At 39.0% G+C, this 72,089-nt stretch overlaps 3 protein-coding genes across 6 annotated transcripts in view; 2 read left to right on the top strand and 1 right to left on the bottom strand.

Moving 5' to 3' along the window:
* Nucleotides 1–6, top strand: part of LPPBETA (Phosphatidic acid phosphatase (PAP2) family protein) — a 23,449-nt gene extending 23,443 nt beyond the window's left edge. The window contains exon 2 of the mRNA XM_087668246.1: nt 1–6. This exon is cut by the window's left edge and continues 807 nt beyond it. The gene's annotated coding sequence lies outside the window, so the exon portion shown is untranslated.
* A 27,354-nt stretch (nt 7–27,360) lies between these two features.
* Nucleotides 27,361–31,312, bottom strand: LOC148013385 (pentatricopeptide repeat-containing protein At2g13600-like). Its single transcript, XM_087668210.1, has one exon. It carries the CDS (start codon nt 30,047–30,049, stop codon nt 27,905–27,907), a length of 2,145 nt encoding a protein of 714 aa, XP_087524336.1. The 5' UTR covers nt 30,050–31,312; the 3' UTR covers nt 27,361–27,904.
* A 28,635-nt stretch (nt 31,313–59,947) lies between these two features.
* Nucleotides 59,948–64,367, top strand: LOC148013384 (uncharacterized). 4 transcript variants are annotated; one of them, XM_087667623.1, is made up of 6 exons: nt 59,948–60,103; nt 60,925–60,975; nt 61,066–61,152; nt 61,233–61,408; nt 63,893–63,977; nt 64,061–64,367. In XM_087667623.1, the coding sequence occupies exons 1-6, from the start codon at nt 60,061–60,063 to the stop codon at nt 64,069–64,071; spliced, it is 453 nt and encodes a 150-aa protein (XP_087523749.1). In that variant the 5' UTR covers nt 59,948–60,060; the 3' UTR covers nt 64,072–64,367. The 4 variants fall into 4 exon arrangements, 3 of the variants coding, with proteins under 3 accessions (XP_087523749.1, XP_087523750.1, XP_087523748.1); XR_015688801.1 differs by lacking the exons at nt 63,893–63,977; nt 64,061–64,367 and adding exons at nt 63,182–63,336; nt 63,435–63,886 and having other exon boundaries at nt 59,951–60,103; nt 60,913–60,975; XM_087667622.1 differs by having other exon boundaries at nt 59,960–60,103; nt 60,913–60,975.
* Nucleotides 64,368–72,089: the final 7,722 nt, after the last annotated feature.

Genomic DNA, 72,089 nt, shown 5'->3' with positions numbered 1-72,089 from the left:
TACTGATTTTGATCAAGGAGGACGAGGTCTATTTTTGCATGTGCATCTGCATGTCTGAAGCACCATGCGAAGTGCCAATTTTGAATGCCTTTGTTCTCTCTCCTTTATCATGGAGGGCTCTTTGCCTGGTACCGAAGAGGATGTAATGTTTCCAATTTGCATGTGGTTGCTTCAACTCATACTTTGAGCATTGATGAAATATTCAAACAATTTCAAGCAGCATTGTTGCTCAGGGTGTGAACTTCTTCCTATAAACTGAACTTGTTTGAAAAGAAATAGAAGGTAATACACAGATTGAGAGGAATACTGCGTCTCTTAAAAATGACATCGTATTATGACAACTATGCCAAGGCATGAACTATAGTAGTGGCAGAACTTGATAGTCAGCTGCAGGTTCATTTTCAATCTGATGCTAGCTTTTAGTGTCTCAGTTTATGGCAAAAGGTCATTGTGGCACACTCCTAGTAAAAAGAAGCCAATAATTTGGCCAGGACTGTCAGAGATGTCTAATGGTAGTGTACACACAGTCTGTTCAGGATTTTATCGATGGCCTTCTAGAGCCTATAAAAAAGAGGAATGAGATTTAAACACTATTTACAACAGGTGCAGGTATGAATTTTGACTTTTGAGTAATTTACTGTTATTGTCATTGGTGGTATAAGAGTACCCGAGTGACAAATGCAATGTACGTATATTTGATTAATTTACTGTTCATTGTAATGGAGATAATGCAACATCCTGGATGCTCAGCATGAGCATTGAAACGTGTATATGGTAACAATGAAGCCCATTGAGAAAAATATATATGCTATAGTTTTAGCATTTTGTGATTAAACATACTGTAATGGTGAACTTGCTGTTGTAAATGGACAGAGTCCCAGTTTACGAGATTATTGTATTGCTGAAAAAATGTGGCTAAGTGAAGAGCATAATTGTATGTGTGTTCTATATTGATTTTTAAGTGTTTCTTGAAAGACAGATTGCCACATTTCCTGTAGTAATGCTAATAGGTAAGAAAGTCATCAAATCTTCATGGATCAAAAGTCATATATCCTTCAATAGGCAAACTTTTTGACAAAATTGCATTAATACAAAAGAGAAAACCAAGCGGGGAATCTGGTCACGTCCAAATATGAATTTTATGTTGACATCTTTGCTGATTTCCCAAGTGTTAATGTTGCTAAGTAGTAGCTACTCAATGCTCCGATCTTCTGAGCGACTCGCATGGTTGAAACGTACCCTCTAACAATCTGGTGGTCTGTGCTTTTATGCTCTCCCAGGCCACAAAAGATCAGGGAATGGACTTGACACCGTGCTATGCACTACATCGACTTAGGAAACGATGGGTCCACCTTTCTTCCATCTCACAGGCTAGAGACCTCCTCAAGCTGAGGTAAAGGAAATGTCCCCTATTGTTGATGAGGATTGTGACAGAGGTGCGGCCCTCAGTGACCATGGAGATCGAGTTTTGAGGTGCAAAAGCTTGGGATTCTTTCCTACAACCCTTTGTTTGAGGCATGCTTCTAGAGACCTTGTCCTTCAATGAATTGTGTTTAATGCTTTTTTCTTGCTTCACTCATGATGTGCTATTATGCCTTGCATGATTCATCACTAAGCTAACCCCCTCTAGCATAATGAGGCCTTTGTTACTTGAGTTTAACTCTAGTGTACTCTACCACATGATCCAAACAAATTAAGAGTCATCATCACTAGTCCTAGCATACAATTATGATGTAGATTCACTTGACCTTGAAGTAGCATACAATGACCATCAACAATTGGTGTAAAGAAATTCACCTTCTTGGGTTTTCCATAAAGTCTCTTATCTAACGTGAGTCCCACTTTTGGATATACAAGTTTCATGACCATGGTGAGCATAACAACTTTTTTTATAGTAGTGATTTTGTGAAGTAGAGAAATGGCAATAGTTGCAAAGTATGCAGATCATTATATGCAAAAAATGATAGTGGGGTGTTTGTCAAGTTTGAGTGTGCTGAAGTTCTATTGATAGGCTTTTGTCCAAAAATCTATTTGAATTCTTGCTAGGTTTTCTCTCCTTCATGGTAAGTTTCTTACTACACATCAATGTGAGGCCACTTTTAAACATGTAAGGTTCATGATAATGGTAAGCATGACAATGTTTTTTACAACAATGACTTTGTGAAGTAGAATAGTGGCAACAGTTGTGAAGTGTGTAGATCATATACATTAAAAAGGACTAACATGAAATTGAATGAGAACATTTTGGTGCTACAACAAGTGTTACATAGGAGTCTTTCTCATTGGCGTTTTCTCAAGGCAATAGAAATCACACCTTCGTTTACACGACCTAAGTCCAATTGTACCAAATGCGTTTTTCCAAACCGTCTTAAATTGACCTATATCAAGGTGCATGCTACTTAGTTTTGAGCCTTCCTTGGTTGATCTCGCAAGATTTTTAGAAGAAGGTATGTCTCATGGTAGTGGGGTGGTGTGTCTACATTGAATATCTTAGGATCAACTTGCACCACATTTGAGGATGCTCAAACTATACTAGCAATTGCTTGAGAGGTAAGTTGTCTAGAATAATCTATTCCAAGATACATGCTAGTGCTCCATTCTTTGCATAATTCTTGCATGGTTAATCTTAAGAGGCCAATAACACCATTGCAAGTTGATGATTTCAACTTCACAAAATTAACTACATGTGGCAAGATCTTTGGTATTTAAGGCCCATGTGAACTAAGCCTTCCATGCACTATCTATACCAACGGCTTGATAATTTCATCTTCATTCTAATATGATGATAATACATGTTGACTTATTCAAGTCAGTCTTTACTTTTAAGAGTGGTTGGTTTTTCACCTTTAGTTTCTTCTTGCTTTACACTATCTTGGGTCTAAGAACCATGAGTTAGGGTTTTTATTTTTCAAATCTTTTGCCACACTTTTATGGTTTCATTGTTGATATTGTTTTGATAATGGAAATCAGTATTATTGCCTTTTCCAAGTAGTCTTTCTTGACCACATTATGTATTACATATCTAAATAGATTGGGTTGCCATGCTTTCTTGTTTGGGATTGTATCTATATCTCTGACATCGCTGAGTCTTTCATAGTACTTGCTATCTTGGTGGTTCATGTGCTCTATTTTGCATTGCTAGTATACAACAACTCGTTTACTCTTTGCTTTGCAATTATTATAGCATTTGATCTACTGAGGATAGTGCCATCTTTAACATAGACAAGTTGAATGGCAGTCCACCATTATTTTGTCATTGTCCAAGTATAGATATTTCAATGTTATCGAGATAGAAGGTTGTGTATATGAGCTATGGCAAAATATATGTTCTCTTAATGACAAGCAAAGTCATGTACCTCAGTTGTATTGGTTAAAGAAGCTTGTGGACCTTCACATGAAGGAGAGCACTTCTATGTCTAGTCATTTGAACGAGTTCCACTTCATTATTGGCAAGCTTATCTCATAGGGCATTAAGTTTGAGGATAATATAAAGTCTCGCTTCTTATAGTGCTTGAGTCTTGGAATACATTTTGTATTGCTATGCATGCTAATCCTCTTGAAGATGGGTTTAAATGCTTCAATGTAGAGGGAGTGCTTACAAAAGAAGTGAATTAGGAAGAACATTGATGTAGCCCATACTTCTCATGCACTTATGATTAGAGACAACCATGATAGGCAAGGGAATAATAACCATAGTAGAGACTCACAGTACATGGGAGGCAAGTCTAAGTCTCATGGATAATTACACAAAAAGTATCGTGGTCATAAGACCTCTCTTACTAGTCCTTATTGTGGGTAGTATGCCATATAATGCCGCAGTGCCATAGGGTGCACAATGATAGGTGCAACAAAGGCAAAGGGTCAAGTCTAAGTTTCCTAGACAATCACACAAAAGTCCCATGGCTTTAAGTCCTCTCTTACTTATCATTATTGTGGGAAGTAGGTCACATAAGGCTGTAGTGCCATAGGATGTACAATGATAGGCGTGACAAAGGCAAAGGGAAAGCGTAGGATAATGCTAAGTCCTATGCTAATTCTGTTTCATCACTAAATGCTACTCAGTTACTTGATATTCAGTCTACTTACTCTCAGTGATGGCTTCTTGATTCAGGGGATTCCTTTCACGTTATCCTGCATTGTCGTTGGTTTTATACTTACCGCATTGTTACAGGTTCAATTAGACTATGTGATGATCATGTATGTGACAGTGTTGGCATAGGCGATGTGAGATTGTAGTTTGGTAATGGTATTCCATTTGTGCTTCATGATGTACATAATGTCTTGGCTTTGACTTAAAGCCTTATCTCAACTGGACAATTGGATGATGACGGGTTTTATGTACCTTTTGGTGATTTTGCATGGAAGATTATATGCGGTAACCTCATTTTTACTAGAGGTGCCAAGGTTGGTAGTATGTATCCCTTGCTTGTATTTGAATCTGTTAATCATGTTTTGGCCATGATTGATCTTCCATATGTATCTCTTTGGTATTGTTGTCTTATGTATATGTCCTTTAAAGGAATGAAAGTACTCACTCGTTTGTAGTATTTGCTCTCTTGACTACTCATGTTTTGACTCTTATGATCATTGTTTATATGGCAAACATACTCATAACTCACGTAAAAAGTTTGGTTCTATGCTCGTGGATGCATTGGCTCTCATGCACTTAGATGTTTGTGGTCCATGCCTTATTAGCCATTAGGTGGTGCTAAGTATTTTGTCACATTTATTAATGATTATTCAAATAAGGTTTGGGTCTATCCTATAAAGGAAAAGTCAGAGGTGTTACCCAATTTTTAGTGCTTTCTTACTATGGGTAAGAACCATTCTGAGCATATGATGAAATGCCTATGATTTGACAATGGGGGTATATACCTTTAAGGTATTTGAGCAGTTTTATGATGAGAGGGGTATAACGTGTCAATTGACTGCCTCGTATAACCCACCCCATAATGGCGTTTTAAAGCGCATGAATATAACTATTTAGGAAAGAATCCACTGTATGCTTAGTCAAATAGGCTTACTACAATAGTTTTGGGTTGAGATAGTTACTTCTACAATTCATTTGATCAATAGATCCCCATACACTGCTCTTTGTGGTAGAGTTGCAAAGGAGGTATGTTTTGATAAACCTCCCTCATATGCACACTTGCGAGTCTTTGAGTGTGAGGCTTTCTACCACATATTCCCAAAGACAAATATAATAAGCAAGATCCAAAGTCTATCAAATGCATCTTTCTTGGACATGGTGATGCAAGTTAGATAGGATATGGCCTTTGGGATTTGTAAGATCGGAAGGTTACACAGCCATGATGTTATGTTCCATGAGAAAAAGATGCATATGAGACTAGAGCAGATAGTTAAGGTATGTAGGGTAATCTTTTAGAAGGAGTCTCATGTTATACTATAGCTAGTCCTAGTTAGATAGCTTGCAGGCTTCTAATGATGATGTAGTGGCCCAAGATCCACTTGTTGTGCAAGATCATGATGTTAGATAGAGAGGATAGGTCCTCCATGCCTTGCAATCAATTTTGTGATGTTCTACTAGAGCTTCATGTCCTCTTGATCATTTTGAGCCCTCTATGCATTATGTGATGGTGACAAATTTTGGTGACCCCCTTACTTATGAGAAGGCTATGTGGAGAGGTGATGGTTACTCTTGGAAGAGGGCCATGCAGTTTGAGTTTGAGTCACTACCAAAAAATCATACAAGGGATTTGGTTTCCTTGTGAGATGGTAAACACGCATTACCATGCAAGTGGATGTATAAGTTGAAGAGCACCCCTACTTGCCCTAAGCTAGCATACAAGGCATGTTTGGTTGCTAAGGGTTTTAAATAAGAAAAGGGAGTTAACTTTGATGATATTGTCCCATGTGGTTAAGATGACAACCCTTTGCTTGGTATTGGCCTTGGTTGCGTAGACAGACCTAGACTTGTACTAGGTTTTAAAATAACTTTCTTACATGGGGACTTACATGAGGATATCTATACATAGAAACCTAAGGGCTTTGAGAAAAAGGGTAGGGAACACTTTGTGTACAAGTTATGGAAGAGTCTTTATGGACTTAAGCAAGCATCCAGGGAATGGTATCATAAGTTAGATGCCTTTATGCATTCACATGGTTATTATTGATATAGATCAATGTCTTTACATGAAGAAGCCCCGTGATGGTAGCCTTATCATTTTGGTGCTATATGTTGATGATATGCTGATTATTAGGAGAGCTTATGATGAGCTAGATGATTTGAAGACTGAGCTCAATAAGAGGTTTGAGAGGAAGGACATGGGATATGCCTCTCACATACTTGGTATGTGTATTACACACAATTGATCTAAGGGACTCTTGTTGAGATTTAGGCAATCACACCTAGTATAGCGTCTTTGAGGAGCTGTCTGGGTAAAGGATATGCAAGCTATCCAGAATCCCATAAGCACAAAGTAGGAAAATACTACCTATCCTTAAGCTATAAAGCATTGTACTTGCCTCTCATTTTCAATGTAACATAATGGTACTTTTGTCATTTCAGTTAAGTGTCCGAGTCATTTTCCGACCACACAAGACTGTGTTTATGAGTCCAAGTCTCAATCTTGGAACCTAATTCACTTGTGTGACATTCTATCTTCAACTCTATGTCTTCATGAGTTCACTCTATCTCTTCAAGCCACCATAGCCATGCTCAGATCCATGCATTTTAACATGGTATCATAGCTCAATCAAGCATGGCTAAGCTCAACACAACTCCCTTCTTTGCTCTCTCACAGCTGCTCTTGACTTTTGGTCAGCTCATTGTCAACTCATGAGCTTAGTTTTCACCTCTATCTCCACTTGACCTTCTATGGCAGCCATAGCCAGCAGGACATACCTCAATTGGAGCTTCTAGATCTCTCTCTACAGGCCATATTTTCCAGTGATTCCTTCTAGAGATATCTCCCTTTGCTCAAGGCACTTCCTCCTGGCACTTCAAAGGCTGACATTGGCAATCTATAGCTCCAGCATTGCGCCTACAACGACTCACTGCCTGATCTGCGCCTGTTGCTGTTTGTACCATGGCGTGCTGTGTGCAAGTCGTGATTCTCATCGAGATCATGGGGCAACTGAAGCTTCATACCTAAGATACCTCCCACTAAGAGGGTTCCTCAAATGATCAACTGTATAATCTGCCCCAACCAAAAAATCAGACCCCTGTCCTGAAAACCCTAATCTGCCATAGCCAACGTTCTTCAAAGCTTTTTTCACTTCATCTTCCCACTAGCTCGAGCACTTTGAAGTTCTTTCCACTCAAATCTGAATTTCCCAGCATCAAATCAAAGAGGGAAAGATTTGGTTTTAGAAGATCTTGAAGGATTTTGAAGATTTAGACGACTCAAGGAAGAAGATACAAACACGGTGTCTATTGACACTAATCTAGTGCTCTTAGCACTTGTGCCTTTTGACACAAGCAATTTTTTTGCTGCTCTTATATGAGAAATTTGTGTTGATTTGCTGTTGCTCCAGACATCCTATATGGGCAAAGATTTATCGACGTGTCGATTTAAAGGAGTCGGGTTTCACACCTGGCAAGCCCACATCAAACTCATCTTGATGAAGAAGGGCCTATGGGCCCTATGGGCCATTACCAATGGACAAGAAAAGAAGCGTCGAGATACAACTCTTGTAGCTACTTGGTAGAAGAATGATGACAAAGTATGTATCCACACTTAGCCTTTTTAACGAGATAGCCTCTGGTGTTTTCCATGTTTGTGGTGTGCCCACACTTTACAGGTGGTGACTCACTAAAGCCTCTACACACTTTGTGCCTTTCTGGTTGTGATTGAGGAGGGGTGTTGAGATTTAGGCAATCACACATAGTATAGCCTCTTTGAGGAGAAGTTTGGGTAAAGGATATGCAAGCTATCTAGAATCCCATAAGCACAAATCAAGAAAATACTACCTATCCTCAGGCTATAAAGTATTGTACTTGCCTCTCATTTTCAATGTAATATGATGGTACTTTTTTCCTTTCAGTTAAGTGTCTGTGAGTCATTGTCCAACCACACAAGATGGTGTTTATGAGTCCAAGTCTCAATCTTGGAACCTAATTCACTTGTGTAACATTTTATCTTCAACTCTCTATCTTCACGAGTTCACTCTATCTCTTCAAGCCACCATAGCCATGCTTAGATTCATGCATTTCAGCAACTCCTCTACTTGTCACAAAAGGAGTACATTCATAAAGCCCTTGAGTGGTTCCATATGTAAGGTGGTAAGCCTATTGGCTACCCATTCCCTTCTCATGTGAAGGCCAATAAGGTAGATTGTCTCCAATCATATGATGAGAAGGTCAAGATGGCCAATATCCTATATGCATCCACGGTGGGTAGTTTGATGTATGCTATGCTAGCCAGTAGACTTGACATAGCATTTACAGTGGGAATAGTGACTCATTATATGGAAACACTTGGCATGCAATATTGGGATACCATGAAGGGTATCATGAGATATCTTAAGGACAATGTAGATATTTTCATTTGTTATGATGGCTAGGATAATGGAGTCATGGGCTACAAAGACTCTGATTATGTAGGACATGCAAACAATAGAAAGCCTATCTCTGGATATGTCTTCACTTTTGTTGGAGAGGTGTTGTTTCTTGGATGACCAGGGTGTAGAAATGCACAACCCTACTATCTACTATCGAGACTAAGTACATTTTGGCCCACTAAGGCTTGCAAGGAGGCCCTATGGTTAATCTGTTTGGTTGTTGCAGACCTTGATATGAGTATGACTTCTACATTACATTCAGACTCTATGAGTACCACCCATTTGGCACATAATCTAGTGTTTCATGTGAAGATGAAGCACATTGAGGTCTATTACCACTTTATCATAGAGAGGCCATTGAGGACAAATAGATAGAGTTTGTCAAGCCCTGATGGAGAAGAAATGGATGTGGCTAATGAAGAACGGTGGTTGTTGAAGATGAGGATGTTGCCTGCAGCGGGTGGTACAAATGATGTTGCTCAAATTGTGGTAGATGGTGAGACCGATGGTGTTGCTGGTGACAAATCCTGTAAAAGTTGGCTATGTTGAAGATACACTTGACTATTGATCCTTCTGATGAATAGAACTTGAATGGTCATTGGAAAATGGAATAGAGGTCGTAGAAGATGGGAGATGCAATGTTGATGTAGAAGCGATGTGCATGATTCTCCACAACTCGAATACCTGCAAAGGAAAACCTCACGTGCAGTCACTTCCTAGGGGAAAAGTGCTAGTCTTCTGATCGTGCACAGGACATATGATGATGTTGGTTTGGGAGATGGGTCGAACTCCAGGCAAGCCTGAAGTATTGTCCCACACTTGAGGACCCAAAACCGTGAATAGGTTATGGTGCAAATACTATAGTGTGTGCACGTGCATACATAGTCTAATACATAGGTAGAAGACTTCTCCATGGGTGCTTCTGTTGATGATGATGCTCAATGATGAGGAAGCAAGGGAGCTTGATCTGATGAAGATGGAAAGAATGGTAGGTACTGAGAAAAAAAAAGGTTGTTGTTGAAGATGCAAGGGAGGCACCTAAGTGGGATAGATAAAGGAATTCTTGAAGTGCATGGTTCTCCACTGGATCAACCACATGTGGTAGGTGACCTGAGGTGATGTGGTGTTACTGAGATAAATGAAGTAGAAATGAAAAGTGCACGTGACTCAGGGTGACAGGTCTAACCTAGGCGAGTCGAGACTCCCTAGGTATGTCCTGACCTTGATGTGCCCTAAGCAAATGTGTGGGGAAATGGAAAAAGGGCTAGGGGGTTAGAGACAGAGCCAGCCGACCAAAGCCACTGGACGCATCCAACTTCAGGACCCCTAGGTGCAGTGCAGTGCATGTGAGTGCATATATATATATATATATATATATATATATATATATATATATATATATATATATATATATATATATATATATATATATATATATACTTTTTTCTCCTCATGAGTTGTTGAGGTAGATATTGTACTAGTGATATCTTCCCTTTGATTTCTTTTCTCCTCATCCAGACAAGATTGAATGACACCTTCAAGTGTAGGATTTGGTAGATTTGTTAGAGTAGTTACAAGAGTTAGGAAGACCTTCCTTACAACCTTTAAAAGTATTGGGAGGGCATCTTCTTCAACAACTTGAGCTTGGACTAAAGCTAGATGGGCCATTAGCCCCTTCATGTGGGAAATGAACTTTCGCAAGTATTCTCCTTGCTTGTATTCCAAGATGAAGGACTCTATCTTGAGGAAGATTTTGGAGTTATTTCATCTTGCACCATATAATTTCTCGAGCTCATCCCACTTCTCCTTTGTAGTTTCAAGTTGATCAATGTGGTGGATTAAGGATTCATCCAAGTGCAACACTATTATGGCTTGAGCTCTTTCATCATCTTCTACATCTATAGGGTTGGATGGGTCAATGGCCTTGGTCCCTTTGATGAAGGGCCAATAACCCCTCTCCATCATTTTAAATTTCACCAATACCTGCCATGGATGGAATTCTCTCCCATCAAACTTGCGGATTTGAGGTTTTACATCAACATGGGCCATGCTAGGAAGGTTTTACTATGATTGCACACAGCAATGGTAGTGTCTAATCCTTTACAAAGCAAGCAGTAGGAGTAGAAGCAAATGAAATTATGCTTAAATCAAATAAGTAATAGGATGAAAGTGATTTAGAATCTGATTAAAAATTTAGCAAGATAACATTTGGAGAGGAGCAGTGACATGGTCTATGTGTTTATAGTTTTACACATAGCCTTACAGTGTCACTTAGTGAGATAAGCACTTAATGACCGTACTAAAATTGTGAATGCAGTTTATATCTCAAGCTTAACATTCAAATTTCTAATTAACATCACAAGAAATGATTGAGAAATGTAGCATTAAAGCTTAAAAGCACTCATCTCACACTTTATGCCTCACTTGAGATGTGAAATGATGGGCTTTATGATGTCCACCAAATGTGTCCAGTCCTAAGATGGAGCTTCCAGATACACTCTAGACAAGGTTAATCAATGATTAAAATCATTGTCAGTGTCAACTAGGATGATTAAGTTTGAAAGAAGTGAGCTTGAAGCTTTTTGGCTATGGCTACCATGGAGACTGAAAGTTAGGGTTTCACTTAGTGTGAGCAATAGAGAAGGAAATTTGGCAAACCCTCTTAGGTGGAGTTATCCCTTTTAGGGGGCTAGTAAAGACTCTATCCCAGATTGCACTAGAGTTGCAATTTTCACAATGTTGGGCTCCTATGTGCCCAATGTCAAGGTTTTAGGTGATAGGATGCTACGTCTCCTATGGTAGAGAAGAAGTCTCCAAAAGAGACCATGAGCTGAAATGCCCTTCTTTGGCCACACCAACTCCTCCAAGGTTTGCAAGTCCAAAACTGGTTATGGAGGTTGAGAGGATAAGATGAAAAATGGAACTCTCATGTGCACTTAGAGACTGGATGAAGTGAGGGAAAGCTCAATGGATCAGAGATGGATCTAATACCGTGTTGGAATATCAAAGTTGTAGCATGGAAGAGTGTGCACAAGAGGGAGAAGAGAGCTCACAAAGTACAAGAAGGAGATCTTCCTTATTCAATTGATCATGAAAGTACAACTAGTATGCTCTCTCATCTACTGAGAGTGACCTTTGGCTATGTTTATATAGCCTCTAAGTGAGCTAGGGCTAGGGTTTTCCCTGTCTTTTAGTGAAACTATTATGACAACCCAAATATCAAGAAACCATTTATGTCATAGATCCTTAGCCAAATCTAAGATAATCTAGTAACTTTCAAGCTTGAGCAATAAATCCTAGGCTATATTATACACCAATTGGCTATAGACACTAACAATTCATACCAACAAAAATAGCACAAATCCATTCTCAACAATCAATTTACCGAAGTAAGAATGTATACCCAATCACATTGAATGTAGTCAGACATGTGCTCCCTGCTATAGATTACTCTCTATTGTAGAACACACATCAATGTCATACACATACATCAAACTAATTGCTATTACAAACATTTTGTTTGTTTAAAATCAAAGTTGCTAGTACATAGGCCCGAGATTAGCGCAATTCCCCAAACAAATAGCAATATATTGAATTCATTGCTATTACAAGCATTTTGTTTGTTTCAAAACATAAATTTTAGGGTACACAGATCAAGTATCCATGCAATCCCCTGAACAAATAGACCATAGAATCAATGTATTCATTTTCATATTACAAGCAAGTACAATTTTGGGGGGTTCCCATGTTAAGCTTGATGGCCCTCGTTAAGTGAAGAGAAGATTACTGATACCATAACCCTTTCCTATCAAACATCAAGGGTCATTCATTAACTAACTACTAGAAGAGACATACTTGATTTGCTAATGCTGCCATGAGTGCCATGTGGAGATGAAATTGATGCACAAGTGTTAAGATGAAATCGATGCAAAAGAAGATGATGTGCTACCCTATATCTTTGCTACTATAAGCTAAAAACAAAAGTAAAGGAGACAAATCTGTGTTTAGGAATGTAGACTCTAACTCCCATCTTATAGTTGCAAGACAAAGATTCGTGAGTGAGGTGGTGGTCATCAAGACACAATTCATGCATTGATTGTGGGAGAAACAGAGTACAAAGGGGAATATTGGTATTACATATTACTTTTATCATGGTTGTAGTGGGTTCTTTTGTATCACATTCAATGTGTGTGTGTGTGTGTGTGTGTGTGTGTGTGTGTGTGTGTGTGTGTGTGTGTGTGTGTGTGTGTGTGTGTGTGTGTGTGTGTGTGTGTGTGTGTGTGTGTGTGTGTGTGTGTGTGTGTGTGTGTGTGTGTGTGTGTGTGTGTGTGTGTGTGTGTGTGTGTGTGTGTGTGTGTGTGTGTGTGTGTGTGTGTGTGTGTGTGTGTGTGTGTGTGTGTGTGTGTGTGTGTGTGTGTGTGTGTGTGTGTGTGTGTGTGTGTGTAAGCACCTATGCAATCTTGCCAAAAATGATATTTGCAAACACTTCAACATTGTATGATAACTGTAGATCTTCGTATCTAAAAATATAATTAGAAATTATTTAATTAAGTGAGTATTCCACTTGTAAGCAATAATAAATGTTATCTAGTAAAATGGTTTAGCTGAATCTAATTTACCCATACATGTATTTGTTGAGTAAAGACTAATAGTAGGCTAGGTACTCTTGATTATAGTACCTAAATATGGCTTTTATGTATTTGGGTTTTTGTTTTTAGGTTAGCTTACCTTTCTAGTTTTTTTAAGTTGTAAATAATACTCTAAAATTGGTACATCTTGAGGATATTGATAAAAATGCTAAGATGTTGCTATAATGACTGAGTAATTGGATAACTACCCATCTAGGTTTATAGTAGTGATAATTAGTAATCTCAATGATTAGATCTGATTGGTAATGACTTCAAGATTTATTTTCAAGCTTCAAATGTTTGTAGATGTGTCATAACATTTGTGGTTATCTTGTAGTAAACTTGTTTTGTTGTCTAACCTATAAGTATATTATGGTTGCAAAATTTGCTAGCATGAAATGATAGAATCTAAGGCTCCTTGCATAACATAAAATTGGTATCTTCCAAAAAAAATTTATGACCATATTTATAGGTTTATGATTACTAGAAAGTATATCATTTGGTGGATGATGATAGTATACATTACCTTCTCAAAAAATAACAAGACTTACATGATTAAGTTTAAATTTAGTAACTTTACTTGCATAGTTAATTTCAGCATTAGTTTCCTATCTTGGAAACAAGAAACTTTACTAAACCGAGTGGGCTTATAATACGATCAACCTAGTGACACAGCTACAATCAATATGGTCTTTAATTTGGTAAAACCTCTCTTGACTACCTTTTCTTAAGTCTAGGTTTAGTTAAGGGTAGTAACTACTGTTATTGTGGACATTGATAACAAGTGTCCAATGATGTTGACATGTGTAGTCCATGGCCTAGGTTTTCACCTAACAAATTCTTGTGGATGGATGCAGGTATAGTCCAATTTTTGCCGCTGCTAGCTACCTAAGACTTCATGTGGAACTACAAATGTAGAAGATGTTTTGACAAGTTCATTATAAATGTAGTTTGCTACTATGATAAATAATTTGGACATATTTTATTGTCCTTTCCATCTCCGTGCAATATTTGGTTCTTAATCATATATAGTTCTATTTTTGAAGGGAAATCAACATCAAACACACAGATCCTCGGTATCTCAATTAGCTAGGTTAACACTATATATGATTAAGAATCAAATATGTTTTAAATTGTGATTATTGTCTAATCATTTGGGGTTATGGTTTCAAAATGGATGGATCCCTTTGCTTGTGCAACTTGGGTACATAACAATATTATCAAAATTAGTGCCCGCACCTCTTGCCATATCGTCTATCCTTGCTTGCTTCAAAGGACCCAACTTTCACAAAAAGTTAACTTCAAAACCCAAGCATTAGAAAATAAATCCCTATCTACTGTCAAAGTTTCTTCTATCATCAATGATTGGATCATTCTCTTAGTAAAATCCTGAAAGGATCCCGACTCTTTGATAGATAATCTTACCCGATTGCTGGTCTCTTTCCTAACATTAATTTCCAAGATGTTTGCTGACCTCAATTTCTACATTACCACTCTCCCATGCATTGTTAACAAGCTTTACCAAATTAATTCTCTCCCACTAATTTCTCTTACCTCCAAGGCGATTGAGAATCATGATTTTTCAATTATTGATCTAGGTCTTTTAGGCCATGAACAAGAGAAAACTATATTCATCTTGATTGGAAAAGTAACCCAAAAAGAACCAACAGAATTATTCCCTCTGTATTTGTAGGAATTATTACAGTACTTCCATTGAGGCAATTACAGCTTGACTCTTATTAGGTTAGAACATAAGTTATGGGATTTTGAAGTCAATAAAAATTGCAACCCTTTTTCAATTCAATCCCTAGCACTCATATGTAGCCTTTCACAAGAGGCTATTGGTCAATGTAGGTCATCTACTATTTAAGCCAAACAACTATTGTCTTTTGACTTTCCATTTGAGTTAAATTTGGTAAAGTTATCAAAACTAGACCATACTAAATGTTCTAACACCCATCTTATTGCTTGAACTAAAGGAGCCTTGAATTTTGATAAGCCTAATATTGGAATACTTATAGACCATCTATTAAATGTCAATGTGGATCATCTAGCAATCCTTGTTCATCTTCCATTATTTGGGGTGACCATCCACTTTGGTTCATTTTCCAAAACCTTCCTAAAATTTCTCCATTTTCATCTAGACCATCCCAAGTTTTTGCATTTATTAGGTGGGTATCCACAATTCCTATTGAAATACGTACTACTCTAATCATAAATTACTTTTTTCATTACTTTATGCTTGAAACTATAAAAAATATTTACTACTCCCCATCATCCTTTTTATTACTTCACTAGGCCAACATTTATGCCTCAAATCTAAATCGAGATGATTCTCAAACCACAAAATGATGAAATCAATAGTAAAAGGTCTTTTGGAGTAGCATGATAGTACAAAGAAACTTTTGATATACAAGAGATCACCAAAATGCTTGAATATTCAAAATATTCTAAAATAAGTTAGATCTCCTAAAAATAATGAGCTTCTTCATTTCAAAAAGCATTCGAAAAAAACCAAAGGATTTGTTTGCATCCTATTTGCCACTATAAAGGGTTTGATTATATTAGACCAAGAGAAGTATATCATGAAATGTCAATTGATTTTGGTATACAACATATATTGACCAACAATAGGATTGCATTCAATTGGAAATACTCTAGTAGCATTAGCAAAATGGTATACAAGCCCAAACAAGTGTTTGATGAACCATTTGATCCATAGGATCCTTTCATTTGTAAATAAAAAAGGTTTGCAACAAGGAGCTAAGAAACTTTGGAGAACATGTCATTACAATAGATGTTAGTGACTTCCATAATCCCTTTTGGCAAAATAGCTTCAGTAAAGGGCTTTGATCATATCCCTTCAGTCCCTCTAAATCATTTCACATTGATTGAGGAACAATGGAATGGGTGGCAAGCACATAAAAGTTGTTTGAAAAACATAGTTTTCTTGGTCTTTAATAAAAAAATTTACTAGGCGTAAACAAAACCAAAATCCTTGGTTCTTAGACAATAGGTTGATGGATGAACTTAACTTTTTCTCAAAACATATATTCATTTCTAGCCTCAATAAAGTGGCCCAAACTCCCCTCTTTTTGTGTAAAAAGCTGATTAGGATGGTTGCCCTAGAAAGAATTGATAGCCCTGAGTTTGTAGAAACTAACCTTAATGAAATTGATATCTTCATAAATTGGATCCCACTTCCCAAAGAACTCAAATTACCAATCCCATCAACCTCCAATACCCCCATTATTATGGGAATCTATAAGATTCACAAGAAATCTTTTAGGTGGATCACCAATGCTCACAAAAGTTTATTCTCATATGTAAGCTCTTTACTTGCTAAAACTCTTCAAGTCTTATATGCCATCATCCAAGAATATGTAGAAATATTACATAACAAGCTTTCCATATTTTCAAAATGTCAGACCAATGCATATTGGACTATTAAGAATCAATATGATTTTTTGGTTAATCTACCAGAACAAATCTATACAATACACACCTTTAACATTACCTCAAGTAATGAAGCAATCCCAAATGATGGGCTATACAATCTTATGGAATCAATTAAAGGGTTACTTGATTTTGCCCAAAAAAAAAAAAACTAGGATACATGGGTTTCCAAAAAAACAATTATGATGGCCAAGAAAGATAAAGATGTCCAAATCAACAGCCTCATTGAACTAAGTCAAGAAATATTAGATAATTGTTTTGTCAAAGTAGGAAAAACAATCAAACATCAAATTAAAGGTGTCCCTATGGGTTACCCTTGTTCCCCATGTTGGTGTAATTTGTACATGTGCTTCTTTGAAATATGTTTTATAAAAAAACTCTCCAATTTTAATTAATTTGATATGCTTTCAACTTTCAGGAGGTCTTTTAGATTCATGGATGATTTATGTTTTGTTAATAACCCCTTCATTTATTGACTGCCTGAAAAGCATTTATCCACTACACATTATATCTATAACACATCAAGAACCACATATTTGAACACAAATATGCAACTTAGCAGACCCTTTATTAGTGACTTTGACACTAGCACATCCTAGAGATAAACTACCATGTCAAAGTATTAACTAAATTCATGTATTGAGCAATAGGCCAAAACATATGGCTTAAAAAGTATGCATATCATAAGTCTTGCCCATTATTTATAATGCCTCATAATTATCTATTTCTTACCAAGATTTAATGCATCTAACTTTCCTTTTTTTTTAAAAATGGCTTTTCCAAGAAAACCATATTAAATCACATGGTCAGATTTCTAAAGAAACGATAGTTCCTTGGTTTGAGATTTGATATCAATATGGTTGTCTTGAGATTTGGTGGGGAGTAGGGCCATTTGTTGGGACCTGCTCCCCACCTTGTGGCCATACCCCCTAGAATGGGGTCGCGTGCGTGCACATACGCACACACGCATGCACACGCACACGCACACGCACATGCACACACACACACACCTCTTCTATTGTTTTTTTGGTACACCATTATGTCAATTTTAACTCTTGCCATTACTTTTTGGTAAAAATTAATTTTGGTAAGATTGTATATGTGTTCATTGCTCTCTCTCTCTCTCTCTCTCTCTCTCTCTCTCTCTCTCTCTCTCTCTCTCTCTCTCTCTCTCTCTCTCTCTCTCTCTCTCTCTCTCTCTCTCTCTCTCTCTCTCTCTCTCTCTCTCTCTCTCTCTCTCTCTCTCTCTCTCTCTCTCTCTCTCTCTCTCTCTCTCTCTCTCTCTCTCTCTCTCTCTCTCTCTCTCTCTCTCTCTCATACACTCTATGTGTTCTCCATTTTTCGCTATCTTTAGATTAGGATTTGATGTTGGTTCTAACTTTAGGATTGATTGTTGTAGTGTAGACTAAGCCTATTAGCCTTAGCCTTTAAGTTTATATCGTCATGAAACTTAAATGTATTAAACTTTAAGTTTATGTTGGCCCTGGAATGTGGAGGTGCATGTGTAGCTTGAAGAAGCCATCATGTTTATTTGCCATGTCTTTAGTGTGCAAATCTTCTGTAAGCATAAACGAGGATTTTGCTTATACGTATCTACTCTAGTCTAGCTTGGATTTGTAGCTTGTATGTGCATGATCTAGCTACTTATCCTCCATAACCTTGGCATCACTATGCTAATCCCAATCCTTTTTGCCCTCCTAATCATAATCCTAGTTAAGAACTTTTTAAAGGGTTTTCATATCTCTATTCAATTAGAACTTCTAAAATAAATTTTCATCATATACCTAATCTTAATCATGTGTAGTGTCTCTCTTGAAATATAAGATAGATTATAATTCTTATACTACTATTAATCTTTATCTTTTTTAAAATATAAAAATATTAAATATATTATTATTCAAATTAACAATAAGTACTCATATTGTTGAACTGTCAAACAATATTAATTCTAGATTTTACATTCGAGGTATATTTATATATTTTTATTGTAATTTTACTTAATCGTGAATAGGATATATGTAAAAGAAGTTGTCATGTGCCGTACCTCATGTTGTAGGCTTGATGATGAAGATGCTCGCATCGAAGATGTGTTCTTTCAACCTCTTCGTACGCGAAGTCTCCCTCCACTATGTGACCTATGAGTAAATTTATAGTTAAACCTAAACTACACACCCCTTCCTCTTGATCTCTCATTACTCCCCCTTGATACTGTCAGAAGACGCGGATCTAGAGCATGGAAAAAGCTATGGCGAATGGAAGATGAAGACCAAACTCATGATGACATAGAAAAATAGAGACCAATTGTTACACAAGTGAATTAGGTTCCAAGGTGGCAGCTTGGACTCATAAACACAATCTTGTGTATTGGACTGACAAGTACAAGACTGACACTAACTGATAAAGAAAAGCACAATCATGTATTCATTCATATGAAAAGTGGTAGTCAAGTACAATGCTTTATAGTTGCTGGATGGGTAGCACTTTTCCCTCTCTGTGCATATGGGATTCAGTCTGCCTGCATGTCCTAAGCCTAAACTGCCTCATACAAAGAGGCCACAGTGGGTGTGATTGTAAATATCTCAACAGATATCTCACTCAAGGTCACTCTATCGCATGCTCATTCACTCATTATCTCACACATACAAATTTTCCTTCTCCTAATCTATTTCACATATCCCCCCCTCTTTCTATCTCTATCTTTGTCTCTAACCTTCTCTCCCTTCTTCAACTCTCTCTCTCTCACCTACTCTTACATACATTCTATACTAAAACAAAGCTAGAAATAGTAAAGAAAGTAAACATCAAAAGAAACATAGCAAGCATTAAATCTCTCATCTTCTTTCTCTCTTCCCTCTCATTTTCTTTCTCTCTTTCATATAATCTACAATAAAATCAAAGCAAGAATGGTGTGAAATAGCTTACATTGACATTTTTCCTTCTTCTCTCAAGTTTGTATACTCACATACACTTCCTCACTCAAACTATAGCTCTCATGAGTATGGAAGCTAGTATGTAAAAAGCAGAAACCCTACTTGAAAGCCATACTTTCTTTATAAGAGAGTTTGGAAGAAGGAGAATAAGTGGGACGACATAAGCGACCAAGTAGAGTAAGAACGAATGCAAAATGGAGGGAGGCAAGATGCTCTTACCTCAATGTTTTTGCCGTGCATGCATTAATCCTCACTCTTGGTACACTTTTGTCCATAGACTATGTAGAGAAAGGAATAATTTTAATTGTAGTTTTCTAAACCACATCAATATATGTGCCCAAAACATGCAATTGTAGCTTTCTAAACCACATCGATATATGTGCCAATATAAGCATTGGTATAGGCATCAGTATATATTTGTTTAAGTACATTGGTATTTGTATTAGTACATTTGTCAAGGTGTAATCAATGTCCAAGCACAACTGCCACAGGAATGACAACAGGCATACTCAAAATTTACACAGATGGACACTGATATCACTTTTGACATTTAATGCTCGGGTTGTAGAGTGATACATATTCACATCAAATAGATACTCAAGATTCAACCCAAAATATATTGCTGATGTAAGAATCAATACAACAGTTTGGGATTGAAACGTTTGGTTGTTTGCCTTCGGTTTGTTGGATGCCACATTTACCACACTTGCTAAAAGCTATGTGTGATTAGACCTAGGTCTTTTAGATGAGCCTTTAGCAACAAAGGTATGCACACTGCCTTGCTCATGGGAAGAATTAGAATTTGTATTCGTTATGGCTCCCCAAGCAACTAAGGAACTAATTGCCATCAAGATTTCCCACGAACAAGCATGCAAAAAATGCCTCATTACGTCTTACAACAAGCGTGCGGTCCTTGCCATTGACCAAGAGATTCAGGAATTGAAACAGCTTGCTGCCAATGACTCCTCTTTCTTGCGAAAATGGTATGCTCTCCGACTTGAATGGGAGTAAGAGGGCTACCAAATCATGACCAACGCTAAGTAGAGACGTGCAATGAAGACCTCGAAATATGACCCATCTTACGTAGCTCTAATCTCCTATAGGGTGTTGACCACCATTCGCAACCAACCCTTAGAAGAGCACATCATGACTCGCCCCTACTTTGATCGCATTTTGACAAAGGAGTTACACATTGCTAGTAGTAGAATAGACTCCGGTGATTTCCTAATGGATGTCCTCACCTACCTCACTCATGTAGGCATCTGACCTTTCGACATGGACCACTTTGCTAATATGGAGTACAACCCAAACTTCTACGCTTGGCTCATGCAAACATGAAGCACTGTGAGCATGCGTTGAATGCCCTTAACCCTTCAAATCCTAGGAAGGATTCCTCTCATCTCCCAGGGGAAGAGGGGGTAAAGTGTGGAACATAAAAATAAACTAGGAGAAAAGAATGGATAAAAAACAACTTGGGATTGATGAAAAATGTCATTAAAATTTTTGGAATGCATGGACTACCTGAAGGAAAAGTCTCTTTTTGTACTTAAGCATTTCAATTTCCATAAGCACATAACCATTTTCTACATGGGTAAATTGTCTCTTTATTCCATGAGACATCAAGAAGTTACTAAACTTGTTAGAGAGGTGCTTTCCCCCTCCATCTAACCTCAAGCACTTAACCTTTAAGCATGTTTCTATTTCAACAGCAACCTTGAAAGTTTTAAAGTGCTCAACTGCATCACTCTTTTCCTTCATAAAATATACACATAGCTTTCTTGAACAATCATCAATAAACATGATAAAATATTTGCTACCACTAAGGGATACATATGCACGTAAGTAATAAATTATTTCTAATTAAGACTACCCAAAGTAGATGATATCAAATCATCATCATCTAGCATTGCATCAATCGCTGCCAACGCATCTGTAATGCTTCTCACCTTCAAAACATACTCATTGGCAAACAATTTTCCTTTATTCAAAGTATTCAACTCTTCCTTGAGCTGAATCTTCCATGTTTTTGTATTCATAAAAAACAAATTTTCAAATGTGGTCCATGTTGCTTATATACTTTCTACATTTTTTATATATCCAAGTATAGTATTATCAATGGTTGTTGATAAGCAATATATCACCTTTTTATATTTTACATTCCATTCTTTTCATGCCTTTAATTCATCTATAGTCACAAGGTCACTCAACTCTTGCTTCTTTTCTTTACCTAAAACAAACTCAAAGAAGGATTTTCTAGTAAGGAAGTTCGTCACACAAAACTTCCATGACATGTAGTTGTTCTTTTCTAGCTTTTTAATAATGGGGTTTCCACTCTTCTCTATCATTATCATAGAATCGATACAAAACATCAAGTCTTCTATAACCTTTTACAACAAGTATACAGCAATATACCAAACAATCTTTTTCATTGACTGCTCAACAGTACATGTAATCTACAACCTATTTACAAATAAACTTGTATTTTCTTCTTGGCAAACACTTCAAAACTTAGAGATTCAAAATATGTAACTCGTGTATCCACTTTTGGTCAACACAATCGAAATCGCAATATACCTTGAAATTGTTATCCGCAGCCTTATGAGTCTAAAATGGGGCTCGAAATGGCCTCAAATGACCAAAAAAGCAGCGAGAGATCTCTAAAGAACTAATCTGTAGATAATGCATTGCTCTACTCGCACACCAAATCTCACAGCAATCTAAGATTTTCACTTTGCCCTGCTTTCAATGCCTCCATAGGCACTATCCAAGAGAAAGAGTGGAAGAATAGGAGAGTTTCTTACCTATTTCTTGCTTTCTTGAATATTTACTTCTTCTCCTTCACTTTGGCCTTCATCAAAACTAGCCTCTCTTAGTAGTGCCACTCTGATAAGATGTCAAGAATCTCATGGTAGGGGAACTTATTTGATCTATTGTGCCAAATACACACCATATACATAGGAGGAAGATCACTCAAGAACATAAGAGGAGAGATCAAGACCAAAACATTTTCTTGATGGTTTCTTCTTCTTCTTTCTCACAATACAATGTACACAAAGTATAGATAAGATATAACATATAGAAAAATGTCCTACTAAGTCAAACAGTGCATAACTACCTATACTAAACGATTGGCGCTATAATTATGCCAGCTATTGGTAGATGCAATAAACTAAATATAATAAGTGATAAGCTAGTGGCTATGTGAGGATCATAATAACTATCAACATGCTAAGTATAGACATGCAAACCCATCTAACCAAGTGATTCATCTCATCAATATTTGTGTGTGTTCAACTTGCCATCTCAACACTCCCCTATGGTCAAAATGACAACCCTTCGCTTATTATTCGCCTTGGTTACACAAATGGATTTGGATTTATACCAAATGGATGTTAACATGGCTCAGAGGCTGACATGAAGACGACTTTCTTATATGTGTGGACCTACATGAGGATGTCTATATATAGCAACCTAATGGCTTTGAGAAAAAGAGTAAGGAACACCTGGTATGCAAGTTGAGAAAGTCTTTATGGACTTAAGGAGACACTTAGGAAATGGTATTATAAGTTTGATGCCTTTATGCATTCATAGGATCATTTTCATAGTGTTATGGATCAGTGTCTTTACAAGAAGGCGGCCTATGATGGTATATGTTGATGACATTCTGATTTTTGGGAGTGCTCATGATGAGTTGGATGCTTTGAAGACTTACCTCGAAGATCTTTTAGATGAAGGGCATGGAGTATGCCTCTCATATACTTGGTATGCACATTATGTGCAATCACTCTAAGAGATTCCTCTATTTGTCCTAAAAGGAGTACATTCATAAAGTCCTTGAGCAGTTCCATATACACATGGTAAGCATGTTGGCTACCCATTACCTTCTCATGTGAAGGTCAATTAAGAAAATTGTCCCCAATCAAATGATGAGAAGGCTAAGACATCCAAGATCATGTATGCATTTGCAGTGGGCATCTTGATGTATGCCATGGTAGCCATTAGAAGTGATATATCGTGTGTAGTGGGATTTGCGGCTCATTATATGACAACACATGGTCAGAAACATTGGGATGCCATTAAGGATATCATGAGATACCTTAAGGGCACTATAGATATATGCATTTATTATGGTGACCAAGATACTAGAGTTATGGGCTACAAAGACTTTAATTATACAAGATATATAGATAGTAGAAAGTCTAACTCTAGCTATGTCTTCACCTTTGCTAGAGGTGATGTTCCTTGGATGTCCAGGATGTAGAAATACATGGCATTGTCTACTACAGAGGCTAAGCTCATTGCAGCCACTAATGCTTGCAAGGAATTTTTATAGCTAGGCCATCCACTTGGTAGACCTTAGTATGACTATGACTCCTACATTGCATTTGGACTCTATGAGTATCGTTCAATTGACTGATAACCCAGTTTTTCATACATTTGGACTCTGTGAGTGTCATTTAGTTAATCGATAATCTAGTCTTTCATGCAAAGACTAAGCACATTGAGGTCCATTATCACTTCATCAAAGAGATGATTGACAATAAGCATACAAGGCTTATCAAGATCTCGACTAACAAGAATCCGATAAATCTGCTCACTAAAAGTCTCCTTATGGAAAAATATGCCTTCCTTACAAAGATGATGGACATAGAACGAGATTATGTCTATTCCTCATCCTATTGTACTTCTATGTACACACTATAATTTGACACCTTATTTTTTCCACATTCAAGCACATTCACCTTTAAATGGGAGATTGTTGGGGGTTAAAAGCTGTCTATGCCCAATCACCTACATTTACTTATACTTAATTCCCATATGGCCACTTGTCATTATCACTTTATTCTTTCTATGGCAATAGAATAAGACAAGCAAGTCACACATTGTAACTATTGAAGTTCATACACACCTTCCTACTCTCTCTTGCTTGAACCTCCATAGCTCTTGCTTCTCTCTTGCTTCTGCTTCTACTTCCACTCCTACTCCACCTTTCAATAACATGATACTCTTCACATACAATTGTATACACAACATTCATAGCATGCATAACTCACTATATGCTCTTTGTAATGAACATTCACATGCGCTCACCGGGCACTTTGGATAGATAATAAGTCTCCATCTAAATACATCTATATATATATATCTTAGTATAAAAATGCACCTACCACTATAAAGGCCAACAAATACAAAATTACTAGGCCCTAGCTCTAAAAGCGCACACACACACACACACATATATAAAGTGCTAATTCATAAATAGTATATCTCAAGAAATCCCTTCTCTTAGTCTCACTTCTATCATGAAGAAAAGACCTGCACTCACCCTTTGTCCTCACAATGCTCTCTTGACTATGTGAAATTTTGATATGAAACCCAAAACTCTCACTCTTTCCTATTGCATGGAATCCTACACCATGCTTTTATCAATGGACTTTATACTCATACATTAATGCTTGAGGAGTGTGCAGCATGAAATTATGCTATGCACATCAAGCAATCAATGCTTACAAAGAAGAAATGCATGCATTGAAGAACGTCGTGCCTAAATTGTGTTGGGTGCTCATTGCTCAATGCATGTATGCAAATATAATTCCTTGAATAAGTTTAGGTCATTTACACTCTATAATATCACCTCTCATTGGAGAAAAATGTAGCTCCATTTCCCCCTTGCTCACAACACTCGTCATGAAATATAAAGAAACCCTTATCTGAGATCATCTACCTCTCCACCTGATTCTTCCATTAGAACCATTTTATAAGTGGGGTCTAGATTTTGTGGGGCCATTCAAACATGTTGCTATGGCCTACACTCAAAATAAATACATCTTGACAGCTATGGATAACTACAACAAATAAGTTGAGGCATGGGCCTTGAGGGATAATTCTGCTTAGTCAATAGCCTCTTGTTTTTTAAATATATTTTTACCAGGTATAGTCATCCAATGGAATTGGTCACGTTGATCAAGGTGGGCCTTCTTGATTATTCTCATAAGTCTTTGCCATATCATCCCCAGGCCAATAAATTGGATTTGACCACTAACAAAAAATTGTGGAAAATCCTGACTTAGTGGAGCACCATTGGAAGGATTGGGATAGAGAGCTTGCAAGAATCACATTCATGGACCCACTTCTACACATCACTATACATGGTGGGCCACCACAAACCAAGTTGTTAAATTTTTTGAACTATGACCTTGGTATAGAAATGACCATTCGGTAATCCTCAATGAGCCTCTTCCATATCCACTTCCTCCTCCATGCAAGGCACCACTCTCTACAAAACTCCATACAAGGATGAGTGGCATAGCTGACCCAAGTTGACTTCAAAGTGCCAACTCAGAATGTATCCTGAGTCATAATGAAGATGGCGATTCTTGTTCTATCTTATTTCTATATTCAGATCTCTATGAGTATTTTGTACTGTATCACACTACATATTTCATCATGAAAACATATAATAATCCCTATGTTAGGTCTAGATATATGCTAATGTGTTGTTTAATAGTTATATGTGTGCCCAATTAGAGGGACAATTATCAATATGAGAACTACATAATTTTCAAAACAACACTACTTTCATCTACCAAATACTAAAGTATGTTGTCCCCAAAGTGATGGCCTAGTAGTAAATCTTGTGCTTCATAACCTAGAGGTTGTGGGTTCAAGCCCTAGAAGGTGCATCATGGGGTAAGCACACATATGTTCACATGGAGTGTTTGTGCAATCAAGTCTCTTGTCTCTTGAATACTCTAGTGAACCTTCCTTAGCAAGCAACTTGAGGGGGGATCCCAATTGCAATCAAGCTTTGCCATTTGCTTGTGTCACAGATTATCGTTAGTGTCTATAGGAGACACCTACATGGTTCTATGACTAATATTTGGAAGGGAGGTACCCCCCCTTGTGGACATTTGGATGTGTGAGTCTAATGGAAAAAATTTACTAAATCAACAATTGGCCTAAACTTTAAAGAGCATTAAATTCTAAAAGTTTGATGTTTGAAAAAAAAAACACTTACTTCTACTTTAGCATGTGCTGATTTAGGAATAGCGGTTGTATAGGATAGTGCATAATAAGTTCCAACACCCGAACTTCTCCATTCATAATCTTCCATTTCCATCCCTTTTTCATTATTTAAGGACATCAATGTCATATTTACACCTTATAAAATCTTCACTTCCTATATTTAACAATCAAAGAATATTAGTATGGCAATTTAGCTACATGTGATACTTGTATGTATATTCCAAGGGTTCAAAAAATAAACATGTGACCAAAATTAATGATGCAAGCAAAACTCATGAATTTGATGCTAGAATCATCGCATCATGTGGTAAAGTTCCTCATGCTTTTATTGCTTGTTCATGTGAATACACTCCAACTATGTCACAACACCCCAAAAAAATCCGTTTTTTTATTTTGCCTTAAGTATTTGTTAAACTTCTTTTTTCCTTTGTATTTACTAAATATAAATAAAATTACATTAGAGCTAGTTGTAGATGATGAGTGGTCACAAGTTATCGTGGACTCATGTAGTGGGATAAATAGAATATTATGAACACTTCCACCTATATGACCTAATTGGGCTCATATGAGTGGAACTCAAGCATATCACAGTCAAATTCGCACGCAAAAAGGATGACACCTTTAAGTGTGCACTAGATCCGCCAAAATGGACAAGTTCAAAGCTAGCTAAGGTATACACTTTAAATGCATGATGGGCAAGAAAGGTGTTTGCTTTTGGAAAAGTAAAGCATGACTTGAGCGCTATTGTGGGCTACAAATAGTTGCCTACTGGAGGACGATGGATGCAATTTTCGGGTTGTCCTTGGAGGACCGAATGCATTCCTTCTACTACCTTTGCTAGGAGATGGATGATAGCATAGATAGGATGAGAGGCTGCTTTGAATCATAACAAGGCTGCTCTAAACAGGTGAAAATGTGGTTGAACAGGGCTGATTTTGTGGACAGCAAACACATGGATTGAGCGCCTTCACAATAGGGAAGATGGATGAATTTCTTGCTTCATACTTGTGGGCTGCTTTGTGGCATTAGAGAGATGCTCTCTCAGGGGTGATTAGAGAAAGATGGAAGTATATTAGACAAAACAGGTGTTGATTTACACACATACACAAGCAGGTCACTGAGCCGGGAGTGATGGTGCTTTAGTTTTCTTTTAAAAACCTGACTTTTTCAAAAGCAAGAGATCTACACACACAAGCTCAAAAGTGGGCCACTTAAGTTAACTAGAGGTAATTTTGTAGAGATGCACCACCTTGTCACTGCACCATTATAATAGCATATGCCCTAATGGGCCATGCTAACAAAAAGGCAGATGAAGGAACAACCCAAATAATGCACTAGAAGTTATTGGTCATTCCACCTGCCAGATGCTGCAAAAATGTTTGACAAGAGTACCTGTGCTGCAGGATTTCCTGGTTTCAACCTTAAAACGTGATCCGAAACTTGCTCAGCTAGATTTACATTGGTACGACTTCTACAAGCACTAAGTAAACTAGTCCATACTGCAGCGTTGGGTTGTGATGGTATTCTCCTTATAAGGTCATCTGCCTCATTCAAACATCCAGCTCGTCCCAACAAATCAATAACGCAAGTGTAATGTTGAGGTGATGGTGCTATGCCATAATCATCTACCATGCAACTAAAATAATAACATCCTTCATTAACTAAACCAGCATGTTTACAAGCACTAAGAACGCTGCTAAATGTGAACTCATCTGGCATGACACCTTCTGACTGCATAGCCTGAAATATTTGAAGTGCCTCCTTTCCCTTTCCATGTTGGGCATAGCTCCCAATCATTATATTCCATGATACTGCATCTCGTTTAGACATTTTCTCAAAAATTTGCCAAGCATCAAATATGCTCCCACATCGGGCATACATGTCTACTAAAGCATTTTCAACTATAACATCTGATTGATACCCTGCTTTCACAATGAAAGCGTGAACCTCTCTACCCTGTTGAACATCTAGAAGTGCAGCACATGCACTGATAACAGTCCCAAAAGTGAACTCATTTGGTGCTAAGCCCTCACCTTGCAGTTGCTCATACATTTCAAGTGCCTGTCTATGACACCCCTGTAGAACATAGCCTTGAATCATTGCAGTCCAAGAATGTAAATCACGCTTAGGCATATGACTAAATAGCTCAAGTGCTTCCCTGCCGAGCTGATGTCTTACACAACCTGTGATCATTGCAGTGTAAGACACTTCATCCTGTGAGCCCAATTTGTCGAACAGCTTGTGTGCTTCTTGTATGCTGCCACATTTGGCATACATATCTATAAGAGCATGCACGACAGCAGGTTCTGAGTGAAATCCAGCACTTTTGATCTGCTGATGAATATCCTTGCCTAAAGTCAAATTGTTTAAACTTGTACAGACACTGAGAACACAACTGTAGGTGAACTCATTTGGTTGGAAATCCTCCTGCTTCATTTCCTCAAATAACCTGAGGGCTGCTTCATTATTTCCATGCTGGGCATATCCAGCAATTAAGGCATTCCACGATACAACATCCCTCTTGGACATCTGCTTGAAAGCTTGATAAGCAGCATTGATACTCCCGCATTTGGCATACATGTCAAGAAGAGCATTCCCTACAAAGACAATGGACACAATCGGTGTTTTCTCTACACGGGCATGGACAATCTTGCCCTCATTCAAAGCCAGCAAGCTGGCACACGCATTGAGCATTGCATTATAAGTAAAATGGTTCGGTAGTACACTCTCATGATGCATTTGATGAAAGACCTCCAAAGCTTCCTTGCCATGCCCTAGCTTAATATACGCTGCCATCATTGCAGTCCAAGCAACCACATCTTTGTATGTGATATTGTCGAATGTTCGACGTGCCCCCTCAAGAAACGAACATTCAGTATACATTTTGATTAATGCAGTCCCCAGCATAGCATCATCATCCAAGCCATCAGAAATTATTTGAGAATGAGTACATTTGCCTCTCTCCAGGACAGCAGGACCAGTGAATGCCCTTAAGAGGCTGATATATGTCACCAAGTTTGGCTGAGAACTTTCCTCCTTCATTCTGTCATATAATGCAATGGCTCTCTCGGCATGTCCATGTTGCGCAAATCCTGCAACCATGGTTGTCCAGGACACAACATTCCGTCTAGACATTCTTGCAAACAGACACGAAGCCTCTGGAAGGCATCCACATTTGACATAGACACTGAGAAACTTGTTGAGAACAGGGATCTCACTAATGAGGTCATGTCTGATGGCAAGGTCATGGAGGTGCCTACCTTGCTCAAGGGCAGAGCAAAGGGAGGCATTACATCCTGTTTCTGTTTCAAGGGTAAGGATGAGAGCAGACAAGGCATCTGTCAGATGGGGGACTGTCTCATGCTCATGTCTGTTGTACTTTCTGCCATTGCAGCTGAGCTTGCTAGCATGCTTGTTGGGGATGCCAGAAATGGAATAAGGCCTGCGAGTGCTTGAGGGGTAGTGCAAGGACAGACAGTTAAACATAAACAAGACGTGACATGCTGCAAACAGTCTTCAGGAAGCAGCTTTCCAGGGCTTTCCTTTTCCTCCTTTTAAGCATTTGATACTTAAACTCCCTAATGCTCCAAACGCTTGTCATCATACCAGTAGACACTATTTATAAAGCTGTATATACATAGGGATCTCTGAATGTACGACTGAGACCTCAAATTTCTTTCCCCAAAGTTTGGTTGCCAGTAATTATACCAAAAATGGAAAATACTTCACTACACCGAAGAAGACTGTTGTTGTCCCATCTAGTCGATCAAAATGTGGAGACACTTCTTTGACATTTAACCTTACATTGAGCTACTACTGTGATCATGAACATCTACTGACCTGTTGCCAACTGCACACTGTGCCAACTGTCAGCATGCCTCTAGACCCCCCCCCCCCAAACACATGTGAGATAATCATGTGACACCAGCAGCATTATCATCGTCATCTTCAGATAGATGATCATCCGTGAAATGTCAACATCATGGCGAATCCTGCGAGCACCAGCTAAGACAATGTCGTCCTAAATAATCATTCTTAGTTAGCTTCAAGATTCAAATCTTAGCTCCCAGAAGAAATAAACAGTAGACCCATGAAATTCTGAGCTTGCTGATATTGATCTGACAACATTTGAAAGCAGATCATATTCATGGATTTCTGCATCAGCTTCAATAACGCATCATCAAAATTAACATTATTGCAGACTTCAGAACCTAGTCGTTCGCGCTGCCGTACTTTCGATTCCTCGGATGCGATCGAATCTCCTTCTCGGATACAGCGTTCTCTGCTCATCCAACTGTATCTGAGCAGGAAGGGGTTTCACTATTTCGAGGACCCGTTATGCAGCCTTGTTGTCAGTTGGAGGGCTTGTTATTTCTTGAGAAATTAGCTAACCCGCCACCATTGATGACTGAAACACACACAGGACATTTCATGGTCGGGATTTCGTAGCCACTGCCATATTTATGACAGTCAAAAGTGTGCATTGTGCTCCTGTCACAAAGGCATTAGCCGCAACCGGCACCACCTGTTATGCCTCAGTCAAGGCGCCGGTAGGTACCATTCTCTTGAGTCTAATAAGCCCACTCGACTCACATACTGATTAACGCTTAGCTTGAGAGATAGGTCTATTTTCCTATGTCTGAATGACCATGGGAAACGCCATCGATGAGCCCTTCTTCTTCACCAACTGCGATTTTGCAGCGATCCTTCGGCCAAAACCTAAACCGACGTTTAATGTACAGTGACTTAAAAAACCTTCAAACTCTAAAGAAGGTGGTTTAAAACCTTTTCCTTTGCAAATTTTTTACTTGTGAATTGCAAATTGCAACATGCAATAAGATGCAAGATCCGTCAAAAGAGTGCCGCATGATTTTGGTCTAATTTGCCATGATAGTTAGTGTCTATAATGTCTAACAAGTAATTATACTATTACTTTTGTTATGAGATGCGTTGCAGAATCAACTTTTGATGTAAAACCGAGAGCTCAACTCCATCCAATGCAAATTGTAAATATTCTTGAAATATGCTTTAGTCCTAGTAAAGTTATCGGCAAGATCAACCCTCCCATTTACTAGCATAACTTCACAATGTGCCTTAAAGTATGTTTCCATCCAAGAAACTGCAACCTTGCTTGGAGGACCAATGGTAACATTTGACTCAAGTCTATATCCATCATACTTAGATATTCTATATTTGACTCTTTTAAGATGAGTATTGCCTAAGCTTAAGCCTATTTTTAAATATGTCCTACAAACCACTATGTTATAAACGCAATATTGAAAATTTCCACATACCCATGGTATCAACATTGATGAAAGAAAAGCATCTTGTTGACTGTATATCAAAGAAAAATAATGATGCCAGAGTGCCTTCAATTTCTATAATAACCATATATAGCAAGCTAATTCTTATGGCAACAATCACATTGCAATGCATACTTAATTTGTGCATCACTTACAAGTAACCTAATGCATTCCATACCATAATTTCTTCTATTATTTTAAAAATACATAATTATTTTAACACCGCATTCTTCTTGCATGCATGAAACATCTATGGATGACTTGTGATGTTGAAAGTATGATTGATCTACATGCTTTGATGATTGCATCTCTATGCCATTCAAGGAACCTCTTATATCCTCCAAAGTATTGGGATCAAATGAATCAAAATACAATAGACCTTGTTCTTTGACAATATCCTCATCATTTTTCTTTGTAATGTGGGTTGGACTGCATGCACTTGATAAGATATCCAAGTCAAAGGATTCAAAAGATAAAGCATTAGATCCATCATATGGATCAAAAGACAAAGCATCCATTCATAAAAGAGAAAATATACAATGTAGGTGCTAGCAAGAGCATTAGAGGAAATGATTGAGGATAGTACTATAACCCAGTAACAATAGCAAAGTGGAATAATAGGGCCAATGGTCTTTTATGAGGCAAGTAGTTGAGGCTAGGGTTAGGCTAGGGATAGGGCTTGGTGTAAAGGTGCCCTAGGATTAAGGACTTGCTAAGTTGGGAAATTTTTGTTTATAAGAAGGGATGCATGCCTCATTCCTCTCATTTACAAGCAAGAGATCACCAAGCTAGAGTAGAGGAGCATTATAGAAGGAGCAAGACCAACCCATACAAATCTAGCGTAATAACCTTGTAACATCAACTGAAAATGCCAATGTAAGTGATTTTTGGCTAGTGTTAAAATATATTTAAAATATTTCTTTTTATTGAAATTATAGGCCTTCTATTTAGGTAATGACTTGATTAAGAATAATGATTGATAAAAGTAGGTTAACTTGATGCAATAGCTTACATTATAATGAATATGTTTAACATATTTGATCACTTAAGCAATGAATTTTCTTAATATTATAGAGAGCTTGGTACACCAAGGTTCTAAGAAAATTCTAACTTCTTTCAGACAACTTGATGGATTATCTTGAATTTTTATCAATATCTTTGCCAACTTAATGCAATGTATCAAGTTCGAGTAAAGTTTAATATCTAGTTTCACTTGATATAGTGCAATAAGGTTCTTAAATTATGAGAAACCTCTAATTCTTGCCTTTAGCATTTGTCTATTTATTTTGAATCATTTTTGTCATGGATAGGACTTAGGAAGAGAGTAGTAAGAAGTCCAAGAAGACATAGGAGTATACTCTTGAAGAGAATACATTATGTCCATTTGATTCTCCTCCCCCTACTAACATGACAAAGAAAAGTAGTGAATTTCAAGCTGAGAAGGGTGGTGAGAGAGATCTTGGTGGCAAATTGGGCAAGCCACTAAATTATCAAACCCCTGGCAAGAGAGCACTATTCCAGGTGGTGCTTCTATTAAACAAAGTAAGATCACACAAGCATCAAAGCATAAGAATAATGAAGGACCTGAGGACTGACCCTTAGGTGTTCAACAACAACTTCCTTTACCATCAAAGTCCTCTCATATAAAATGAAAACATGAAGAGGAGCTACCAACATGCAAAACTCTAGAGTCTAGATACGACTCTTTCACATCAGATTATAGTTCTAGTAGTAACGAGGAGCCAATGTGGCCTCAGACAAAGCAAGCTATTATTTTTAGTAAGAAACCATGACACGCTAGAACACCTCTTCTTATGCGAGAGTACCCTAATAATGAATGGTGTTTATCGTATCCTTCCCAAGGAAATCTCATTTGGGGCCTTGCAAGAAATGTTGCGTCAAAGATGCTAACAAGCCAAAGCAATGTGGGAGGGTCACACCATATAATTATGTAGATCTTGATAGCTCCATGGTTTACTTGGCAATGTCTAATGGTCCAGATTTTGGCTAGGATAAAACAAAATATTTAAAGCTCAGTGTAGTGTAGGGCCTTTGAGAGATGACATTTAATAAGAAGAAAACCTTATTGTGACATTGTCTTCTTTTATCCAAGGCAAGGCACTATCACATGTTGTACCTACATCTCAAAAGTCTATTCAAGCCAAAGAGACATCTTATCCTATGAAAATTAAGACTAGTGGGAGAGAAGGTAGTGGCCACACACAAAAGAAGAGAATTCCACCAAGGCCAATATCTCCATCAAAGAAAAGACTATAAAAGAAATCTAAGAAATAAGTGGAACCTCAACCAAGTACCACCTCTAACTTCAAGGAGTTCAAGGATGAGTCAACTATTGGAGGAGAGGAACTCATCATGTTAGGTGGAGAGCTCAAATTAGGCATCTTACCTTCAAAACAAAATATGCTTAGGAGATATATAAAAAAGCATAAGTTTTTTGGAGACGATTTCATCCCCCTTCTAGTCAGGCAAATACATCGTGCCGCCTTTGACATGTCATAGGTAACTCACACTCAGGCTGAAGTAAGAAGGCAACTTCTAGAAAATTATCCTCATATACATCACTTTGACATGTCCAAAGTAGAGGTATATGACGATTATGTCATAGGTAACTCACACTCAGGCTGAAGTAAGAAGGCAACTTCTAGAAAATTATCCTCATATACATCACTTTAAATATACTAAGTGTAAAGTATATAAATGATGGAGTTTTAAAGAAGTGAAGCTTTTGTTCAAGGATTATAATTTAAATGATAATGATTTTAGGAGAAAACTATCCTTCATTAAGAAGATCAAATTTTTTTCAAACAAAATATGAGGAGCATACACAAAAGTACAGGAAGGTAGACATTAACCTTACAAGATTATTTTTATTAGATATTGGTGTGGTAATTGACAAGAACTCAAAGATGGAGGGTTTTCATAAGTGCGATCCAATTTTCTAACTTGCATTTAGGAAGGTGGGCCAAATTTGGGATTTACAAGATCAAATATTTCACATGTGGGAAGTTAAGCAATTAAAATTTCAAAGTTAAAGAAGGCTCGGGATGATACAAATGTCATTTTGATGGGAAAGTCTAAGAATATAGATGTGTCCATTGGAGAGCTTACTAATGATATGAAATTGTTACCATGGCGCTCTCTTCAAGGCTAAGAAAATACTTTTGTTTGTAGATATAAAGTCTATATAAAAATATAAGAGATGATGACAAAGCACCTCAATAGTTCTTCATGGGATGAAGTCACATGTGAATATCCAAAATCCAGTTCTATGAATGTGCTAAAAGATTTTTTCTTACCATTCAAGGATTGGGAACTTAACTCATAGGTTTTCTTTTCAATACATTTATCTTATTTTATAGTCTACTCTTTCAAATACTAAGAAAATACTTTTGTTTGTAGATATAAAGTCTATATAAAAATATAAGAGATGATGACAAAGCACCTCAATAATTCTTCATGGGATGAAGTCACGTGTGAATATCCAAAATCCACTTCTATGAATGTGCTAAAAGATTTTTTCTTAGCATTCAAGGATTGGGTAAGTATTGATACTTCTTACCTTGAAACATAACTTATTTGTAATGTTTTTTAAAAAGAAATCAATTAAAGGTAAAAGGAATGAAAAAGGATAAGCCACATTGCAGATGATGATTGCCCTCCATAGTTCTTGATCCATTTGGAAAGGGAGATTGCATAGATTACTAGAGTAATACATAGCACAACTTGATGATGTGAAGATGCATTCTTTCTATCATCCACAATGTCCACTACGTGAGATACATTACAAAGTTGTTCTTAGTGATCTGAATGACTTAGATAAATTGGTAGATTCATATTACTTCACTCTTGCAATTGCAGATATACCATATGGATTTAATATATTGGGATCTATTAATGATGATAAGGCTTTCAAATTCAAAGAAGTCTCATAAATGATTTAAAAATTCAAGAAAATAATAAATTCTCCATTGGTTAAATTTGTTATCTTCCATAGTATATAGCAAGCTAGTAGCATCGCAATTTCCTTCAAAAATGAATTATATGGAGTAGAATCTTTCATTTGGTATAATTGCTTTGCTCTCTATTTAATATAATGGATAGTCTTGTATGTGTTGATGTTTCTTACACGATAAAGCTAAGTATCTTTTTGTGCAAGGAAAAGACCAATATTAACCACACACCTCAATTTTGATTCAAGAGTTGCTTTGAGATTATCACCTACGATACTGGGATGAAGTAGAGAAGAAAAGAGTCAAAGCACATTCAACTAAAATAAATATAGAGAATATCTTCAATTATCTAGCCACCATAAGAAAACTAAAGCAAGTGGATGGTAACAAGTTTACGGTGAACTCGTATCAAAAGCCACAAAGGTTGATCAATAGATTGCTTAACTTATTTCAATAGAAGATGATTGGGTGGTTGATTTATTTTTAGGGACATGTGTGTATATAGTTGTTCTACTAATAAAAAATATTTAAATAATATAACAAACATATATATAATCCATGATAAATAAATAATATATTCAAACTTTACATAATCAATAGAAACAATAATTGTGCATACTATTCACATAGGAAGATATTGTATTGTTGTGGAGAAGGATGACCTTCAAGTGGAATTTATTAAGATGTGACTTCAAGATATTCCTGAATTGCTAAATGAGGATCAAGAAGTATGTGCAAAGGTCATTGCTGACATTGATTAGGTCATGCCTACATCTAAGGAGCCCATACCTCCTCTATCGAGTGAACTAGGAGAACTAGTAGAGCTTGCTTATATTGAAATTGTTAAAGTAATTGAGGAGAATGAAGAAAACAATAATAGTGATATTGGATCTCTATAGATTTTATATATTAATACAATTTTCATTTTTCTTGAAGTGAGCTCTGTTTATATCGTTTTATACATTGTAATTAAGTACTCACCAAAGTATATCGGTCCACACTAGTATACTCAATATTTTATATTTGAATATTATAGTTTCTATATTTATTTTTATATACAATGTTATGAAAAACCTAAATATCTCTTTAATTGTGTAGCATAATAAGTAGTACTTATATATTTATTAGCCATACTAGGATTTGAAAAGTTTAGTTTTCATAATTTGTTATACCTTATTGTTGTATAGATATTAATTTTTGTTTCATTATTTAAAACTTTACATATGCAAAAGCAACTTGACAATATAATTGTGAAATGATAGCATGTTAATGGTCTTTGTTATTGATCAAAGATATGAATTGGCTAATGATTGCACACTTTGATAAATAACTATACGAATAACTTTCTTATCAATTAAGCATCAAAGTTTTGATGATTAAATTTTCAAAGTTTCTAGATAATTATCATGTACCATGTCTAATTGATTATTAAGTTTTTAAAAAATTAAATTTATGCTATATGAACTTTCTGATATCAGCATACTAGCTTGCTAATATATTTAAAATTTTCCTTTAAGAATGATCTAAATTTTAAATCAAAATACTTTCATCATAGTAGTTTTTTTAAATCATGCATACAATTGGAGAATATGGGAAATTTCCATAAGTTTGGGACACATGGTCAAATCTTTTGGATTTGTCATAACTTGAACACTATAACTCCAAATCGGATAGTGATACTGAGATTCCAAAGCCCCCTAGGACCCGTTGCACCAAGGGAGACCTCCCAATCCACCTAAGGCATAGACGGGTGAAGGAGGAAGCGAGGAAGCAAACTGGGGATCAAATGCCAAAAAGCAAACAAAACCACTGGACCTACCTAAATGATTCATGAAATTCAAAATGAGTGATAGAATAGTGTTGTTATTGGGAGCAAAATGACAAGGCCAAACCAACAAGCCCATCAAAGTTCCTCCCAAAGGTTAAGGAAGACAACTTGGCTCGCGAAGGTTAAAAACCTCAACTAGTAATCATAACAAACGACCTCACCAAGGACAAGGAGGCTAACCTCGTTAGTTAGTCTCTTAAAGGAATTCTCCAATGTGTTTGCATGGTCCATAGAGAAGCTAAAAGGCATCAATCCAAGCATAGTAACCCACAATATCCCTATGGTCCCTGATGCAACGTGAGTTAAACAAAGGCCTTACCCCAGGAATCCAAATCATGCTCATGCTATGAAAGAAGAGATTGATAGAATTTTGGGTGCAAGATTCATTTATGAAATCGAGCACACATACTAGGTATCACCCATTTTAATTGTACTCAAAAAGAATAGTAAGATTGGAGTGCACATAAACTAAAAAAAAAGTCAACATAGCTATTAAGCGAGATAACTATCCATTGCCATACGCCAAGCACGTGCTCGAGAGAGTGGCAAGGAAGGAGGGATGTAACCTCTTGGACAAGTTTTCAAGCTATAATCAAGTGCAAATCCACCTAGACGACATGCACAAAATAGCATTCACCACTAAATGCGAGGTGTTTGCTTATATAATTATCCCATTTGGATTGACCAATATCCTTGCCACCTTCCAACAGCTCATGTGTGCAATCTAAAGAGGCATGCTGAGAAAATGGTAAGAAGTATTCATTGATGACATGTGTGTTCATACCAATTAGGAAGAACACTTGGGGAAACTCCGCATAGTCTTTGAATGGTGTAGATAGTATGGCCTCTCATTGAACCCCTTGATGTGTCAATTTTGGATAAAACATGGTTGTATCTTAGGTCGCACAATGTCAAGGAATGGAATTTATATGGACTTCTCAAAAGTGAAGGTGAATGTTGATCTTCCACCTCCGATAAACTACAAGGGAGTTTAGTGCTTTCTAGGTCATAGTGGATACTATCGATGGTTTGTGTGGAACTATGCACTGATTGTTAGCATCCTATACAAGTTGTTGATTATTTTCAAATGGACAGAGGAGTGCCAACAAGCCTATGAATGCCTCAAATAGGCTCTAACATCATCTCCTATCTTAAGAGTCCCAGATTGGTCCATCACTTTCCATATACACATTGATGCTTCAAAATTTGATGTGGGGGCATTGTCTAAGCCGATGAACATAACATGAATTTCCCAATGAGATTTGCCAATAGGCAACTCAATGATGTAGAGATGAACTACTCCACAATATAGCGAGAAGGGTTAAATGGTTTAGACATTATATTTTGGCTACATTATTCACCTTCTTTGTTGATCATCATACATTGCTTTATTTGGTTAATGAGCCTTATGGAATAGGATGCATTGCCAGATGGCTACTACTCTTATTGGGATTTGATTTATCAGTGGTGATGTGAAAGGAAAAGCCACATTATATGGCAAATCACATGTCCTACATAACCCCCACAAGAGAACCTGCCGGGAAAGGCACCATGGATGATTTGCCTGATCTCACCTTTTCAAGGTATCCAATGAAAATGAACTTTATAAAGGAAACCTTACACTTTACTGGGCTAATGATGTAGTGCAGATTTTAGAAAATGGGATCCTTGATTGCTTGATCAAAAAAGCTAGACTAAGGCATCTCATTTTGAAGGTTCAACCTTACTAAATGATTACAAGACAGCTTTATCGGTTAGGGTAGGATGCTCTATTAAGACAATATATCTATGAAAATGAGATGCATGATGTGCTTAGTGAAGCACGTGGTAGAATTATATGAGGTCATTTCAATTGAGACACCACTACACGAAAGGTCTTAGAGTCTCAATTGTGGTGGTCTATATTGTTTCGTAATGCTACTAAGTTTGTTAAGCAGTGTGATGAGTGCCAACACACAAAAGTTCCCATACGAAAGGACAAAATGAAGTTGATGCCAATGATAGCATGCCAACCATTTGAAAGATGGGGCATTGACCTCATTGGATCTATTAGTCATGCTGCTTAATACTCCGAAGTGAAATACATCATAGTAGCCAGAGATTACTTTACAAAGTGGACTGAAGCAAGGGCAACAAGGAGAAATAATGAAAGGAGCATTGTTAAATTTCTTCGGAAGCAAGTCATCTCCAAGTTTGGTTGCCCCATTGAACTAGTTGACAATTAGGGTATAAATTTTGTTAATGAGGTCATTAAGCATCTGTTATCGACCTTTTTGGTTATCCATCGAAAGTCATTGCCATACTATCCCTAGGCCAATGGTCAAGCTAAATAAACAAACAAAATCTTGGTCAATGTATTTACAAAAACTCTCTCTCCTTCACGAAGTGATTGGAACAATAAGCTAATGGCAGCCTTGTGGGCGTATCACATGGCTTACAAAACAGCTACTGGATAAATGCCATTCAAGCTAACCTACGAAATGGAAGCAATTTTTCTAGTCATATTCTTCATTTCAAGCCTACAGATAGCTATGCAGGAGAGATGGGAAGGCCAAGAGGCTTGGACCGAATGCTTAGTTGAATTGGAAAGATTATATGAAAATTGCCACTCATGCACTCATATGTGAAAAGGCATGAAGGAAGGCTTAGTTTGACAAGCATGTCAAACAACGTGACTTTGAAAAAGGTGACCTAGTGTTACTCTATTCAATCAAGGGCCATAAGCAAAAAATGAAGTTCCATGGATTAGGACCATTCAAGGTCTGTCATATTAGTAGAACCAGCAATGTGGAGCTTGAAACCCTAGATGGGGAGGGGCATAGGCTTCTTCAATGATAGTCACATCATTAAGAAATACTACCCATTTGCACACCCTCTACACAAGCCCCCTATGCTCATGCCACCCATAAATATATGAGTACTAACAACTATTGAAGTCAATCCTGTAGATGAGGAAACCATTGCACCAGCCTACTTGTGGCTATGTGTTACAACCCAAAAAGACCATTTCCTGCATTGATTGACAAAGGTGTTGATAATAACATACTCACGTATGACAATTGGCAGGTAACCCCAGTTGATCCCAATCTCGTCCTGATTTAACCCGTATGGGAGAAAACCATACACTCTACTAAGAAAGTGCAAAGTCATGATCGCCATCGTGACTAAAAGCTTTCCTATTGCTTTTTATGAGCTTCCAAACATTGAGGGAGTTGAACAAGAAACACTATTGTAATAAACCTTCAAGAAACAAACTCAATGCAATGTTGATTACGAGACCCAACATATCCACCTCACTCTCGCAAATGCCATAATAATAATGGCTTTTAGCAAGGGCACCTAGGCCTCATCCACCTATGCCACCACTGAGGCTTTCATCTACCACTAACTCTAGTGAGAGGGGCAAATAAATACTACATGACTTGCAATAAGCTCAAACAACCAAACAAAAACCTATAAGTGAGCTAACCCCTGGTCAAAACATCCATGCCAATTGTGGTTCTGACGTAGAGTATTCTTCCTACAAAACTCCAATCTCAAGGCCACCTAAGTCTCAAACCCACTATCAGAAAACCCAACAAAGAAGTTGGTGCTATGGCAAACAAACACATGCAAAGTTGTGATGGGTCCCCAACCAAGGCCTTGTTGCATGCGCAAGGATATTATGAAGGAAATTGTTGGCTATGGCTACCAAAGAATCCCACCATGATCACCCTCACAGTCATACAAACCAAAGGAAAGTCAATTCATTCTCATATTGCTAGCTACACTGGTGTTAAATTGATTACTGTGCTTCCCTATAGCAGCCATTAATGTAGCAAGCCACCTAATTCAATGCCCAAGTGGAATGATTTGATGATGTCACAATCAAGGGCTAGATGACCTCCACATCATCAACCACCACCATCTGCCTACAAACGAAAACCTATGCACCAGGAGTTCGCTACTCTCACACCTACATCAATGCAAGCTATACAAACAAATACTAGCTATCTGGACCCAAAGGCAACTTCTTCTCCATTTCAAGAAGACTTGACAATCGTCTTCCTTTCCAATCCAATTACCCCATAAGGAAAGTCATCAACGACCACAACTACTTTCAAGTGCACACCAGCACTAAATGACAATCAGGCAAATCCTCCATCAAGGTTAGGTATAAGTATATCATCGGTGAGTCACGTTAAAACAAAACCTCTTGCTAAGTTATTGCCCACACACTTTAGACCTTCCATAGTGGAACTCGCAGAAGCAGACATGGCTACTAATACGCGTGACAGTATACTCGATAGCATCCATTGTCTTGACAATACATTCACTCTATTGGCTCACAGCTATGAGCACTTGGATCTAGGTTTGTTAGATGAAGACACTACGATGGCAGTAAGAGGCCTCCCTTGCTCTTGGGAAGAGTATGAAATCATCTTCATCAAGCATACCTCTATTGCTAAATAACTCATTGCCACACAAATTAACAAAGAGCAAGTCATACATAGCCGATTAATCACATCTTTTAAGCCTATCTATGTAGGTCTCAAAAATAGAAATAGCAAACCTAGAGAAGCCAGCCACATCAGAACATGCATTCCTTCACAAGTGGTTCACTCTACGTGCACAGTGATAATGACTTAGTTGTCATATAATGACTAATGTAGAACAACAACGAGCCATCAAGAGCAATGAGTATGACCCCACTTGCACTACACACACTTCCTTCCAAGTGTTGGTCATCACCCGAAAGACCCCTTTGGAAGATCGTGTGCTACTACATCTTGGATAAAGTACTACGTGAGGAAGAGCTACATATTGCTAGCTACGTAAAGATGGGAGATTTTCTCACAGATGTTCTCACTTATATAATGCATGTGGGCATTAGATTAACTAACATGGACCATTATGCTACTATGGAATACAATCCTCATTTTTATGATTGGTTTCTGCAAAAACCTTCGACACCATCTCCTTAAAATCCATTCTCGTGTGCATCTCTATCAATCACCATGTAAAAATTTAATTCTTTTATTTTTCTCTTTATTTTTATATTTTCTATAATTTTGTAATAACATGTGTTGAGCCTTGTGCCACCCCAATTCTTCCCCCACTCACCCCCTTGTAAGCTAGGAAGCATTGCTAACTCTCCAGGGAGGGGAGGGAGAATTCATCAAATGTTATCAAGTGTTCAAAGTTAATCATTGCATATCACTATTAGCAATTTGTAATAAGGCAAGCAACACTTAATTTTTGAACAAGTGAAGGGTGTAAGCTCATATAATATTTCAAATATTCCTCTCATCATAGTTTTTTCTTTTTCACAGAAGACATTGAAATGGTAAGATTCGATAAGAAGGTTGTCCATGAGAGGTGCAAGAAGCTACAAATCCCCTTTATAAATGTAGAGCAAGTAAAATACAACATGAATATTGATATCTTAAGAAATGGAGATCTGAGGTACAAATAGATACAGAACCTCAAACGAGTGGTGGATGATGAACAAAAAACCAAAGAACTAGTGGAACTATGTTCCTTGGTTAAGTATATGGAGAAATTTGGGGGAAAATTTAACCACCCAAAATACACCAAATTGCTAACAATTTATGATGGAAATAAAAGAATATGGGCCATCATGATGAAGTTGCTTAAAGAACTATAGAAGGTAAAGATTCCACTCTCATCAAGATTGGTGCATTGAGCCCTAGGTCTGCCACAAGCCCCCTACAAACCAAAGGCAAAGAAAGATATTACGGCTCGGTTTAATTTCACAAAGTAGCAAATGGGTAATGATGGCATCAAGTTTGAACTTGGTCCACAGCTATAGGCCAAGTTTATCAACACATTATTCTCAGGTACTCATCACAACACCGCGATGAATAGGATACACCTTAACATGTTTGAAGATTTGGTCATAGGATATTTGAAAGATGTGGACCTGAACACATACAGAAGAAGCACCATTCATGCAACAACCATGCTTATACTTAGTAAGCCCACAAGGCCTGAAGAGGTCACAGTGGGAAGTCAAAAGCATGCCAGAGAAAAAGCCACTAGGAGAGTAGCCATGGTTGCATTTGGAGGGGTACTAATGGCCATCATTGAAGAAGCATTGAATAATCCCAACATGCCGTGAGAGGTGATAATAGGTGGCTAAGAGGATACAACCATGTCCTTGGCACAATACACGATAAGCAAGACGTGATCCAATGATCAAGGATGACAAGAGCAAACATAAGAAGAAGAAGGGTCCCAAACCACACTCAACAAAAAGAAACAAAGGATACAAACACAAAAGGAAAAGAAGACCAAAGAAGAGAGGAGGAAAAGAGCAAAAGATGTGCAGCAAAGTAGAGCTAAAACCTATTAAAAAATAGAAAGAAGAGAAGGCCAATAATGAAGAAGAGCCATAGAAAGATGACCAAGAGAATAACAAGGAGAAAAGCTCTACAAAAGGGGGAAAGAAGAAAGACACCATCAAGAAACAAGGTGAGGAAAAAAAGACTCCATCAAAAGAAGAAGATGTATTCGAAATGGCCATGGAGGAGCCTAGAAAAGTTGAAGCAGAAAGACAAGCCAAGGAAAAGAAAGCAAAGGAGGAACATCACCTAGCTATATGAAATTCAATGAAGGAGATGCATAGAAGAGAAGAAACCCTAATGGAAGCCCCACCCAATACCAATCAACCAGGCATCAACTCAAGCAGAGTGGAAAGCACATCTAGTGAAGAAGGACACAAGCCAATAAAGGATAAGGAGAAAGATCTAGTCTATCCCTTATCATCACCACCACCAAAACGTACCCAAGCGCTTAAAAGAACCACACTACCTATTGCCCCACTATCGTTGCCACCTCTTCCTAGGCAGAAGGAGGTAATCGTATCTCAAATGAAGGCTGACAATGGGTGGAAGTATTCTACTCATCTTCTCAGGAAGTCCATCAATGGGATCTACCATTACAAGATCAAAGAGGCTTGCAGCAAAAGAAGTTGAACCAAAAAGGAGGATGGAGAAGGTGCCACGGCTAGAGGACACCTCGTCTCAAGTTCCTTGTATCACTCATGGAATTGGATAAGACTTTGATGACCTTCTTCAGACTTTGGAAGAGCAAAGGAACCAGAAGAAAGAAGAAAGGAAGCAAGAAATGTTAGCCTTGGAAAGGGAAAAGGAAGCTTATATAACGCTCCAGCGGCAGTACACTAGGGAGATTTACACTCTTAGAACAGAGCTAGCCACCTCGGCTAAAAAAATGATAGATAATGACATGTATGAGGAGTTACTAGCACAATATAGATAGGAGAAAGAGAATAAGGAAAAGGCAGAAGCCCTCCATGAGAAGACCTCCAAAACTATGGCAGAAGTGGAAGAGAGGCCAAAGAAGCAAGACTAATAAATTGTACAATTATGGCTAAATGATGCAGTAAATCAAATGAAGGAGAGAACCCTCAAATTGGTAGAGTAGTGGGAGAAAGCCACCAAAGGATAGGAAGATATCAAGAGGACTATAGCCATGCTGACTAAGAGAAGGAGCACCTCCAACGAAGCAAGGACTCTCTTCTATAATTCCTTCCATAATGTTTCGCAAGCTCAATGGCTTTGAAAAGAGTGGTAAGGTTTTGCACCATAACATCAACTAATAAAGAAGGTTCTAAACCATACATATACTTGTGGAGTTTAGCTTCATTACTTATACTCTCTACATATATATTGAGGTTGAGGACTTGGTTTGTATAATCCTGTACACTTAGGCCTCTTTGCTCTAATCCATACAATCTTCGTGCCAATTTCTCTTTTGCAAGAGGAGAGACAATGACTTCAACCATAAGTGTATTGAATGCATCCCAACTCTCTACTAATATGTTTTCTTTCTTAATATATCTCCACCAAGCATGCGCAAACCCTTCCAAATGTAATGAGGCAAATTGGATCTTCATATCATTAGTTTTAAGAAATATATCAAAATAGGACTCTAATTTTGAAATCCATTTCTCTAGGTCGGATGGTGAAGATAACAATCCATTGTACTTTGCCAAAATGATTTTTTCTTCCAATTCCCTTTCATGAAAACATTGTTGTCCCAAAATAGACTAATCATAATTATAGGCATTGAACCTCCAAAATGAGATGGTACTCTTCCAAAAGGTGGATGAGAGTTAGTGTGGAACCTTCTTGATGATGGTAGAGAACCTCTAGAAACTTGAGGATTCAACCCATAAGCTTAGGGAGTAGCACCATCCATATTATCCAAATAGTCATCATGCCTTTGTGAAGTCTCTTCTACTTCATATTGACTATTGGGAATGCCCCTTTGTCCAATAATTCCTTGATTTTGAGCATTTTGATTAGGTGGTTGAAGTGAGACTAATGAATCACTATTTGATTGTGCTTTCTTCCTAGCATCCTTGGTTCCCATTTGCATTTGCATCCATTGAGAGAATTGAGCCCTTATTTGGACATTGGATTCTACTAATTTGTTAATTGAAGCTTTTGTTTGGGTAGTGGAATCCACCAACTTCTCAATAGAAGACTTCATTTGATGACTAGACAACACCATTTGTTCAACTCTAGATAGTAGCTCCATATGCCTTTGAGCATGCATATTCTAATATTCACACACTGTATGGTTAAGAGCACTAAGTTTGCCTTGCATTTGAGTCTCTTTAGGGCTCTCTTGAGGTTTATTTTCTAGAAAGGTAGCTCTGATTTGTTGCACATATTCATCCTGGGCCTTACTCTTCCCTTTATGATGACCTGCCATAGTAGTTCAGTCCTTATATCAGAAAATTGGCTATAACTTGAGCTAGAAAACTCCAATTCCCAAACTTTTTTATTCAAAATGGAGCCAACTATGCTGAATTGTTTGATTAAAATGGAGTATGTTATAACATGTTTAGAATAGAAAATTCTGTAACCCAATCTCTAAGGTTGAACTGTCTAGGCTTGCACCCTGTTTTAACTTATAAGTGCCATGTTTTCACCTACGAGAGAAAAATGGTTGTACCTAAGGGCTTCCAAACTTTGTAGGTAGTTAGATAGGCGTTGTGGGTAACTTGTAGTACCTGCACTTGTATCCCAATGATGAAAATGGTACTTGTAATGACTTGTTTATACCCTGCAGTGTCTTGTAAAAGCCCTATTTCACCCTATTTTGATCTTCAAGATACTTGAATCTTTCAGAGTGCTTGAATCTTCAATTCTCCACTCATGGTACTTGTGTGAGGGATAAAACAACAAAACACGCTCCCTACATAGGCTCCGAGTCACCGAGAGGTGGGCAAAGTTCCCCCCGAGTCAATTGGTTACATTCCTTTGGGATCTTTAATAGTGGGGGAGGGTCACCTCTCTATTATCCCATTATCTCCCTAGACATCCACCTTTTTCCTATGTGGGAATCTCAACATGGCAGTGATATGATACTCTAATCAATCAACATTATATGCATTACTAAAATTTCCATTCAGCTCATTTCATGAGATGCAATAGGATTGAAATTGGCAAAATGAATAGGGAGAGGGTCTTACCACATAATGACTCACTACTGACTTACCCTTTACAATGGATCATGATATATTTTACCATGAATCAAAAAATCATCAGCAAATCGTTATTGAAGCTTGGACTGAAGCTTTTATGGCTGCCCATAGACTGCATAGTTAGGATTTTAAGAGAGCAAAAAGATGAGAAATAGAGCATTATTTGGGATTCTAGACATCAAAGAATTGAAGTATATTGTGCTAATGATGGTTTAGAAACATCAATGCTATCAAGAAGGTGAAGAAATGATGAAGAACATGCTGAAAAAATCAATCCAAATTTTGATCTACTATCTCCTCCATATTGCATCATCCCTTGTGGTCAAAATGGTATGCAACTCATAGAGTTTGATTCCTAGAAGCTTCCTATACCATCCATTCTTGAAGAGAAGCAAGATTCATGGAGAAAGATGACATTGAAGGGCTAAAGGGTCCATGGAGATCTCAGACATGAAGAAGAAGCTCCTCTTTTCTAAAAAGTAACCACAATTAATTCTTCTTCTGAGTTCCCTATTTCACCAAGTTACCTTCAAAATAGCCTATAATGGATGCATTACCTATCATTTTAGCCACGGTTTGGCTAAATCTCTCCAAGATCTTTGTCAGAGCTCCAAGATTAGTCTATGCTCCAAGTAAAACCCTTGCAAGTACCTGCCACGTGGCTTATGTACCTATTGTTCAAGATTTAATGGTGGAAAATTGAAGAAAATATGTCTAAAATGAGAGAACCAAATGGATCAAAATCTTTTGCTCTAATACCACTTGTCAAGGAGAGGACTGAGGGGCGAGACAAAGAAGAGCAAAGGAGAGAGAAAATAGTGTCAAGGAGAGAGAAATACTAGAAAGTTAGGAAAGAAGAGAGAGAAGCCATAGAAGTTGTGAACACAACCTTCTAGATGTACACCTTCTACAACAAGTAAAGGAGACCCTCAAAGCAATCACGAGTGATGCATATCCTAAGAATATGAGAGGTGTGTTCCATGTCCTTCATCTCAAAGCTCTCCTTGAGATGATTTTTCAAGGCATCCACCTTATCACATGATTGCTCCTAGTAATCAACATAGAGTACCAAAATCATAAGGCTACCATCACAAGCCTTCTTCATGTATAAACATGGATCAATATCACTATAGGTATATCCCTAGGAATACATGAAAGCATCAAGCTTGTGGTATCATTCCCTAGGTGCCTACTTAAGACCATAAAGGCTCTTTCTCAACTTGCACACTAGGTATTTCCTACCTTTTTTCTCAAAGCCCTTAGGATGCTGCATATAAATCTCATCATGTAGGTATATCCCTAGGAACGCAAGAAAGCATCAAGCTTGCGGTATCATTCCCTAGGTGCCTACTTAAGACCATAAAGGCTCTTTCTCAATTTGCACACTATACCCAAACTAGTTCTTAGCAAAAGCAAGCCAATGCTGAAATGTAGCCAAGACTCCTGATTTTTGCTTTATGGATGTACATAGACCTTATATGAGTAATCATCAATGAAAGTTACAAAATATTGTGCACCACCTAAAGAATTGCAAGGCATAGGTCCATAAACATCAGAATGAACAATAGCCAAAGGCTCACCCATGTGTGTAATGCTAGACTTTTTATGCAAATTATGAGTCTGCTTGCTATAAAGACAACAATCACAAGAAGAACCAAAACACTTATAAACAAGAGACGGAAGGTACTCGAAATGGGTAAGCAGTTTCATTCCCTTTAATGATATGTGCCCAAGGTGGTGATGCCATAATGATACATGTGGTACTGTAGGTACTGCCAAAACATGGTCGATAGACCCAAATACAACTAAGAGATAAAGAGTGCTAGACTTGGCACCTCATGCTAGGACAAGATTCCCACATGTAGGCTTCCATGAGGGATGACCAAAAGATACAACATAACTTGCATCATCCAACTATCCATCCAAAATTAAGCTTTTGGTCAAAGCTAGAATATGGCATAGATTATGCAAAGTAAACATATTGCTTGAAGAAAACTACAACTGGATATCTCTAATACCAATAATATCCAATGCTAGGTCATTGCCCAATCTGACAAACCTTGTCGTGCTACAATAGGAGGGAAACCACTCTTGATGAGGGGTAACATGAAATAAAGCCCCTAAATAAAGCGGCCAATATTGAGCATAGGTAGAAGACGCACAATCAACTATAAAACATCAAGAGAAGAAACTGTAAGTATATAGTCATCATTAGAATCAGTTTGCATGATATTAATCTCTTCAATCTTAACACTGGACTTACTAGGGGCAATGTTGCAATCATCAATCTTTTCCTACGATTTATCCTTTCCCTTTTCCATGTGCTTATCATCATGCATTTTGTGGCACCATGGCCAATTTGTTGGGGGTAAAGGCGCCTCTACCTAGTTGCCCGTGTATTACTACACGAACAGTACCCACACTTGCACACTATAGATGGCAGGTGCCCATCTCTATCACTTCATTCTTTATTCTTTTAGTGACATTTGAATAAAGGGAAGACCGATCACACATTGTGATTGTTGGAGGTCCCACATTGTGTGTGTCTCTCTCTCTTGCTTTTGCTCCTTCTACCACATCTCTTGCTCCCGCTCGTGCTTCCACTTCTAGGCTCACCTCCCTTCAACTGGTATTAGAGTCTTCTTCTTCGCGAGCTCCTCAAGCTTGGTCCGGCACACTCTCAACTTCCATTCGAATACCTACAGTAGTCATTTCTTTGTTGGTAGCCATAGCCACTCTGTTCGAGCTTCCTATCAGTTGCATTCTTCTTAGGAGCCTTCTCGAGTAAGTTGGAGCAGCCGCCATAGCCCTTACCTTGTTGGTGTAGCATCATGTTGTGTAGAACATAACCTTTTTTTAGCAGCAACTCACGTTTTTCATATCTTACAGCATATATTCTTTCATTAGGCAACTATACAAGCACTTATACACTTGGTTTTGATGCTTAGCATTGATCCTTCCACTCTTGCCATTCCATTTGAGTGATAAGCTTCAATTTTGGACTATTATAACAGTCCACAAACTATCATAAAACAGGGCAACACTTATCTTTGATGTCTACACTCATTGCCATTGGTTGGATGATGCTCGGTTGATGCTTATATATTCAAGGATGCTATGTCATTGGCTTGGAGTTGATTTTGGAATAATTTAACCACTTCATTTACTATGTTTTGGCTAAGATTTGCTAGCTGGAAATATAGGGCAGTCCTCTATTTGATGCTTCTATGGTCAGATTTGTTGGTCTTATGATGCTCAATTATGCTGAAGTGATGTCTACATGTATGGGAATGATGTCTATGTTATGGGTTAGATTTGGAGCTGATTTTGGTACTGAAATAGCTTGGTTTGACAGTGTATTCATTGTTGTATACAATAGGGCTAAACCTCTTTTAACATGGATTTTATGTGCCTATTGCTTCTGGCTATGATTCGGGTGTTCTATATACACTCCTAATGTGTACTATTGATGCTAGTACATTGGTATATCATATGCCCATGATTTGAGGTGGCTTTGAGCTTCATTTGAGGACTGATTTACTAAATTTTGACAGTGAATTTATTATTATAATAACCTGGGTTGAAGCCTATTTGGTCAGTGTATGCTCTACCTATTGGTCATGGGTGCTTCCCAGGTGACTCATATGACTACACAGATGTATACGGAGGTTGGCAAATGTCTTGAATGGTTCTAGAATGTATTTCGAGCCTCGTTTGAGCTCCGTATTGGTTGGCACTTACTTGACATTGGACTACATTGGCATGCTTTGTGATAGAGGTTATATCTATGGTCTATGCATGACCCATTGGTACATGCTTTGAAGCATATGTCAGTGATGTATGCTACCTACATTGTTTGAGCTTCTTTGCCACTTGGAGATTTAGTTGGGCTTGTACTTGGATGCTTTGGAACCTCTTTTGGATGTTTCTTGGCTTGTCAAAGATTTTGACTTGGGTTCATACATGATGTACTTGGATGCTATCAGATACTTGATCGCTTACATGCTCTTGGTGCTCTCATGATGTACGGTCTTGGCTATGAGATGTCTTATGCATTTACATGCTATCTCTAAGCTTTGTTGCTTATTTTTCTATCGACTTTAATGCAGTGGGAGCTTTATGCTTATGGTCTTGGATTTAGCCAGAGCTTGCAAGTTATGGATTTGAGCTATTACTTGAGATTTGAGACTAGGATCTCTTACACGTCCTTGACTATGATATTTGCTTGGTAGATGCTTCCATGTCTACTCTTGGATGCTTATGAGCTTATTTGATCCGTCTTCATTGAGCATACACCAACCTTTGTTAAGTCTTGCCAGTGGTGTGTACATCTTGCTTATTACTCAAGGGATGTATCGATTGTACTTACGGACTCTCTTGACACATTTGGGTGTTTAGCTCATGTTCATTGGCTATCATAGTGCCTCTATTATGCCCACTTGATGCAGGATTGGACTTGGTAGTCACTGTTGTCATTGAATCTCTATTAGCTCACTGTTTGCCCTCATTTACTCACTGCTGTCATTTATTACAGCAAGTTGTTTTATGTGGACTGTGATGTTTTTACTGAGCTTAATCGTATCCTTTCGGTGTACTTTTGGTACTATTTGGTGGGCAGCTGATCACTCTAACAGTTTCTCTTATTTTCAGCTTGTTTTGATAGTGGTTTTGGTCTATTTACTACTAATTACAGCATATTCTTTTCTACATAGTCTGCCTGTGTTTGACTCATTATGGCTGGTCATCTCAAAGATACAGCTTTGTTTAAATATACTTGATATAGTGCATATAGATGTTTAGGGACCTACACATAATGTTTCTGTTGGTGGCAACAAATGCTTTGTCACATTTATTAATGACTGTTCAAGGAAGCTATGGGTATATTTTATGAAGGAAAAGAGTGATGTAATTGAGCATTTCAAAACTTTCAAGGCAGTTGTTGAAATAGAAACATGCTTGAAAGTGAAGTGCTTAAAATCAGATGGAGGGGGAGAGTATCTCTCTAATGAGTTGTGGCTTCTTGAGGACTCATGGGATAAAGAGGCAATTTACTTGTAGATATACCCTACAACAAATGGGATTGCAAAAATAAAAAATAGGCATATTGCAGAAGTTGTACGGGCATTAATGGCTAAAAAGAAAATGCCAAATCATTTTTGATCTGAAGCTATCCATACTGCTGTCTATATTATGAACAGAACTCCCACAACTGCAATTCATGGGATGACTCCCGAAGAATGCTTTACTAACAAGAAGCCCGATCTATCACACTTGAAGGTATTTGGCTGTGTTGCATATGCTCATGTGCCAGATGAGCTACGGAATAAGCTTGATCCAAAGGCTGAAAAATGTATTTTTATTGGATACTCTTTAGAGCAGAAAGGGTATCGTTATTAAAACCCTATCACAGGTGAGTTCAAAGTGATCAGGGATGTGATTTTTGATGAGATGAGCAGTTGGTATGCGCCTGCTGATGATGTATTAGATGATGATAATGATCATGATAGCTATGTCAAAAAAGAAAAGCAAGAATTATGGTTAGACCAAAAACATCATCTGGTACTACTGTAGTGGGAGCTCACGCTCAACCACCAAGACCCACGGACCACTTATTGCTTCAAGCATTTCAAGCGAGCTCTAATGTCTATCTCTCACCTAGCCAATGCGTCGTCGATCCTATGAGTGTAGTGAGCTTACCTTGATGTCGATACGAGTTGCCTCCTCTCTCGCACACCCCGATAGCTCCACAATCCTAGATGCGAGCTCAAGTATCCTCAAGCCCCCTCCATCTCCAAGCTCCATCCTCCATAGCCGCGTGTGCGAGAAAAGAGAAGAGAAGAGAAGAAGAGAAGAGGAGATGGTGAAGAGCTTCACCCTCTTGATCCCTCACTCTCACACACTCACTCCCTCACACTCTCACACTCCCTCTCTCAAGAGCACACACAAGCAAGAAGATGAGGAGAAGAGAAGAAGAAGAGAGCTCTTGTTAGCCATACACCAAAGAATGAGCTTCCATTCATTTTTTGAACTTTATATACAAGCCCTAAAATCCCATGGGCACCCATCCCTTTTTTACATGACTGGCCATTGTGGCAAGGTCCTTTTTCCATTTCCCCCTTCTAGCCTTATGCCTCTAGCCTATACCCGTCTAATATTTTACAATTGGCACAGGAGGGAGCTTGACGCTCTTTTACAAGAGTTTTCCAAGTTTTTTGAGGCGCCTTTCATTTAAAATTGCACTTTTTGCCCCGGCTTAGCTTTGGAGGTCGCCTGCTTGTCTTTGCTCTTTATCCATATTTTTTTTTGCTTTTTCCTTCCTTTTTCCGCCATCTCGACTTGGGGTTAACATTACCCCCCTCCTAGATGGGTGCTAGTCCCATGGCACTTCTGTGTGTTGTTGTAGGTTGGCAAGCAATTGGTCAAGTGGTGTAAAGGTGAGGGCCACTTGGAGACTTAGGTCCTTGTGGAAGCTGTGAAATGATTTTTGTCGGAGAAGTCAAATGGATATTGCATGGTTGACGGGGGCCTCCGAAGTTGGTGGTTTGTTGCTTTTTGTGATGCTTGAAAGGATAAGGTGCGGTGTTGTTCCTAAGGGGAGTGCCTACCTCATTGTGTTAGTGCATTGTGCTCGTGCTAGTGGAATGGGGAGGTGGGTCTAACCGCAAGCAAACCTGGGTGATATCCCACACTTGAGGATCCCATTTGTGCCAAGGGAGGTGCGGTGCAAGTGGCTTAGGGTGACAGGTCTAACCATAGGCAAGTGTTACCTCCCTAGATATGTCCTGTCCTTGATGTGCCCTAAGCGTAAAGTGGGGGAGCAAAAGGGCTAGGGGGTTAGGAGTGGAGCCGACCGACCGAAGCCATCGGGCATGCCTAACTTGAGAACCCCTAGGTGCAATGATCGTGCTTTATGTGGTGGTAAGTGCTTCTGCAACAAGTGGGCTATGTTGTCCAGTCCAGTGGAGAGTGTTTTTCGTGCTTTTCCTTTCATGCTGTTCTTTTCTTCGCTTTTACTTTTTTTTTTTTTTTTTTTTGAAGTTACAGTAGTGGAATGACAGCCAGGGCCTAATTCTCTTCATTTGAATGAGGAGGGGAAGGGGGTCGAATGGATTTGCTCAAAATTTGGTAGCTTTGCATGTATCCTTTCAGATTCATGCGAACGTGGAGAGAGGTGGGGGAGAGGAAAGGGTGATTGCATCTAGTAAACTAGCTGTCATTCATGTCTTCTAGAAGGGCTAGGCAAAAAGTGGGGAGGAAACTAGCCCTCATCATTAGACGAGCCATGGCACAGCTGTCAATGGCGTTAGGGTTGAAGAAGAGGGGAGGCAGGCCGCGCTCTGGTGGAATCAGGTCCTGCTTAAGTAATAACTTAAGTAATTTAAGGTAGTTACATGTAGTTACAAAAGCTAGATTGGGGCATGAAGAGAAATCTGCGAGGAAGCGCGTCATAGAGTCATCTAGGCTTTTTGAGTTAAAGAGGAGGGCATGTTCAAAGGATACTACATTGGAGTTATAGATAATAGGAAAGTCGTAACGCCCGTGGAGGGTGGCATCAAAATCCACACCTACCCTTTGAGGGTATGCCATGTATGTGGGGTTGTTCCTCTCGAAGGGCAGCGTGTTACAAAACGCCATCCAGGCGAGCATACTAATGTCGCATACTCGCCTCCTCCACAGGGGTTGGCTTTTATAGCCCTGTACTGTATGTGGAACTTCAAAAACTTTGTTTTGCCAGTAGTCGGCCTCTTCAGTTCCTCAAGAGGTGGGGGTCTTCTCTCTCTCTTCTAGCCACTTTTGCCCTAGTTGGCCACCAATCGCGATCACCTCCTCCATCACCTTAAGCGGCAAGACCCTCCGCAGGCTGTTGGGTAAGAGAAAGCTAAAGGTGAACGGATCCTTTTCTTTTTCTTGTCTCTCCCAAACCACTAGCTCTGCGTGGAATCCAACTGGGATGTCATCAGGGCAAGGTGGGAGGGGTGCGGACGGCTGCACGGCTGGCTTGGCCATTAACTGCTTCTTGGCTTCTTCAACTAACTTCATGCGTCTCTCTTTAAGCGCGGCTTGTCTCTACACAAATGGATCCTCCTATTATTGCTCTTGAGACTGCGGGGAGAGGGGTTGTGGGATCACATCCTCTCTGAATCTGCCCATGTCGAATTCAAGTTCTGCTTCCTCCCCCTACTGGTCTCCTTGTTGTGCTCCCTCTTCAAATCCTATGGTATCTATTTCCTGGGGGGTTAGGCCGGCCAGCAATAGGTATTTCCTTTACTCTTCCAGGCTCAGTCTAACCTCCGCAGGTTAGGGTGGCATAAGGAAGCCAATGTGGGCAACACCTCAATGTAAGTAACACCACAACATAGAAAGATCTCAACCTCGGGAGGCTATCAAGCCAACGTAGACAAGACTCCGCTAATGATGGACATTGAGGCGGTGCGATCGGGCCAAGGATATCAAGCTAAGGCTTGCTTCTTTAGGATTCCCTATAGCACTTGATCCTTGATTAGTCAAGGCACTAATACTTAAGATCACTCAAGCCCTCAATAGCTAAAGTCTACAAACATGACTCGACTAGTTGATCACAATGGACCTCTCAAGAGCCTAAAGCCAACCCCTTAAGACTATCTTCTTGACTCTCAACTACTTGAGGATTTGATAGGATTACTCAAGCTGGACTTAATAGCCAAGCCTTGACCAATTGATCTATTGATTGCTCAAGATTTGAGCTATATCCTAAGATTCGTGCCAATTTAGAAGTGTTTTTACACCATGACTTGAGATCCACTCAACTAGTCAAATTGAGTTACCCAATCGGACTAATTACGCTTGGGGAATCAATCAACTGTACTATGTACCATTCACACAGAGAGCACTCAAGAGAGCTCTCAACTATTGACCCCACACCTAGCTTGACCCACCATTTTAAGTTTGTAGGACCTGACTAGAACACCCTCCGAGCACTCAATTGCTCAAGAGAAACTATTACTTGACCAATGCTATTGCCCAAAGTGAGAACCTTCTATGCTCAATCCCTTGACTAAGCAAAAAGTTATTTCTCAAGTAAAGAGAACTTGAGCCTACTAAGACCCTTCACACCAAACAATCAAACAGAGACTCTCAAGTCCCTCTTAAGCTCTAAGCTCAACCAACCAATATAGGATTCCACTTGATAAACTTAGAATCCATTGAGTAGACTTGGACTTGAGAGAACCAAGCTACACACTTAGCCATTCCCAAGCCAACCCTTAAGACTAGACCCATTGTTTAAGCCTTGGAGTAAACCCTAAACCTAATAACTCCATAGTTGAGTTTAAGCACCACTTGACCTCAAAGTGAATCCCTCAACTCAATTCTTAAGCTTGTGTCTGAGTCAACCCAAATAGACTAAAGCACTCAAGTGAGATATATTTGAGTACACTCGAAACAATAAATGCAGTGTAAACAAAAGTTTTGAGCAGAGAATCAAAACTTGAGTGTAAAACTGGGGGCCGTGAAAGAGAGTAGAATCATTGTAGGAGTGTGTGTGTGTGTGTGTGTGTGTGTTCACTTATGAAGACCCTACAACCACAATAGACATCTAAGGGAAGATCCATGATGCTATAAAAGGAACCCGCTGCACATGAGGACATGAAAACCCAAAGACCCCAATAAAGGTTGAACCTTGTAAGCTTAAAAAGAACCTCACATATAATTGGTAATAACAACAAATAATGACAATTCAAATCATTATAGGCCAAGTTGGCCAAGCACCTATGCAATTAGACAAGAGAATATGCTAGAGACACTTTGTCTACCACCATGTCACTATAGTAGGGAACTAGACCTCCATGATGGAGAAGGAACAATCACTAAAGGACATGCCAAAAGGCTTCCACAAAATGTAGAGGTAGGTTTTGAGCCACTATAGGAAAGGATACTTGTGAGCTAATAGACATATCCTACATTAATGACAATATGAACCCCATGATAGAAGAAACAATAATACGAGATGCTAGTAGCATAGAGCAAGTAGACCTTAAAAAAGATCACGGACTTGACTCTAGAAGCCCAACACGAGAAGGAGAACATCCAATGAGAGACAGGTAACATCATGAGGCTACTTTTGAGTGCATAGCTTACATGAGGCTACTATTAAATGCATGGATTATAGGACATATAATGATAGGCATGCTTGGCTTATAAGGCATCTAATGACTAACTCTCACACTAATTCTGCCAATCTAGTGCAAAGAAAGTTGCTTGGTGACAATAATGCCCTCTAGGTCAAGACCTAGATAGCCAACATGTTGCTTGTAGGTCTAGGTGTCATACCAAGCAAGGTTCCCTTAATTGCTAAGTAAATAGAGAAGTTTAGAGCATGGATAACTTTTATAGCTTTATAGAGAGATTTGAGCACATCTATGAGACCAACAATCTCATCTCAAACATGAAGAGGCTGTAAGCCTTTGGACTATGCTTAGGAAATAAGGGAAGAACATGGTTCATGAGGCTAGATGTAACTAAGATGCCCCACTTCTCACTCCCTTCAAGGACATGTTCATCAAGGCCAAGCTCACTAAAGCCCTAAACTAGACACAACCCTATTTCCAGAACATCCAATGGCACTTACCATACCCAAATCGGTACCTTGCAAATACATACCAATTGCCTAATAGGGCATTGTACTATCCTAGACCTCCATAGTTGGCCTTGCTAGCTCCCATAGAGCAAAATATTGCTACACAAAGGGCAAAAATCAATCCTCTACATATCCCACAACACCCTCTAATATCATCAATCTTACAAGCAAGGTGCTAGTCCACTATGTGGAAGAGAAAATGGAAGAGAAAGAGCATATAAGACCTCAAACAAGAAAGATAACATAGTCCACATAGACTACAAACCCGCTCCCATCATGATGCTAGGGCAAGAAAGAGGAAGGGCTCTAGTGTAGCCTAAGGACCATGTAGCCTCTAGATGCCTATAGAAAGTAGAACCATGCAAGGATAGTCAAGTAAGCCAATGAACCCTAAATGTGGCATAACTCATATGTACTTTAACTATCCCAAGCAAAAAGTCCGTGGTAGCAAAGCCATCATCTCATTAAGAAGTGGGTGCAAAAGGCCCAAGTGGCCTAGCAAAAGCCCAAAGCCACTCATGATATGAGCACCATAGGGCTATCCAACATTGAATCACTATCCCAACTAAAACACAAACATGATATACAAGGGTTAACCTTCCAACTGGTAGAACAAGGGAGGAGTCTAACATAAGGAGAGCAACAACTTAGTCAAAAAAGTCAAAAAACCAATTGGCTCTAGTCCAATAAACCTTGCCCAACCTCATTGCCACATTGGTTTCAAGTAGTGTGTCAATCCCATTAGGGTTGTTATTATGAAATAGTCCAAAACTCCATAAACACATGAGAACTTTCTACGCTCATATTTATGAAGTCCATTTTGAAGTACAATGAGAAGGTTAATAACGAATGAACTCTTATTGATTTTTACAAAACATGAATGTAGATGGAGAGCGAACAATGTACATTAAAACAAGATTCAATTAACATGCATTGCAATCAAGACATTCATGGGCATTGTTGACATGGAAACCTTCATCGCGATCATCAAGAAAAAATACATTCGATGCGCTCGGGGATGGCGGTTGAGGGATTGGCTTCAGCTATGCACCTCTTCTCTCTTCACTGCTAAGGCTGCACAATCACCCGCCAATGCAAGGCTGATCCTTTCAGCAGCCCACACAATGGCAACCCAGTCAGCCCACGATTCTTCTGCACGCAATTCTTCTTCTCCTTATTCTTTGGACCTGCAGTCATACAACCGCGATGGCACGATGACACATGCAAGTTCGGAAAGAAACTGTGTGCAGCAGTCCGAGGTCACGCGGCACGATGGCCAATGCAAGTTCTGCCACAAAGTGTTGTGCACGATGGCGATCCTCAGGCGAAGGTGGGCAGCAATCGTGATGGCGATGGTAATGGCGATGGCGATGGCGGGCAGCGATGGTGATGGCAAAGGTGGGTTCCTTAGACGTCCACGTTAAAAAATGGAAGCCTGGAAAAAACCAGGGTCTCGCATGCAAGAGTCCAGTCGGGTGGGCGACCCAAATAGTAAACCTGCCTGACTCCCCCTCCCGCCCGACTCCCCCTCCCCCCCCTCAAATCCATGATCGCCACACCTGCCAACCCGGTCCGAAGTACTACCCCCTCGGTTGTCGTGATGCCTCTACCTCATGCCCGACGAAAATCGCGGGCCCCATCCACGTGCCGCGTGACCCGTCAAATCGATCGATAGCCCCCCTTTTCCGGCGGATCGGGTTCCCTTTAGCGCTGAACTGGGTTTACACCCAGGATCGGGTTTACTTTCGTTGGCGGGGTTTACTTTCGTGGGCGGGGTTTACTTTCATGGGCCGGGTTTACCCTGGGCCAAAAGCAGGGGTCCAGATCCTCCCCGCGATCCATGGCCCCCCTCAACCGTTGATCCCAACTCAAACCACCCCGTGGCACATAGTCGTGAGGGGGGCCTAGCCCGATCATCTTACTCGATGTACATATTTTGATCATGTAATACATTTTGCATTACAAAAAGAAAAAGAAAAAGAAAACTACCATGTAAGATTCTTTTTGGTATGAAAAAAAAACATTCTTGGGCAAAAGCCATAGCCACTCCTGCAAAAAATTTATTTCGTTTTAATTATCTTCTTTCAACCTTTTCGGAGACGAAAAGGGAGTCGGCTAAGGGGCAAGCCTGGTTATAAATAGCCCCCACACAATTTCCATTAGGGTTGTATCTGCCATTCTTGTGTTTCTTTCTTGCGGCCTACGTCGATTTAGAGCACTCTTCGTCTGTCTCGTCCCCCTCTTCTTCGTCCAACGTTAAGACATGCCTCGCCGCAGTGGAGGAGGAGGAGGCCGCTCCAGCGGAGGTACGTCTCTCTCTCGTCTCTGTCTCATTTCATCTCCCTCTCTCTCTCTTCCCCTGCTCTGCATCTGCTGCATCAGAACAGTCTTCGTTGGTCGATGCCCTAACCCTGGTAATACCTCAGAGGAAGCTATAACACTTTCCAAACTTGCTGACTGGCAGCAGCGTCGGAAGCTTTGCCTCGGACCGCAGAAGCCATGTTTGGCCAGACTTGCATATCTGGTTTTTTGACTTGCTAGGTTACTTCTGGCGATGCTGCTCCTGACAAGCATGTCAGGTTTTCATGTGCCGCTGCCTACGGTGCGACTCCTCACATGCTTGTCAGGTTCCATTACTTTTGAATCCCTTCTCTTTGAAGTCTTTGGCTTAATATGCAAGAAGGATCGAACGTCTTTCCATGTGGGAGAAGGCGATGTTTTCCCTAGTTTTTCTATAACGTTCAATATCACAAGCTTCTGCTTGGGCTTGCAGTCCCCTGGCCCCAACCACATCTAGTTATATATGCAGTCCCTTTCTCGCCGAATCGTTTGTGCTGGTGTAACTAACAATGTGGAGATCGTAGTGGGACTTTGCCAAACTTTTTGTGATGCCATTTGACTCTGGACATATCTATTGCGTTTCAGTCTAGTTGAATCTTGTCTTTTATAGCAATCAGCCAATACCTTCTCATCACGGTTCGTCCCTTGCTTGCGTCTCAGGTTTCTGTAACCTTGTTGTTTAATACTTGGGTGTTAAGCCTTTTCATCAAGATGTGATCCTGTTATGCATACCAAGATTGATCCTTGTAAATGCGTTTGCGTTCAATGTTTGCAATTAACTGTGCAGGTTCCTCATTTCGTTCTGGTTCTCGCCCTGCACGCTCAGCACCTCCACCAGGTTTGCATTGCCCTCTGACATGTTTTATTTGGTTCTTCTTGAATTTGGGAATGTGTTGCACACGTCTGCATTAACTGTCTTTGCTTGCAGCTCAGCATGCGCCTGCACCACCACCTGCTCCTGCACAAGCTAGTGGGGGTTCCATGCTTGGTGGGATTGGTTCCACCATTGCCCAAGGTTTGCGGATTTTTTTTGTATTGCTCGTCATATTTTCTGTTCAAATTGCTTTCTAACTCTGTTTCTTGGGTAATCTGTAGGCCTGGCCTTTGGAACTGGAAGCGCCATTGCCCATAGGGCTGTTGATGGTATAATGGGGCCCCGCACAGTAACCCATGAGCATGTAAATGGGGCTCCTGCAGCTGCTGACTCGCCTAACTTGACCACTGTCAGTGGTGCTGATGCTTGCGTCAACCAGTCAAAAGCTTTTCAGGATGTGAGTGTCTCTGCCTATGTTGATGTGAAATTATGCCTTTTATGATCTCATTTTTTTTTATCTAGAGGCAACAATTCGGGAGTAAAATGCTTTGCCTACATGTATTTTTCTCCCGAAAGAGCTCTCTCAAAAGGTTCTCTTGAGATTGGTATGGATTCTGCATGTTTGGAAAAATTTTCTGCCCCTGCCCCTATGATGCTCTACAATGTTAAATGTAGTGGCCTGAAAGCTCGTTGTTGACATTACACTATCTGAGGGGTGATTCTAGATTAAGATTTTTGTGAACCTTCGGTTGCCTCTATGATGCTATAGAGCGTTAAAAGTGGTCTGAGCTTATTGTTGACATTGTACACCATCTGAGAGGCAAGTCTAATGGATGTAGAGCTGGAAGATTGCTGTTAATGTCATTTGCTTTTGTCTGAAATTCAATTAAGAGTTAGCATATGCCCCTCACAGCTGCAGGATGCAGCCTTTTACACACGGACAACAGTGTATTTGGTCTACAAATGCCCAACTAGAGCATGTAGCTTCAGCTGATATCTTAATTAAAGAAACTCCCAATTCATTCTTTGAGCAGTGCATTCAAGCCAATCTCACTGGATTTTAGCCGTTTGACTTTGAATGTGACATTTTTCTGTAGTGTAGAGAAGTTATTTGGAAAAGCTGCAGGGTATATCGGTGTTGCACTGGCAAAAATATTACCTTGGATCTCCCAATGATTAGAGACCGCATGTTTCAGCCTTGTCTGATCTTTATAGATTTGCTGACATTTAATGGTATGAGGGAGTTTCCAATGCCTGTTTATGGCTAACTCATGAACCCTAACATTTGTTATTGAGATTTTGGGTGTAGCACTCACGAACCATTATTCAACAAAATGTGCTTGTCTGATTCCTGGCCTGCCTTGACATGCTTATCAGACACTGTTGAGCATGACATTGGGCTTAAGGTGGTGGTTATATTCAGTTAATATCCAAAGAGCTGACTAGCATGGGGTCAATAAGGAATCTGTCTCGAGTCTTGGAGGATGCTCTCTCCCTTTGATATGCCTGTGACTTATAGAAGTAAAGCTGCTTAATGTGTTGATATTTTGTGCTTGTAAAAAGCTTGCCTGTTTGTTTGACCAATCATCAAACCCTACCTGTTGTGTCTCCCAGTGATTAGAGAAGGATTTCTTTCAGCCTTTTCTGATTTATGTAGAGTTGCTGACATTGGTTGGTATGAGGGAGTTCCAATGTATGTCTATGGCCGGTATATGCCCTCTTAATACCTGTTGGTATGGTGGTAGTGTCTGTATTCACCTGTTAGATTCAAGTGAAATCCCCAGCCTTGACATGCTGTCAGCGGACGTGTGTATATGAGATAGATGTGATTAGGGCTGTCTGATAAGATTAGGGCAATTGTTCTGTTCAATGTTTTTTGAACTGTCTAGCCTACAGTCATGACTTGTTATAGTATTAGTAAGGAAGGTGTTGTTGCTCTTGAAGCTGTAGGATGGTGTCTCTTGATGCACAGTAACTGGCTTGTTGGCACTTTAATGAGTAGGTAGCACAATACGTTGTACCCTTGCCTGATTTTGGCATGCTGACATTTACTGGGAAGTTTCTATTGTAGCTGCTCATGCATTCTAATGAGCATTGTAGTGGGGCTTGCGTTGCTTTATATTATATGCAAGGCATTGTTTCTTGGACAGTATGCATTGCTAACTCATAGCCAATGAACTAGTTCCTGGTTAGGTTTGAACTTGTAATTGAGGATAACTCCTGCTTCCAGGTAACTCCACACTAACTCTCCTGGTGAGCAGACAATAGGAAAAATATCCAGCCTTCTGTGATTTGGATTTGTGGATGTTGGCTTTCTATTGTAGCTGCTCATGCATTCTAATGAGCATTGTAGTGGGGCTTGCACTGCTTTATATTATATGCAAGGTATTGTTTCTTGGACAGTATGCATTGCTAACTCATAGCCAATGAACTAGTTCCTGGTTAGGTTTGAACTTGTAATTGAGGATAACTCCTGCTTCCAGGTAACTCCACACTAACTCTCCTGGCGAGCAGACAACAGGAAAAATATCCAGCCTTCTGTGATTTGGATTTGTGGATGTTGGCTTTGGCAGTCCTGTACCTCCAGCTCAGTCAGGCCAATTGCTGATTGCCAATTGGCAACAACTCACTTATATGATCAAAGCAATCTGTCTTGTGATTCCCATAGTTTCTTTATCTTGCCTCGGAAGGTTTCTGGTAGATGTGGAAATGTTTGTGCTGTTTATTGCTAATTTTGTTGCTGGTGCTCATATGGAACCATGTGTATTGTTCCAGAAGTGTCTGCTCAGTGGATACTGATGTCTCCAGTTTGTATGTAGGCTGGGTTAGCTGTTTCTAGTCTTGGTCTTATTCTTGTTTCTGCAGTGTGAATTTTATGTTTATTAGTTCACCTGCTCGGTGCTGGAATCCTCTTCATCAATTCTCTTTTGTATTGCTGCAGTGCATTAATGCCTATGGCAGTGACATTGGGAAATGTCAGTTCTATGTTGACATGCTTAACGAGTGTCGTCGTGGACCCTCGTCAAGTAAGTTCAGAGAATATTTGCTGCTGCAAAAGTGATTTACTACTCAGGCACTTAGATATTTAACAGTTTTCTTAATGTTACAGTGACCCTGTGAGAGGAGGCCAGTTTATGAGGACAAGTGATTATTGATCTGCCACCGTCTAGCAATCTTGTATAGTCATGGCTACCTTGTCCAGTTCCAAGTATGTAGTTCGAGCTTTTGGAATGTAGGAACCAAGAGCTTGGGTGGCTTTGTTATGATGTAATAAGATGGCACTCTTTTCTTCAGTTGAAACTATTGTTTCAGACATTTATTGGAAGACCGAAGTAGCAACATACTTTCCAATCTGAAAGTAGTAACACATGTTCTAAACCTTTTACACAAATCCAATATGCTTTGCATTGACTCTATTCACTGTATTGTTTGTACTTAAAATGTGCATTTTGTGGATTTTAGTTGTCTGATTCCCATAGAACTAATCAAAGAAAACAAGCAACTCCACCTTCCTAGTTTTCTTTTTGTTTTCTTTTTCAAAATGTGCATGTGTGGGAGTCTAGTTGAGAGTTGGGACTGTAATAGAACAGATGAAAGAAAATGCAACACTTTCTTTGGGACTCCCAAAGAAAAAAGCCTCTACAGCTTTGAGTGACTCAAGTGTGCCAAAAGTTGTTACATTTCCTTTCTGTGCTCTTTTCAAGTTGCAACTCAAATAAATCAAATGACAGCCACAGTATACCTCTGGTTGGAGTTTAGTAGTCCAGGCTCTTCAAAGAGCTAAACAAGAAAAGACCAATGATTTTTGGCAGTACACATGGGCATGTTGTGTGGAACGCTGTAGAGTAGAGCCTATGGCTTGAGATAAGTAAAATCTCTTAAGGGGCACTACTCTCTTCAAGTTGCAACTCAAATAAATCAAATGACAGCCACAGTATACCTCTGGTTGGAGTTTAGTAGTCCAGGCGCTTCAAAGAGCTAAACAAGAAAAGACCAATGATTTTTGGCACTGCACATGGGCATGTTGTGTGGAATGCTGCAGAGTAGAGCCTATGGCATGAGATAAGTAAAACCTCTTAAGGGGCACTAAAAGACTTGAGGCAATGGACCCTGGCTAACAAATGAACGAGGGATGGTAATCTTCACTACCAGTAGGGTACTAAAAGAATTGAATGGACCCTGGCTAAACAAATGAACGATGGCTGGCAATCTTCACTACCAGTATTGTTGCTCAGTATTGTAGTTCTGTTATACAAACTTGGTTCACTACCAGTATTGTTTTTGCTCAGTATTAGTAGAGACCCTGACTAACAAATGAATGAGGGCTGGCAATCTTCACTACCAGTATTGTTTTTGCTCAGTATTGTAGTTCTGTTATTCAAACTTGGTTCCCTGACTGTCCTAGGCCTATATGCTTGCAACAACTTCTAGCATTTTGAAACCAGAGGATGTCTTGGCTAACAAATGAACCGAGGGCTGGTAGTTTTCACTACCAGTATTGTTGTTGCTCAATATTGTAGTTCTGTTGTTATACAAACTTGGTTCCAAGACTGTCCTAGACCTATATGCTTGCAATAACTTCTAGCATTTTGAAACCAGAGGTCTAAGGCTAGCTTATTGCTTTCATACTTTGTTTTGAATGTCCAAATTGATGCTGTCCTATGCACTCCTTACTTACATTGTGTGCACACTGAAGCTACTAGTTTTTTTGAGGACTTGTTTTATTTTGCCCATCATTTTTTCATTTTCGTTGTGGCCTGAGTGTCTAGTGTAGGACCACCCTTGTACACGGTTTTGTTGACTTACCCTTAAGCCCATTCTCAAGGAGATGGATCATAATTGCATTATCATGATTGGGATCTGGAAATTGTCTCAGAAATGTGATGTAGGATTAAGTCATCTTGTTTATTGGGCATGAAAAGCTGCTATATAAGCACCTGTTCTCTTTTTAACGCTAACTGAAAGCAAAAGATACGGGCCTGGACTTGTACTGCAGAGTAGTTTGTTCGTCTTTATGAATTGGTTTCCTCTTTCATAATCTTTACAGCACATGTATGAAATATGAAATAGTATGGTTGTAGAACAAAAATAAAATAACATTTCCATGGTCTGATTATTTTTCTGAGTAAAGCAAGTAATCGTCAGGCGAGCTTGGTCAGGTCTCCTCAGCAAGTAAAGCAAGTAAATATTAGACTAGCTTGGTCAGGTCAGCAAAGGCGCACAATGGGGTTACATTCAGGAATTTAGAACAGTTTTTTTGGAAGTGGGAAGACATACTCATTACTCCATGGATGGTTGAGTCATCAACATCACTAGTCTCTAACTCAATATTAAGCTACCTTGGTCAGGTCTCCTCAGCAAAGGCACACAATGGGGTTACATTCGTGTATTTAGAACAATTTTTTTGAAGTGGGAAGACATACCCATTACTACATGGATGGTTGAGTCATCAACATCACTAGACTCTAACCACCTTAGTTTGAACCATAGAGTGCACAACAATTTTCTCCTTTCTCCCATTTAAGGGGCACAAAGGTGATACATTCATGAGATGCATGGTCATTACTCAATATTAGAAGCTTAGTGCGAGGGATTAGACTATCGCACTCTTTTTGCATCCAACTCCACTAGTGAAATAGAACATCCACCACTTCCTCCTCCATGCCTCCTTGGTCTTAAGCTATATGTAAATTCTAGAACATTCAAATTCTATATGGATCTTGTACATAATAGTCTTCCCCTTTGTGGTCCAAACACTTGAAATAGTGTTATTTAGAAAAGGTATTATGGATCCAATCATTCTTTTCATGATAGACGAAAATTTGCAATAATCTCCTAGATGGAAAGAAAGAGAGTCGGTTGACATCTTAGCAATATATCCTTCTCTTAAGGCTCTCGTTGTGAATCCTTATTGTCAATCAGCGGTCCTCCCAAATAGGAATCGAACCACCCCTGAAGGAAAAGCTAGATAACAATATGTATTGATTGGAGGAAACATCACCCCTCCCCTTTGCGGCCCCACTCCATTTGCATTCTAGAATCAGAGCCCTCCATGCTTTGAGGAGGCCTTGGCAAAGCTACAAAGATTTGATTTATGGATTGATTTCATAATAGAAGACAATAGGCCTTGGCAAAGCTACAAAGATTTGATTTATGGATTGATTTCATAATAGAAAACAACATTCAACCATTGTAGGATGTCCATACTTTGCCCAAGATGCGGGTTTGTGCAATGAGACATCAACATCATGGAGGCTTAGGGTTAATTGGCATACATAATATTCACTTGGGAAGAACCTTTTGTCAAGGTCCTCCTATCCAAGACTCACATATGCTCTCGGTGTAATGATTGAATGCCATAATATCCTTGTTTAGTCATGACAGACATTGATGGTCCAAATGAATCCCTTGAATGTTTTATTCATTTGCTCGTAAGTACTTTTTGACAATGAAAGTATACTCGTGATGAAGATAATGCTAGAAGAGAGCGTCTTTAACCACAATCATCTTAATGTTGATGAAAGAGGAAGGGAATTGAATGTCTCCAATTTGCTTGCAAACTTGTGGGTGTCCCATAGCTTCATGTCGAAGAGGACAACTAAGGTATTTAAACACCTCATATACTAAGGTATTTAAACACCTCATATTTCCATAAACTTGAAGACATTGAGTCAAGGAATATCTCCAAGGGAGTGGTTGATTAGAACCAATTCAACTTTTCTGTCATTGATATAAGAGCATAAAATGGTGAACTCATCTTATATGCCAATGAAAGAGGAAGGGAATTGAATCTCTCCAATTTACTTGCAAGCTTGTCAGTGACCCATAAACTCATAACTTCACGTTGAAGAGGAAAACTAAAGTATTTAAAAACCTCGTATATCCATAAATTTGAAGGCATTGAGTCAAGGTATATCTCCAAGGGAGTGGTTGACTAGAACCAATTCAACTTTTCTTTCATTGATCATAGAGCATAAAATGGTGAACTCATTCTAGTTTCACATTCTCCTCATTAAGGCATTGAAAGACTAGAGGTGTGGTCACAACTTTTTTATTTTTCCCATGAACATTTGTGATGAAAAATATTAGCCATTTAAGAGGAGACCTTGAATGCTACCCCTTCTTATTAATGGCTCTTAATAGAGGCCTCAATACCAATGTGAAATAGACATTTACCTTTTGAGCTAAGTTTTAGGTGACCATTGGAAGAATCATTATTGAAGAAAGTAGCTTTTAGACATTTTCTATTGCTCCAAGTATGAATTTCTTGCTTACTCAATCGTAGACCTTGTCCACTTCCATATTGAGCAACGAGGGAAATCTCCCCATCCAAAGTTGTAGAATACTCTTTAGGCAAGCTCACGTTCATGATGGCAATCATGAAATTTCCTTATGTGCATAAAATTGTACTATTTTGGATGGAAAAAACTAAGAAGGAAGAACTTCATCCTAAAAGCTAGCACCTTTGCCATTGCCTTGTGCCACATTGAGCACATTGAAAGGCCCCTAGTGGCTAGGATAGCACATGCCAATGCTCTTAAGGATGAGCATAACTAAGTCTTAATTCATCAAGAAAGGGATTCCATCATGGTTTAAACAACATCGATAAATTCACACAAATTATTGCCCCAATGCTTCCAAAACTATTGTAAATATTGCACTAATAGAATTTTGACCCCAAAGACTTACATATTTTCAATTTAAAGATTAGATAATCTCCTCTACGGAGAAGGATTTATCCAATTGCATTCTCCATGCTTGGGGCAGTTTAAAATCAATAACATTGAGAAAGGTAGCCAACTTATTCTCATGATCTTGTTTTGTTGCCTAAATCAGATTTCACTTGCGAAGAAATGCCACACATTGTAGAGAAAATGCAAATTTGGTGTTATCTAGTGTCCCACCTTGCTCATATTTTCAATTTAAAGATTAGATAATCTCCTCTATGGAGAAGGATTTATCCAATTTTTCTCCATGCTTGGGGCAGTTTAAAATCAATAACTTTGAGAAAGGTAGCCAACCTATTCTCATGATCTTGTTTTGTTGCCTAAATCAGATTTCGCTTGCAAAGAAATGCCACACATTGTAGAGAAAATGCAAATTTGGTGTTATCTAGTGTCCCACCTAGCTTGTTTTTTAAGACTATGCTTTTTGGCAGTGAGTTGGTATCCCTATCATCTTTTAGCCCAACAATAGGAGACAAATGATTTTTGGAGACTTTGGCTATGGCATCATTGTCTTGGCAAAAGCTTCCACTACCACAATGGTATCCCTTTTCCTTTTTGGCATTTAAGGAGAAGTAAAATTTGGTCTTAACATCCCTAAGAAGGTCCTATATCACCTTTAATTACACCTTGATACCTTCACACAATTCAACAACTTAATTTGAAATCCTTAATTTCCTATAATAGAAGATGAAGACAATTGTCTGTGCTACATTGTTTGGCTCGATTGAGATCTGTTTGGGGATCTATGACTCAGTCTAGTGCTACTAGCGGCTTGGACTACTAGCTGATCACCTAGAGTCGCTTCTAAGTCCCCATGTTTTGCTGATTTTCTTGTTCCTCGCACCAGAAAGTGTTTTGAGCATCTGTATTGCCTTCGGAGGTTCACACGATAGTTGGTCAGGGGGTCAATAAGGGTCCATAGATTAAAATTTTGAAAAAAATCCAAATTCGACCCTACATGTTCAAATTGCAGGGGCCGAATGTCCCATTCGGCCCATCAAAATGGCCGAGGGCTGAATGCAACTAATCTGAATGTCAAATTCGGCCGAGCCGATATGGTTGTCCGAGGGCCAAATGACCGAACAATAGTGGGCTGAATCAAAAAAGAGCCGAGGGCCAAGCGGTTCGTCTGAATGGGTTCAGGTGCCGAACAATTGAGGGCCAAGTCAAGTGGGCCAAATGCAAAGTTGGTTCGAATGGTGAATTTGGTCTCAAGCCAATGTATCCGAGTGGGGTTGGGCCGATTCGGCAAGGCCAAGGGCCAAATTTTCAAGTGTCCAAGTAAGATGGGCCAAATGGTTGATTCAGCTGAGCCGATTCCTAAGCGCCTGAATGGTGGCGGGACAAATGGCCGAACACAAGAGGGTTGAGGGCTGATTCTGGGGTTCATCCTCCCGCTGTTCTTCGAGATTTTTGAGAAAAGTTCCCGGCTAACCGGGACCACCCAATCGTAGGACGGACCCATGGCCCATCCTCTGCACTTTCCTCAGTTTGTTTTAGTTATGTAATTATCTAACACATTAATTTGACATATAACAACCAGCTTCTTTAATTACTCCTGTTAAGTACTGGTTCCTTCACGTAATCTTATCACGTGACATAGAAAAACAATATCAGACAAATTCTTTATTATCATTTCATCATTTTATCTTTGAAATACAAGGAGTTCCGCCCGTAGGCTTGTCCATAATCCGCCCGAAGGCTATCCAGTAATCCGCCAGGGATCACTATTCCAAGCTTCCGCCCCTAGACTAGTATGCGGGCCTCGAGAGATTGACTTGGTCCATGCGAAAACAAATGACCAAGTTGCTGATATCGTTACCAAAGCATTAGGTAAATATAAGTTTGAGTACTTCAAGAGTGCACTTGGAGTCTTATGTGTGCAAGCTCATTCTGAGCTTGAGGGGGAGTGTTGATAGATATGACATATCCTAAGTCATATCCTATGGTTGTATGTATCTAAAGTAGAAGCATATGTAAAGTGTCCCTAAGTTGAGGGTATCTATCACTGGAGGATACCACTTGTAGTAGATTGAGAGAATGGTAGATGAAGTGAGATAGAAGAATATGAACATGAGAAATACTTGAGCCTCCATATCTGATGTGGACTACTCTCCGTTGCGCATCTCTCCCCCTTTTTTTTCACATCTCTCTTTTGTTTCTCTTCCACAAGTACATCCATGTTTTGCACTTTTTCTAAATATGCATCTACTAGCGATTCCCTTACAAGTTATGTCACGAATGTCTTGCCTTGTGTGAAACATTTTACTATCTGTAACTTTCCTCTTTTTAGCTACATGCAAAGCATGTATCGATATTGTAGCCTTCGGACCATAGCCTTCAGACCACTTAGCTAGGCATTCTATCTTGCCATTTTTCCAAAAGGTGAGCTATCGTGCCAAGGCCTCTTGATAAGCAGTACAATCCGTTCTTTCATACTGCAAACTATCACAACACATACATATTTTTCTTATTTTAGGGGTTGATGCCCATCCCCTTTCCTCTTGTCCTTTTTCATCCAATTTCAATTAAAGATCTTGCATACCTTTAGCCAATTCATCTAATATGTCTTCCCTAATAGTGGGAACGATAGGTGCAACCATAGGGTTAGCCATAGAAGCACGTGGCTTACTAGATACATCGACTATTTTGCCCGTAACAGTGGACAAGCTAGATACATGCAATCTTTCTCTCCTTCTATGCTTTTTCACCAATGCAGTAACAACTTCCTTAACATGCCTCCACTTTGTTTTAAGCACGTCTCTGTAGTGTGATGTTAACCCCAATTCGAGACGGAAGAAAAAGAAGTCAAGAATGTGGATGCAACGGAAGAAGCTAGATGAAGAATAGCTAAAAGCACAAGGGCAGCCTCAAAAATCAAGTCAATGGCAAAAGCGCATTTTTAAATGCAAGGTGCCCCTAAAAGTGTTGTAAAAGAGGGCTAGGCTCCCTCTTGTGCAAATTGTAAAGGTGGATGGGCGGTAGAAAGAAAGCCAGGAAGATAGGAGGACAATGGGAAAAAGGGTCTTTGGCCATGTAAAAAAGGGAATAAGGGGATGACCGCCCAAAAGGGATTTTGGGTTTTGTATATAAAGTTGAAAAGTGAATGAAGAGCTCCTTCTTTGGTATGTGGCAAAAGTGGACTCATCTTCTTCTCCTCCTCTCTTCTCTTTGCTTGCTTGTGTGTGCTTGAGAGAGGGAGTGTGAGGGAGTGAATGTGTGAGGGTAAGGGCTTGTGTGTGCTTGAGAGAGGGAGTGTGAGGGAGTGAGTGTGTGAGGGTGAGGGATCTTGGAGGTGAAGCTCTCCATCTTCTCATATCTTCTTCTTCTCTTCTCTTGTCTCGCACACGACTATGGAGGATGGAGCAAGGTGGAGGATTGTGAGGACGCTTGAGTTTGCATCTCGAATCG

Source organism: Lygodium microphyllum, chromosome 26 (assembly GCF_053477565.2).
Source record: "Lygodium microphyllum isolate KBCC chromosome 26, Lygodium_microphyllum_v1.1.10, whole genome shotgun sequence".
NCBI lineage: Eukaryota > Viridiplantae > Streptophyta > Polypodiopsida > Schizaeales > Lygodiaceae > Lygodium > Lygodium microphyllum.
Note: the sequence above shows the minus strand (reverse complement) of the source record. Positions and strands in the feature narration are given on the sequence as shown.

Coding starts and splice junctions, on each gene's coding strand:
- LOC148013385 (XM_087668210.1), bottom strand. CDS start 30,049: ATGTTTAACTGTCTGTCCTTGCACTACCCCTCAAGCACTCGCAGGCCT.
- LOC148013384 (XM_087667622.1), top strand. CDS start 60,061: ATGCCTCGCCGCAGTGGAGGAGGAGGAGGCCGCTCCAGCGGAG. Junction 60,104..60,912: donor AGGAGGCCGCTCCAGCGGAG/GTACGTCTCTCT, acceptor CAATGTTTGCAA/TTAACTGTGCAGGTTCCTCA. Junction 61,153..61,232: donor TGGTTCCACCATTGCCCAAG/GTTTGCGGATTT, acceptor GGTAATCTGTAG/GCCTGGCCTTTGGAACTGGA.